Source organism: Aquarana catesbeiana, linkage group LG03 (genome assembly GCF_042186555.1).
Source record: "Aquarana catesbeiana isolate 2022-GZ linkage group LG03, ASM4218655v1, whole genome shotgun sequence".
NCBI lineage: Eukaryota > Metazoa > Chordata > Amphibia > Anura > Ranidae > Aquarana > Aquarana catesbeiana.
Window position 1 is genome coordinate 237,267,665 of NC_133326.1, and position 69,521 is coordinate 237,337,185.

Sequence of the window (69,521 nt, forward strand, 5' to 3'; positions counted from 1 at the left end):
AGGCCACCGAGCAAAAAACGGAACACACTATAGCACTATATAGCACACTATAGCAAGAGCTAACCAAAATACATTGCGCATACAAGATTTACAAGACCAACTAGAATGAGCGCATGAAAAAATTGATGACTTGGAAAATAGGACCAGACGATATAATTTTAAAGTCAGCGGCCTTCCAGAATCTATTAAGGACACCTCCGAGAAGATTCGCGGCCTTATCAAGGACCTTATTCCAGGCATTTTGGAACTTCGTCTGGAACTGGATCGGGCACATAGAGCACTACAACCACCCCGTGCTGAGGGACCTCCCTGGGATATCATTGTGAAGCCGCATTTCTACAATGTAAAGGAGGAAGTCATGAGGAGGTCAAGAGAAGCAGACCATCTCACTATCCAGGGCCATCCTATTCAGGTGTTCGCCGACCTATCCCCTTACACTCCAGAGGAGATGATCCCTTAAACTGCTGCTGCTTGTTCTTTCCCAGAAATCTATTAAATATCGGTGGGCCTTCCCCTTCAAGTTAACCTTTACTTATCAGAACAAGTCACATGGCTTCGCTACCATCCAGGAAGGTGAACGGCTTTTACTGCGATTGGGACTCATCTCTCAAGCCCCCTCAGTAACGCCTGAATGTGCTTCTTCACACAAGACCCCGGGATCTTTTAAGCGACCACCTCCAGTGAGCCCTATCGTACCTCTATGGCAGAGGCAACACACCAAGCAATCCAAGGACGCTCAATCTCCTTGATACAACATTTGACTTGACTGACTCAAGTATCCCCTCATCGCTGATGAACATTTTTTGATTCTCTTTTTTATCTAGTTATGCAGCTAATGTACTGTTCCGGAAAATTATTATTAATTTTTTTGCTTTTGTTTGTTTTGCTCTAACAATTCGCTTTCTCTTTTGCTATGGTCTTAGCCTGATGGGCGGGTGTGTGGGCATACTTCTGTTTGTGTGCACGGGTGTGCTTGAGTACATGTGCACACTGTAAGTTATACATGTTTGACTGTTACTTCCCGCACATTCACCCAGTACTGTTCCTTTATATAGTTATTAGAATTATCTGTTTGGAGGGATGGCATGGGTGGCTCTTTTTGCCTCCCAGGCTCTCACTACAAAGTTTTCTCCTTTAACCTCCCTGGCAGTATTCCCTAGTGTGGCTCGGGGTGAATTTTCAGTACCAAAAGCGGTAACCCCGAGCCACACTCGGAATCGCATCGCAGGGTCCAGGCAAAGTTACTTACCTTGTCCCCAGGATCCTGCAATGTCTCCCCGCTGTGTGTGCGAGCCGTGTCTCCGCTCAATTTATCACAGTACCGGGCTCCGTTCCCTGTGAGCTTTGCAACGCACGGGGACGGAGCACGGCGCCAAATTCAAAAAGTTATAACACATTACACATACAGTACACTGTAATCTTACAGATTACATTACTGTATCCCATTATTTATATCACAACTCCATTTGGCTTGAGTGATCAAGAGAGGTAATTAGCTTTACGACCCTAGCCTGTGTCTGTAGCTGGTCTGGTACTGGCCATCTCCTCCCGATATTCAGGTGTCTCACATCAGACCCAATAATGACCAACTGAGAAATGCATCCCTGCTTACTGCCGGTTCACACAGGGGCAACACGACTCACAGAGGCGACCTGCACACGACTTCAGCAGCGACTTGCAAAACAACTTCTGTATAGAAGTCAATGCAAGTCGCCTGAAGTCGCCCCAAAAGTAGTACAGGAACCTTTTTCTAAGTCGGAGCGACTTGAGTTGCTCCTATTAGAACGGTTCCGTAGTACAGAACGGGATGCGACTTGTCAGGCGGCTAAGTCGCCTGTCAAGTCGCCCCTGTGTGAACCGGGGCTTAGTCTCCCTATAAATTTAAAGCAGCTTATGGGGTGGCGCAGACAGGGGCAAGGCGCAGACATCATGGCTCTGTCCTGAGTGGCTCTGTCACGAGTGATGCGCAGTTTCACCGATGCAGTTTAACGAAAGCAGGATAACTAAAGCTGAATGAAGATACAACAAGAACTCTGCTCAACTCTGCAAGACAAGCAAACCAGCTTTTGACATTTATTTTATATTAAGTTAGTTTCCCACTCTCTGTCCACTAACATGCTCCTTATTCTCTTCCTTCTCACATTGGTGTCTTCTATCCTCAAATTATCTTTACCCCTCCTCTCTTTCCTGCAGCATGCACATATCACCCTCACTCCTACCCTCTCCCTACTATGGCACCTATCATCTCCTGCATTTGCTGCACCCACATGCTGACATAAACACCAGGGCCACTAGACATATGCGCTCATGCACATCCCACTCCCACCTTGCCTTCCTCATCCTCCTCCTTCTCCTAGTCTCAGGTGAAATTTCTCCTAATCCTGGTCCGCCATTTTCCAACTGCAAGCCTCATATCCAATACCCCTCCCCCTCTGGCAACCACTGCAATCCACCCAGTTTAATTTCTATCCCCCTGCTTCCTGAAAGCAGCCCACCAATCTCATGCGCCCTTTGGAACGCCCGCTCCATCTGTAACAAGCTAACATCTGTACATGACCTCTTCATCTCTCATGGCTTTAACATACTCGCCATAACAGAAACCTAGCTTCAAAATTTTGACTCAGCTTTTCTGCTGCCCTCTCCCATGGTGGTCTCCATTGGACTCACTCCCCCAGACCCAACAGACAGAAAGGAGGTGGAGTTGGCTTCCTTCTATCCCCACAAAGCACCTTCCAAGTCCTTCCTGTCCCTCCCTCTCTATCCCTCTCTTCTTTCGAGATGCACTGTATTCGTCTGTTTTCTCCCATTTCTCTGAGGATTTCAGCAATTTATCGGCCTCCAGGACCAGTATCGCGCTTTCTTGATGACTTTGCTGCCTGGCTACCCTACTTTCTCTCCTCTGAAATACCAACCATTATTCTTGGTGACTTCAACATTCCTGTCAATGTTAACAGCCCAACTACAGCTAAACTTTTCGACTTAACCTCATCTTTTGACCTAACCCAATAGACACATACTTCCACTCACTCCAATTGTAATACCCTTGACCTTGTATTCTCCCATCTCTGCAACCCTGGCAATCTCACCAACACCCCCTTTCCTCTCTCTGATCACAACCTCATTACTTTCACTGTATTCTTGCCTCCAACCACCCATCCCTCCAAACAGCAAACAATTACTTGTAGAAACCTTCGCCACTTTAACCCTTCTCTTCTCTATTCTGCTACTGACCACCTATATGACATAATCTCTCCCCTGTCCTGACCTGGCCACCTCTGTCTACAACAGTTCACTCTCATCATCACTAGATGCACTTGCTCCTCTAACCACACGCAGAATCAGGCCCCGACCGTTACAACCCTGGCAAACTGACAACACTAGAAATCTCAAGAGACATTGCCGTGCTCTTGAACGACTGTGGCGTAAAACCAAATGCCTGCAAGACTTCACCCTATATAAATCTGCCCTTCTAAAATACAATTCCTGCCTCCATGCTGCCAAACAAGCATACTTTGTCTCTCTTATTAATTCCTTGTCATCCAGTCCCCGTTGGCTCTTCTCAACCTTTAACTCTCTGCTTCGTCCCCCACCCCCTCTACCCACTAACTCACTCGCTGCCCAAGAGATTGCCAATCACTTCAAAGACAAGTTAGATGCAATTCGTGAGGACACCTCCACTGTGCGTACGTCTTCCCCACCCAACATACCTTGCCTAGCAGCACATTCAACACTCTCCTCTTTTGAATTGGCTACTACTGAAGAGGTTACAAAACTTTTCTCGGATGCCCACCTAACCAATTGTCCCTTGGAGCCTGTTCACTCACAGCTACTACAGTCACCCTCTTCTTCTATCCTATGCTCCCTCACCCACATCTTCAATCTCTCCCTCTCTAGTGGCATCTTCCCCTCCCCTCCATAACATGCGCAGATCACTCCCATTCTTAAAAAGCCCTCACTGGACCCTACCAACATGAACAACTTAAGACCCATCTCATTGCTCCCATTCACCTCTAAACTTCTAGAACGCTTAGTCTACAACCGTCTTAGCTCCTATCTCAGTGAAAATAACCTTCTTGACCCCTTACAGTCTGGCTTTCGCTCGCAGCACTCCACCAAAACTGCCTTACTAAAACTCACTAACGATTTACTAACTGTTAAAACCAACAGCCAGTACTCCATACTCCTACTACCTGACCTCTCTGCGGCCTTTGATACTGTTGACCACCCGCTCCTTCTCAATAAACTACATTCCCTTGGCCTCCGAGATTCTGCTCTATCCTGGTTCTCTGCCTATTTATCACAGCGCTCCTTCAGTGTCACCTACAACTCTGTCTCCTCATCTCCATTGCCCCTTTCTGTGGGGGTCCCCCAAGGCTCTGTTCTTGGACCCCTTCTCTTGTCTATCTACACCTCCTCCCTTGGTCACTTAATAACGGCCCACAGCTTCCAATACCACTTATACGCTGATGACACCCAAATCTATCTGTTTACTCCTCACCTTACTCCTTCAGTCTCCTCTCGCATTACTAACTTACTAACTGATATATCAGCATGGATTTCGCACCACTTCCTTAAACTAAATCTCTCTAAAACTGAGCTATTAATATTCCCCCCTGCCCCCCTCCATGACTTTTCCATCAAAATCAACAATGCAACCATCAGTCCCTCCCCTCACGCAAGGGTACTAGGTGTAATCCTAGACTCTGACTTGTCATTTCAGCCTCAAATCCAATCGTTGTCAAAAGTTTGTAGAATTCACCTCCGTAACATGTCTAAAATTCGCCCCTTTTTAACAAATGAAACCACCAAGCTCCTCATTCACTCCCTTGTTATCTCTCGCCTTGACTATTGCAACTCCCTTTTCATTGGCCTACCTCTCCATAGGCTATACCCTCTTCAGTCTATCATGAATGCTGCTGCCAGACTTATCCACCTTACCAACCGCTCAGTGTCTGCCAACCCTCTCCAGTGGTGACTTGCAAAACGACTTCTGTATAGAAGTCAATGCAAGTCGCCTGAAGTCGCCCCAAAAGTAGTACAGGAACCTTTTTCTAAGTCAGAGCGACTTGAGTTGCTCCTATTAGAATGGTTCCGTAGTACAGAACGGGACGCGACTTGTCAGGCGGCTAAGTCGCCTGTCAAGTCGCCCCTGTGTGAACCGGGGCTTAGTCTCCCTATAAATTTAAAGCAGCTTATGGGGTGGCGCAGACAGGGGCAAGGCGCAGACATCATGGCTCTGTCCTGAGTGGCTCTGTCACGAGTGATGCGCAGTTTCACCGACGCAGTTTAACGAAAGCAGGATAACTAAAGCTGAATGAAGATACAACAAGAACGCTGCTCACCAAGCAAACCAGCTTTTGACATTTATTTTATATTAAGTTAGTTTCCCACTCTCTGTCCACTAACATGCTCCTTATTCTCTTCCTTCTCACATTGGTGTCTTCTATCCTCAAATTATCTTTACTCTACCCCTCCTCTCTTCCCTGCAGCATGCACATATCACCCTCACTCCTACCCTCTCCCTACTATGGCACCTATCATCTCCTGCATTTGCTGCACCCACATGCTGACATAAACACCAGGGCCACTAGACATATGCGCTCATGCACATCCCACTCCCACCTTGCCTTCCTCGTCCTCCTCCTTCTCCTAGTCTCAGGTGAAATTTCTCCTAATCCTGGTCCGCCATTTTCCAACTGCAAGCCTCATATCCAATACCCCTCCCCCTCTGGCAACCACTGCAATCCACCCAGTTTAATTTCTATCCCCCTGCTTCCTCAAAGCAGCCCACCAATCTCATGCGCCCTTTGGAACGCCCGCTCCATCTGTAACAAGCTAACATCTGTACATGACCTCTTCATCTCTCATGGCTTTAACATACCCGCCATAACAGAAACCTAGCTTCAAAATTTTGACTCAGTTTCTCCTGCTGCCCTCTCCCATGGTGGTCTCCATTGGACTCACTCCCCCAGACCCAACAGACAGAAAGGAGGTGGAGTTGGCTTCCTTCTATCCCCACAAAGCACCTTCCTGTCCCTCCCTCTCTATCCCTCTCTTCTTTCGAGATGCACTGTATTCGTCTGTTTTCTCCCATTTCTCTGAGGATTTCAGCAATTTATCGGCCTCCAGGACCGGTATCGCGCTTTCTTGATGATTTTGCTGCCTGGCTACCCTACTTTCTCTCCTCTGAAATACCAACCATTATTCTTGGTGACTTCAACATTCCTGTCAATGTTAACAGCCCAACTACAGCTAAACTTTTCGACTTAACCTCATCTTTTGACCTAACCCAATGGACACATACTTCCACTCACTCTAATTGTAATACCCTTGACCTTGTATTCTCCCATCTCTGCAACCCTGGCAATCTCACCAACACCCCCTTTCCTCTCTCTGATCACAACCTCATTACTTTCACTGTATTCTTGCCTCCAACCACCCATCCAAACAGCAAACAATTACTTGTAGAAACCTTCGCCACTTTAACCCTTCTCTTCTCTATTCTGCTGCTGACCACCTATATGACATAATCTCTCCCCTGTCCTGACCTGGCCACCTCTGTCTACAACAGTTCACTCTCATCATCACTAGATACACTTGCTCCTCTAACCACACGCAGAATCAGACCCCGACCGTTACAACCCTGGCAAACTGACAACACTAGAAATCTCAAGAGACATTGCCGTGCTCTTGAACGACTGTGGCGTAAAACCAAATGCCTGCAAGACTTCACCCTATATAAATCTGCCCTTCTAAAATACAATTCCTGCCTCCATGCTGCCAAACAAGCATACTTTGTCTTAATTCCTTGTCATCCAGTCCCCGTTGGCTCTTCTCAACCTTTAACTCTCTGCTTCGTCCCCCACCCCCTCTACCCACTAACTCACTCGCTGCCCAAGAGATTGCCAATCACTTCAAAGACAAGATCAATGCAATTCATGAGGACACCTCCACTGTGCGTACGTCTTCCCCACCCAACATACCTTGCCTAGCAGCACATTCAACACTCTCCTCTTTTGAATTGGCTACTACTGAAGAGGTTACAAAACTTTTCTCGGATGCCCACCTAACCAATTGTCCCTTGGAGCCTGTTCCCTCACAGCTACTACAGTCACCCTCTTCTTCTATCCTATGCTCCCTCACCCACATCTTCAATCTCTCCCTCTCTAGTGGCATCTTCCCCTCCCCTCCATAACATGCGCAGATCACTCCCATTCTTAAAAAGCCCTCGCTGGACCCTACCAACATGAACAACTTAAGACCCATCTCATTGCTTCCATTCACCTCTAAACTTCTAGAATGCTTAGTCTACAACCGTCTTAACTCCTACCTCAGTGAAAATAACCTTCTTGACCCCTTACAGTCTGGCTTTCGCTCGCAGCACTCCACCAAAACTGCCTTACTAAAACTCACTAACGATTTACTAACTGTTAAAACCAACAGCCAGTACTCCATACTCCTACTACCTGACCTCTCTGCGGCCTTTGATACTGTTGACCACCTACTCCTTCTCAATAAACTACATTCCCTTGGCCTCCGAGATTCTGCTCTATCCTGGTTCTCTGCCTATTTATCACAGCGCTCCTTCAGTGTCACCTACAACTCTGTCTCCTCATCTCCATTGCCCCTTTCTGTGGGGGTCCCCCAAGGCTCTGTTCTTGGACCCCTTCTCTTGTCTATCTACACCTCCTCCCTTGGTCACTTAATAACCGCCCACAGCTTCCAATACCACTTATACGCTGATGACACCCAAATCTATCTGTTTACTCCTCACCTCACTCCTTCAGTCTCCTCTCGCATTACTAACTTACTAACTGATATATCAGCATGGATTTCGCACCACTTCCTTAAACTAAATCTCTCTAAAACTGAGCTATTAATATTCCCCCCTGCCCCCCTCCATGACTTTTCCATCAAAATCAACAATGCAACCATCAGTCCCTCCCCTCACGCAAGGGTACTAGGTGTAATCCTAGACTCTGACTTGTCATTTCAGCCTCAAATCCAATCGTTGTCAAAAGTTTGTAGAATTCACCTCCGTAACATGTCTAAAATTCGCCCCTTTTTAACAAATGAAACCACCAAGCTCCTCATTCACTCCCTTGTTATCTCTCGCCTTGACTATTGCAACTCCCTTTTCATTGGCCTACCTCTCCATAGGCTATACCCTCTTCAGTCTATCATGAATGCTGCTGCCAGACTCATCCACCTTACCAACCGCTCAGTGTCTGCCAACCCTCTCCTCCAATCCCTACACTGGCTCCCCATCACCCAGCGAATTAAATTCAAAATACTAACCACAACATACAAAGCCATTCAGAACTCTGCCCCGAGCTACATCACCAATCTTGTCTGCAAATATCACCCAAATCGACCTCTCCGCTCTTCTCAAGACCTTTGGCTTTCAAGCTATCTCATCTCCTCCTCCCATGCTCATCTCTGGGATTTCTCCAGTGCCTCTACCATCCTCTGGAACTCGCTACCTCCATCTATCCGGCTATCCCGTACTCTTGCTACCTTCAGGCGATCTCTGAAAACTCATCTCTTCAGGAAAGTCTATCACATCTCCAACTAATCTCCTACCACTTCCAACAGCTCATTCCCCACAGTTACAACCTTTTGTACCACCTGCCCCTCCCTATTAGATTGTAAGCTCTTCTGAGCAGGGCCCTCTTAATCCTCTTGTATTATAACTGTATTGTCTCCCTTTTATATTGTAAAGCGCTGCGTAAACTGTTGGCGCTATATAAATCCTGTATAATAATAATAATTATTTCACATCCCTTTTGTCCCTAGTGGTTGGTCCAGTGCCCTGCATGCAGTTTTATATTATAAATACTGTTCTTTCTGCCTGGAAACTGGAGATTGTTCATAGCAACCAAAAAGTGTCCCTTTACATCAAAAGTGGTTTTATACCAGCTAGCAAACAGCGATAATAAATTAGAATAACTTGCAGAATTGAGCGATAGTGATTTGTGGGGAAATTTGTTATCAAACCCTGAAAGTAATGACAGCGACAATTCTGCAACTGAGCAAATTTCAGTGTTTTTGATTTGATTACATTATTGAATATTTTTTTTATTATTATAATTTGTTATAATTATTTATAGTTATTTATTATATTATAATTTATGATTTTGTTTCAAACTTTATCATACCCGGGCTGTCTACTAGACTTTTGTTTGGACAGATTTAAGTGTGTTATTCCTAAGAATTACAGGCCTACAATATAAGACGCCAAATTTCCATGCAAAACATTGTACCACTTTGAGCATCAAAAATCTGACATAATCATACCGCCAGGGAGGTTAACACATTTGCCTGTTGATCCGGTTATACTGACTCTCTTTCCGACCCTCACCCTAAGATCTCCCTAGCTAATCCCCTGTGTGGGGCTGCGGTAATATTTGCATTATTTACTAGGTTGGGTCTAGGCTGGAGCAGACTACATGCGCCTCCCTCTGCCTCGATGTTGAGGATTTTCCTTAGGGTCGAGGCAGATCCTTGCCCTCCGATTTGGCAGGCTTTTTCAAGATATCCTGCCCATGTGGGAGATGGCAGGCCCATTCCCACCCCGGTAGGATCTGTGGTATCCAAGGGGAGGATGCCGCGTGATCCTCTACTCTTTCTCTTCTTGCTCTCTTTCCCCCTCCTACTCTCATATTCACTTCTTCTTCTCTCCAGACACCGAGGAAATCAACCCGAAGCTGATGTCCGCGTTCCCGTGTCCCAAATCATCTTGCTTCGCCTCTTGCTAGGCCAGAATTCATCTGAGGAGGTAAGTGTCTGTCACAGGTTAAGCTATGTCCTCCTTTTGATCCAAGATGTCTGAAGGAACCTCCAAACTTCCCATTAGAGTAGCCTCCCGCAATGTCCAGGGCTTAAATTCCCAGATGAAAAGGCACAAACTATTCCAAACCTACCACTCCCAGCACCTAGATGTGCTTCTCTTACAGGAAACACATTTTCCCAAAAATTACAAACCCTCTTATATCCAGCATAAATTCCCTCAGTTTTACCTCTCTAATGCAGAGGAGAAATCTAAAGGGGTTGGTATCTTTTTTTCTAAACATCCCTCCTTCTCTCTCTCCAAAGAGATATCCGATCCTAATGGTAGATACCTACTACTAATGGGTAACATCAATGGCTCCACTTTTACGCTTATATCATATTATGCCCCAAATCGAGGTCAGGCAGAATTTTTCTCATCCATGCTAGAGACTCTCTCCCCACACTTCTCTGGTATGGTGATCATAGGGGGCGACTCCAATATGGCCCTGGATCAGACTCTCGATAAATCGGATAGGGGTCGAGCCCGGCTACGCCGTCCTCCGAAATGTAACACTTGCATAGCTAAGCTAGTCAATCCCCATGGCTTGGTAGACATATGGAGGAAAGTAAACCCTTCCACAAAAGATTATACACACTTCTCAGCCCTGCATAACTCCTACGCCAGGATAGATCACATTTTCCTTTCTACCACTGCAATCCCATGCATATCTTAATCCCGAATCAGAGATTCTACACTATCGGACCATGCTATGGTCCTGATGGATATTATGAAACTCCAGGGTCGTCGCGGTTCTTTTCGATGGCCCATCAATGAAGCCTTACTGAGTCACCCAATACAGGCTACGGTGCTTTCCAAAGAGATCAAGTCTTTGTTTGACTTGAACGACACGGAGGGACTGTCCCCCACAACACTTTGGGCTGCTCATAAGGCTGTCATTAGGGGTAAGCTCATACAGATCACCTCTCAGTCCACAACCCATTTAAATTGATATTTCATGCATGGTTCAGTAGATTTCGATTGATAGAAAGGTCATGACTTATGAATGGAAGTTATCAATTTCATCTCTGTTTCCACCATATCATCCCTTAATCTGATGAATCAAAATAGGATGGGATTCATGAACAAAGTATTGCAGGGCCTATTATTGATGCAATATGGTTGATAATTTGCTGCCCGGACCAATCAACTTAGCCTGATCTAAATTGATTGGAATGGAAGTTGGGGCTATTCGATTCTTTGTGGATTTGATCATTTTGCTTGAATCTCACACTAATCAGATTAACCACTTTCGGTGGTTATACTGGGATGATGCCTGCAGCCACTTTTTTAAAGCCGGTGCTTTTGTAATAGCAATCGGAACGGTTCACATAGCCTTGATTGTCCACCCCCCCACCGTTCTCTCGTTCTACCGGGAGATCCATCGACTGGCCGGACAGCCAAAGTCAGGATCGGCTTTAACTTCTTCATATCCGCACTATAGCTGAATGACAGCTACAGCGCAGACCTATTTTGACAGGAGGGCGTCAATAGACGTCCTCCCGTGCTTAAACTGCCTGCGTGCCCCCTGCAGGGCGCGCGTGGCGTGCTCTGTGATCAGCGAGTCTATGAGACTCGGCTGATCACAAATCTGAGTTAGGGGTCGATCTCAACCCCTTACAATCTCACCAGCTGTCAGCCAATGACAGCTGATCATGTGATGTAAACAGAGCCGGTATCTGGCTATTTTTTCTCCTCGCGCTGATAGCCGATCACCGGCTGCTGCCAGAGGGACATCGGTCCCGATCAAGGAGAGCTGCCGCCAGCTCATCTGTGCCCACCTGTGCTACCCACCAGTGCACAACAGTGCCGCCTGCCAGTGCCCACCAGTGCCACCTACCAGTGCCACCAATCAGTGCCTCATCAACAGTGCTGCCCATCAGTGTCATCTACCAGTGCCCATCAGTGCCACCTATCAGTGCCCATTAGTGGTACGTATCAGTAACACCTATTAGTAACACCTATCAGTACCCATCAGTGCCACCCATCAGTGCCGCCTTATCTGTGCCTATCAGTGCCCACCAGTGCTGCCTCATCAGCGCATATCAATGAAGGAGAAAAATTACCTGTTTGCAAAATTTTATAACAAACTATGAAACAGGATTTTTTTTTTCAAAATTTTCCATCTTCTTTTGTTTGTTTAGCAAAAAATAAAAATCCCAGCTGTGATTAACCACTTCAATACAGGGCATTTTCACCCCCTTCCTGCCCAGGCCAATTTTCAGCTTTCAGTGCTATCACACTTTGAATGACAATTGCACAGTCATGCGACGTTGTACTCAAATTAAATTTTGATCATTTTTTTCTCCCACAAATAGAGCTTTCTTTTGGTAGTATTTGATCACCTCTGCGGTTTTTATTTTTTGTGCTATAAACAAAAATGACCGACAATTTTGAAAAAAACACAATATTATTACTTTTTGCTATAATAAATATCCCATTTTTTTTTCAGTTTAGGACGATATGTATTCTTCTACATATTTTTGGTAAAAAAAAAAAAAAAAAAAATCGCAATAAGCATATATTGATTGGTTTGCGCAAAAGTTATAGCATCTACAAAATAGGGGAAAGATTTATGTCATTTTTATTATTTTTTTTTAACTACTAATGGCGGCGATCTGCGATTTTTATTGTAACTGTGACATTGCGGCGGACAGATTGGACACTTTTGACACTATTTTGGGACCATTGACATTTATAAAGCGCTAAAAATGGACTGATTTACTGTATAAATGTCATTGGCAGGGAAGGGGTTAACACTAGGGGGCGCTGAAGGGGTTAAATGTGTGTCCTAGGGAGTGATTCTAACTGTGGGGGGAGGGGACTGATAAGGGGAGGAGACCGATCGGTGTTCCTATATACAAGGAACATACGATCAGTTCACCTCTCCCCTGACAGGTCGTGGATCTGTGTGTTTACACACACAGATCCACGTCCCTGCCCTGTGATGAGCGATCGCGGGTGCCCGGCGGACATCGCAGCCGCCGGGCACATGCATTGGGTCCCCAGTGATGCAGCGCGCGCTCTCCACAATGCCGGGAAGCCGAGGACGTCATATGACAACCACCCGGAGGGAGGAAGGGTTCCCGCGGCCGTCATTTTACTATGGCCCGGTATGGAAATGGTTAAATATTTGTGTAAAAAAAATGATAAAAATTTCATTTGGGTACAGTGTTGTATGACCGCGCAATTGTCATTCAAAGTGTGTCAGCGCTGAAAGCTGAAAATTGGTCTGGGAAGGAGGGGAGTTTAAGTGCCCAGTAAGCAAGTGGTTAATCGGCTGTTCCTAATGGTAACTGGGAAGCGATGACATGACATCACTTTCGGTTTACTCGTAAACCATCGGTGCCATTTTTTGAAGTTAGCAACACCATCTTGGTGTTTGGAATGCTTTTAAGTGCAGCGTAGGGATTTGGGGTCTTATAGACCTCAGATCTCTCCATAAAGAGGACCTGTCACCGCCTATTGCTGTCATAAGGATGTTCACATAAAAATAAAAAAAAATTAAAGTGTGAAATAAAAAAAAAAATTAAACAAATAATTGAAAAAAAAAAAAGTGCCCCGTCCTCCTGTGCTCGCGCACTTTGGTCCCACATGCATGCAAACAGAGATCGTCCCACACGTGAGGTATCACCGCGAACGTCAGATCACGAGCAGTAATTCTATCATCAGACCTCCTGTGTAAATCAAAAGTGGTAACCTCTAAAGGCTTTTAAAAAGTTGCTCATGGATAGTAAAACTGACGTCGTTTGTCGCCGTTGCACAGGCGTGCACAATTTTGACATGTTTGGTATCTATTTATCATCTTTTATATTTTACACAAAAACTGGGTTATTTGTTTTTTTTTTTTGTTTTTTTTGCATTAAAATTCGAAAAAAGTGTATTTTTTCCAAGAAAATTGAGTTTGAAAAACCGCTGCGCAAAAACCGTGAGGCGTAAAAAATTGTAAAACCCACCAATTTGTTCTCTAGGGTCTCTACTTTAAAAAAAAGAAATCTATGTTTGGGGGTTCTAAGTAATTTTCTAGCAAAAAAATACTGATTGTTACATGTGAACAAAAATGCCAGAAAAGGCCCAGACTGGAAGTAGTTAAAAACATAAATAAAAAAAGTTGTGTACCCCCCATAATGTGCACCACAATGTGTACACGTACAACAATCACACATGGCATTACAGGAAGGGTGGAATATCATTGGGCCACAATATGTACAATGTAGAAGAATTCTCTGCTGGCTTCATTTCATATAGAAAGTAAAGCTGAGGTAAAGTGTGAGATGTTCGCGAAGCTTCCCCGCCCCCAGCAGTGTGTCCCTTCCCGCTCCCTCTACTCGGTGATGACGCGGCCTCAACATGGCGGCGTTCGCGGAAATAGGGAAACTTTAATGGGATTTCTGAGGCGGCGGGGATAGTTGGAAAGAGCGGGACAGGGGAGCCCGGTGTACCGTACAGCACACGTGACATGAACTCCGGTGTGCCCCGCACCTCCCCCAACCACACCTTCCTCAGAGACCTCCGTGTCCCCGGTCACTGCTTCATAAGGTTTGTTGTAGGATGTGATACATCCCTGAAGGGGGGAGGGGAAGAAAGCGGCCAGGACTGGGAGTGTTCTGTGTGTGGATAGTGCAGGCTGTCACCTTTTGTAAGACCTGTGTGCTATCAGCAAATACAATCTGTATTCATCTTCAGTGCTGCTCATCTAATGTAACCTTATCTAAACACTTCCTGTCTGTATGCATGGCAGTACTCCACTGATGTCTGCAATAGGTTCACTTCCTGTTTGTGTGCATGTACCCCCCTGTCTGCACAGCATTCACTTCCTGTCTGTATGCATGTACCCCACTGATGTCTGCAATAAGTTCACTTCCTGCCTGTGTGCAGGTACCCCACTGATGTCTGCACAGCATTCACTTCTTGTCTGTATGCAGGTACCCCACTGATGTCTGCACAGCATTCACTTCCTGTCTGTATGCAGGTACCCCACTGATATCTGCACAGCATTCACTTCCTGTCTGTATGCAGGTACCCCACTGATGTCTGCAATAAGTTCACTTCCTGTCTGTATGCATGTACCCCACTGATGTCTGCAATAAGTTCACTTCCTGTCTGTATGCATGTACCCCACTGATATCTGCACAGCATTCACTTCCTGTCTGTATGCATGTACCCCACTGATGTCTGAAATGAGTTCACTTCCTGTCTGCATGTACCCCACTGATGTCTGCAATAAGGTCACTTCCAGTCTGTATGCACGTACCCCACTGACGGCTGCACAGCGAGCGTTCACATCCTGTCTGTGTGTACGTACCCCACTGACGGCTGCACAGCATTCACTTCCTGTCTGTTTGCACGTACCCCACTGACGGCTGCACAGCGTTCACTTCCTGTCTGTTTGCACGTACCCCACTGACGGCTGCACAGCGTTCACATCCTGTCTGTGTGTACGTACCCCACTGACGGCTGCACAGCATTCACTTCCTGTCTGTTTGCACGTACCCCACTGACGGCTGCACAGCGTTCACTTCCTGTCTGTTTGCACGTACCCCACTGACGGCTGCACAGCGTTCACTTCCTGTCTGTGTACACGTACTCCATTGACGGCTGCACAGCGTTCACATCCTGTCTGTGTGTACGTACCCCACTGACGGCTGCACAGCATTCACTTCCTGTCTGTTTGCACGTACCCCACTGACGGCTGCACAGCGTTCACTTCCTGTCTGTTTGCACGTACCCCACTGACGGCTGCACAGCGTTCACTTCCTGTCTGTGTACACGTACTCCATTGACGGCTGCACAGCATTCACGTCCTGTCTGTATGCACGTACTCCACTGACAGCATTCACTTCCTGTCTACATGCACGTACTCCACTGACAGCTGCACAGCATTCACTTCCGGTCCGTATGCATGTACCCCACTGATGTCTGCAATAAGTTCACTTCCTCTCTGTATGCATGTACCCCACTGATATCTGCACAGCATTCACTTCCTGTCTGTATGCATGTACCCCACTGATGTCTGCAATAAGTTCACTTCCTCTCTGTATGCATGTACCCCACTGATATCTGCACAGCATTCACTTCCTGTCTGTATGCATGTACCCCACTGATGTCTGCAATGAGTTAATTTCCTGTATGCATGTACCCCACTGATGTCTGCAATAAGTTCACTTCCTGTCTGCACGTACTCCACTGACGGCTGCACAGCGTTCACTTCCTGTCTGTATGCACGTACTCCACTGACGGCTGCACAGCGGTCACATCCTGTCTGTATGCACGTACATTTATGTACATGTGATTTTCTTTCTTTTTTTTTCTTTTTTTTTTTCTTTTTTCTTTTTTATACATTTGCAAAGATTTCAACCAACTTTTTTTACATTTTCATTATGGGGTATTGTTTGTAGAATTCTGAGGAAAATTATGAATTAATCAATTTGGGAATAAGGCTGTAACATAATAAAATGTGGAAAAAGTGAAGCGCTGTGAATACTTTCCGGATGCATTATATATACATTGTCTCATGCATCTTCTTGTTCCTGGGCAATAGCTTACCAGTAATGACCTCAGGATAAAGGGTGACAGCCCAGGAGCATTCACCTACAAAAAGCAAGGCAGCTTCCAATTATGTATCCTGACAGGTTGCCTTTAGTAATTCAGTGAACAGAGGTTTATTCAGTGGCTGGCTGTAAATAGATGATCAGGAATTCTCAAGTCTTTGCCTTTTCCAAAGCTTTGATGGGAAACTATATTTGCCCGATCTCTAAGTTGTGACTTATGGTTAAAGGGCCAACGTACCCATACGGGATTTTGCGCACCCGTGCTACTTTGCCGACGTATATTGGCGTGAGCCGGTCGCCAAGTGGTTAAATGAAAATCGTACTATCTTCTATCGTACGAGAAAAATTTTCGCGCTTGTCCCATCGGATAATATCAGATGTACTGTCGTGATTGGCTCTCGAAAGCTGTGTATTACTGATCAGATTATCGTATAATCGCTTCAAAAGCGGTATTTTTTGTATCCTTTTCAGACGGGCCATTAGATGAGGCTCAGAGCACATTACTGCAGAAAACCAGTCAATTCTAAGAGGTTCACATCATTTTTCCTGCCACTGTATGACTTACCGTATATACTCGAGTATAAGTTCAGGCCCTAATTTACCACAAAAAAATAGGGAAAACTTATTGACCCGAGTATAAGATGAGGGTGAGAAATGCAGCAGCTACTGTAAGTGGAAAAAGAGGGTCAACAATGCCCAACTGCAGCTGTATAACTCCCTGTGCATGTGTCCTGTGTATATGTACATGTGTCCTGTGTATATGTACATGTGTCCTGTGCATGCTTCCGTGTGCCGCTCTGCACCGATCAGCATGTGCTATTACTATTCACTGTTTAAAAGCCGCGCCGCTTCCTTCTCGTCCGTGATAGGCAGAAAACTCCATTTCCCAGCAGTCAGCCTATCACAGACATTCTCTCATCCTCATACCATGGACGAGGATGAGAGAATGTCCGTGATAGGCTGTACTCTGACTGCTGGGAAATTGAGTTTTTTGCCTATAACAGATGAGAAGGAGGCGCGTCTTTTGAACAGTAATTGGGCGCCGAATAGTAATAGCACACGCTGGCCGCCGTCTGCCTGCATGACACGCTGATCATGTAGGCAGACGGTGGTGACTCAAGTATAAGTCGAGGGGGGCACTTTCAGCCCTAAAAAAAGGGCTGAAAATCTCGACTTCTACTCGAATATATACGGTATATCAAGCATGTCAGGTGAGCTGACCATTCTTGGATGGAACAGGATAGGTTAGGAATCCGTTTCAGTTGCTATTAAATGTAAAAAAAAATACCAGATTCCTCCATGAGCGAATCGGCAGTGCCAGCTATTTTATTTTAAAAGCTGGACTCGGCTGTCAGAATACCCGAACAGTGGATGCAGCCACTGTTTGGCCCTACAATTCTCCACCCGACTCCTGTATATCAATCCAAGGATGGCAAGCAAGCGAGTGCCAACAGGGTCACCCATATAACACATTTTGTTCAGTTTATCAGAAACCACTTGATAGTCATTTTGTGTATGACCAGGTTTAGAATTGCTGGATTTTACCTGCGTGGTTAACAGCATTCGATATCTGGGAGCACCCTTACCAGCTATAGTATTTATTTTTTTAGCTATTCTTAAAACAGATTGTGTAGGCGGATAATGAAAACAGCACCAGTAGATTACTGAAGGTTAACATTGCCAGAAATGTCTGTTTTTTTTGCAGCTGAAGCTCATTGTTATGCTGTAAGAGCTCTAAAAATCACTGGGCTCACATCCTGCTAGAGAATGCACACAGCCAGGAAGCAGAAACAAAACTAATCTTAAATAATACAAACGCACCTATCTCCCCCATGTAATATTCATAAACAGAAACTATGTATGGGGAAACTATGTATCACCAAATAGCTGAACTCTGATACTAAATTGTATATAGTAAAAAAAAAAAAAAATCTGAGACTGGGTCCACTGCTGGAAATCAAGCTGGGAGAACCTGAGAAACTGCAGAAAGCAAACATGGGAAAGAACATAGTATTGCATGGAGATAGCTATAACAACAAATGCGTTACTGCTAATGTGTATTAGGCACGGCAGAACATTTTGAAAACCAGAAGAACCATTGTTACCAGTCTATTTCATCCTTCGCCAGGGATTTGTTATTCATCACAATAGTGTAATGTTTTGGAACCATATATGGCCCATTTATTAAGGCGTGTGTATTTAGTGATCAATAAAAAAATTGCCCGATTTAAGGTTTTCTAGCAATACTATTCCATGAGTAGGAGTGGAAGCATTGAAAAACACAACCTTTATTTCCCTTAATGTCTTTCAGGACAGCACTTGAGAGAGTGACTCCTCCCCTTGCAAACAGGAAATGCCTCTTCCACCAAACTTTAAAAGGAGGCTCCTTTCCACACATTGTCAGTTTTTGTGTTTCCTCCGGAGGGAACACTTCGTGGGGAAGTCAGGGCTCTCAGGTGCTATCCTGGGAGCTCAGGTTCCCTGTGTTTTCACTAAATGCTTTTTTCACCTCATGGGAGCTGTTCCTCCCATTCCACAGCTGATGTTGGGTGCTGCTGGCTGGGCTCCCTCTCCCTCTTCATCTGGGCTCAGGGTGAGTCTGACTGTTGTGGGCATCACTCCTGGGCGGCGGCAAGGCAGGCAGTGGCCGTTTACTGTGTTTTTTTCTTCGGTCCACCGCCTGTTGTTTATTTCGCCGCCGCCATCTTGGGGAGGGCAGCGGGGCTCCATCCGCCGGAAGTGAGGCATCCGGGAAGGGGGTGGTGCCCACGGAACAGGCGTACGGCATAATTTGGGCACATGAGGCAGCTTTAGTTCTTACTGTGCACCTGTGGTGAGCATCCTTGTAAAAAGGACAGGTTGTCTCACTGGGATGGTTTCTTCTTTTTGTCTCATGGCCAAGAGCTCTGATCCAGTGGCAAAAAGGAAATGCCCTTCATGTAAATCTAAACTACCACCTGAAGGATGGAAGAAGACTTTATGTCAAGCCTGTATTGATTCGCTAGTTAAAGAAGAAGCTTCTTCCGCTTGCAGCGACTTGATTGCATCTGATAAAAAAGCACTTGATGCGACTATTCAATCATTTCGCTCTTCTCTAGCAAACCCATCCCTGAGTCAACCAACTACCTCACAGTTCTCTCAAGACTCACTTATAGTCCCGACGGTGAAGACTGAGGCATCTCCTACCCCAGAGGGACATTCCCCCTCTCCAATCTGCAGAGGAGTCTGATGAGGGGGAGGAAGGAGAAAATTTACCTTCAAAATGTAAATTGTCTTTAGAACAGGTAGATGGCCTGTTAAAAGCAATCTATACCACACTGGGTCTGGAAGAGGAAAGAAAGGAGTTATCTCTGCATGACAAAATGTATGCAGGGCTCAGCGAACACAAAAAATCGCAATTTCCCAGTACTGAGACTATTAAGAAAGAGTGGACAGAGCCAGAGAGAAGACCTTTCTTTCCCAAAGCCTTAAAAAGGCGTTTCTCTTTTGATGAAGATCCAGCGGCGGTTTGGAACAAAACCCCCAAACTAGATGCCGCGTTTTCCCAAGTCTCGAGGTCAACAGTTTTGGCATTCGAGGACATGGGGGTGTTAAGAGATCCCATGGACAAAAGGATGGACCAGCTACTAAAAAGGGCATGGCAATCCATCATGGGAAATCTTAAACCTGCTATGGCGACTACTAGAGGTCGACCGATATATCGGCCGATATTTGGCTTTTTTTACTTAATCGGCATCGGCTGATTGTGCTGATAAAAAAAGCCGATTATAACTTCAGCGGGACTTGCAAATGACTTCTGTAATAGAAGTCAATTGCAAGTTGTCTGAAGGTTTCTTCTCTCCTCCTCTGGGCAGCCTGCCAAATCTGATAAGAAGATACATTTGTATCTCTTTGGGTTGTTTTATCAATAGACTGAACTCCATGTGTAGAAGTTCTCAGTTTAACCATTTAAAGACTAAATCTTTTTTGACATTTGTTGCTTACAAGTAAAAATTCTGTATTTTCTGCTAGAAAATCACTTGGAACCCCCAAACATTATATATATTTTTTTTAGCAGAGACCCTAGGGAATAAAATAGCGGTTGTTGCAATATTTTATGTCACACGGTATTTGCGCAGCGGTCTTTCAAACGCAATTTTTTAAAATAAAATACACTAATTAAAAAAAAAAAAATAAGCAGTAAAGTTAGCCCATTTTTTTTCGTCCAAAAGTTTTGGTTACCTGTTTTTGTGTATTTAATATTTAAGATATGGTTATTTATTTTTTTTAATCTAAATTATACATACAAGTGAACTGATTGGAGGTTTGTTTTGTTCAATAAATGTTTAAATGTAAAAAAATTTCTGTATCACTTATTACTTAAGGTTGCTTTCACACTGGAGCGGGCAGGCGTTGACGGTAAAACGCTGTTAGTTTTAACGGTGCTTTACCGTCATTTTAGCGGCGCTAATCGGCTGCTAGCGGGGCGCTTATAACCCAGCTAGCGGCCGAGGAAGGGGTTAAATGCGCCCCTGAAGTGCTGCTGCCGAAACGCTTTGCAGCCGCTTCGGCAGCGGTGCACATTCATTTCAATGGGCAGGAGTGGTGGAGGAGCGGTATACACCACTCCAAAGACATCCTGCCAGCGCATCGCCTCAGTGTGAAAGCACTCGGGATATCACACTGAGACTGTAGGGAAGCCGTTTTACAGGCACTTTACAGGCGCTATTTTTAGCCCAAAAGCGCCTAAAAAAACGCCCCAGTGTGAAAGGGGTCTAACTGTTAGATTTTATGAGATGAAGGGGGAAAAAAAAAAAATCGGCCTAATATATCGGCCCAAAAAAATCGGCATCACATATCGGCCACCGCGATTTCTAAATATCGGCATCGGCCAGAGAAAAACCCATATCGGTCGACCTCTAGCGACTACGGTGGTATCCAGGATTATGGAGTTCTGGTTAGATTAACTTAAGGCCCATATCTCAGCAGACTCACCAAAACAAGAAATTTTGGATTCGTTCTCGACTCTGTTAGCCGCTGTTGCATTTATTTCTGATGCCTCAGCGGAATCAATTAAAATGACAGCTAGATCTGCAGCCTTAGCTAACTCGGCCAGAAGAGCTCTGTGGTTGAAAACTTGGCCGGGGTACGCGGCATCCAAAAACAAGCTGTGTGGGATACCGTTCCTGGGAGACTTGCTTTTTGGTCCTGACTTAGATGTGGTTCTAGATAGAACAGCTGATAAAAAGAAGTCTTTCCCTATCAAAAAGAAAAAAACAGCCAGTTAAACGTTTTTTTTGTTCCCAAAGGGCTCAGGAACAAACCAAACCTCAGGAGAAAAGAAAAAATTGGGCATCGCAGAAGGGAAAGGGAAAAGGAAATGTCCTTTTCCATCCTCCTGCAGCCTCCGGTAAAACGCAATGACTTGTGCGTACCGGGGGGGGGAGGCTTCAAAGTTTCCTGCCCCTTTGGGCCAGCATGACAGAAAGTCAATATATTTTAGACATGCTGTCCCAAGGTTACAGGATAGAGTTTTCGGATCGCTCGTCAGAAAGATTCTTTGTAACAAACTTACCAAGGGATCTAACAAAGGCCCTGGCCATGAAGAACCTTTTAAAGGATCTGAGGCACCAGAGGGTAGTGATACCAGTATCCCCAGAAGAACAGGGTCAGGGCTTCTATTCACACATATTTCTGATAAGAAAACCATCCGGAAACTTCTGTCTTATCCTCAACAGAAAACCCCTGAACAAGTCGGTCCTATACAAAAAGTTTTGTATGGACTCAATTTTTACAGTCAGGAACATTGACAAAAGATTGTTTTATGGCATCAATCGATCTGAGGGATGCTTACCTTCATGTTCCTGTAGCAACTCAGTCCCAGAGATTCCTGAGGTTTGCGGTGAATATGGGCAAAGAGCTTATACATCTTCAGTTCAGGGCCCTTCCCTTTGGCCTGTCGTCAGCTCCTCGTATTTTTACGAAAGTAATGGCAGAAGCTCTCGCCCCTCTTCGACTCCAGGGGATTGCGGTAATTCCATATCTGGACGACCTCCTCTTTTTTGCCCCATCCAGGGAAAAGTTGCAGGAGGATCTGAACAGAGCCTGCAGTCATTTGGAGTCACTAGGGTGGATAGTGAATGTTCAAAAATTGAATTTCATTCCAGCTCAGCAAGTACTGTTTCTGGGTTACTTGATAAATTCGGTTGAGCAAAAGATTTTTCTCCCAGAAGAGAAAAAGATCAAGGTTCAAAGGGTAATAACGACACTACAAACAAATCAACTGATTTCAGTCCGAAAGGTTATGTCTGCTTTGGGGACATTAACCTCTTCTATGCCAGCCATCCAATGGGCAAGGCTGCATTTCAGGGCTCTCCAGAGGTTCCTTCTAAGAACATGGAACCACAGGACAGAGAGTTTAGATACGAAAATAAAGATCCCCACCAGAGTCAAACGTTCACTTTGGTGGTGGAAAAGTCATGTGGTACTGCAAAGCGTTCTTCTTTGTTTTTTTCCGACCGGAAAAGTGGTCACAACAGACGCCAGTTTGCGGGGATGGGGGGGCCACATGGGTCAGGCCTTAGCACAGGGAACATGGTCCCAGTTCGAGGCCCAAAAATCCTCAAATTGGAGAGAGCTAAAAGCGGTGGCCCTAGCATTAGCTTTCTTCTCTCAAAACCTCATAGGTTGCCATGTCCAGATTTTGTCAGACAATGCAACTACCATAGCCTACCTGAACAAACAGGGAGGCACAAGAAGCAGGGCTCTTCACTTACTGTCAGTAGAGATTCTGGAGTGGGCGGAAAACCACTTACTATCTCTATCCGCAGTCCATCTCAAAGGCACATTAAACGAGGTAGTGGATTATCTGAGCCGACAGAAAGTTCAGGAATCAGAGTGGAGTCTGAACAGGGAGGTGTTTGCATTAATCACCAGTACTTGGGGCCTTCCGCAGGTAGACCTGTTTGCTTCAAGACAAAACACGCAGCTCCCGAATTTTTTCTCCCTTCAGAGAGACAATTGCTCTCAGGGGATAGATGCTCTGGCACATCCATGGGATTCACCTAGGATATGCTTTTCCTCCATTCCGGTTAATCCCACTAGTGTTGAGAAAAATACTCAGAGACAGTATCAATAATTTTGATTACTCCATATTGGCCAAAGAGAGCTTGGTTTGCCACGATTCTTTAGTTGGCAATCAAACCATGTTGGCATCTTCCGCTCAGTCAGGATCTGTTGATTCAGGGTCCAGTGCATCATCCAGATGTAGGCAGGTTAAAACTCACTGCCTGGTATCTGAGGAGCAATTAATGAGAAGCAAAGGCTTTTCAGAGCATTTAACTACTACGTTGCTTTCCAGTAGGAAAAAGGTAACCAGGGATATTTATGCCAAAGTATGGAAAGTCTATGTTTCTTTCTGTCATTCAGAACATAGGGATGTTAAAGACCTAGTTTCAGTGCTGGAGTTTTTGGAAAAAAGGTACAGACAAGGATCTTGCGGTCAGCACTCTTAAAGTGCAGGTGGCCGCTTTGGGAGTTTATCTGGAGAGATCCTTATCTTCAGAAACTCTGATCATGAGATTTTTCAAAGCACTTTCCAGGTCTTGACCGGTCTCAGTGAGGCATTTCCCAAATTGGGATCTCTCGGTGGTTCTGCAAGCTCTGGTAAAAGAACCATTTGAGCCTTTACAGGCCATATCCCTTAAGAATTTAACTTTGAAAACTATTTTTCTGGTCGCAATTACTTCAGCAAGAAGGATTAGTGAACTGCACGCCCTATCAGTAAAAGAGCCTTTTTTGTCAGTTTTTCCTGATAGGGTTGTCCTTAAAGTAGATCCAGAGTTTTTTGCCAAAAGTGGCAAACTTTAGTAACAGGTCTCAGGAGATTACTCTCCCAACCTTTTGTGCTAACCCTTCGGGTAAAAAGGAAGAGCAGTTTCACAGCTTGGATGTAAGACGTATCCTATTACATTATTTGGAAGTAACAGGAGGGTTTAGAGCTTCAGATTCATTATTTGTTCTTTTTTCTGGAAACAAAAAAGGCCACCAAGCATCAAAAGGATCATTGTCTAGATGGCTTAAGACAGCTATTTCTGTAGCCTATTCTCAAATGGGTTTATCTTCCCCGCTGGGAATTAGGGCTCATTCAATGAGGGCCCAGGCCACTACATGGGCAGAAAGAGCTGGTGCCACCCTAGATCAGATTTGTAAGGCGACTCCGTGGTCAAGCTACTTAACGTTTGTCCGTCATTACAGACTGGATCTCCTGTCTGCAAGGGATCAGGCTTTTGGCAGAAAGGTTCTGCAGGCTGTGGTCCCTCCCTAGGGGGGTAAGTCTCTATTATCCTCTCAAGTGCTGTCCTGAAAGACGTTAAGGGAAAATTCAAGTTAGACTTACCGGTAACTTGTTTTCCAGGAGTCTTTCAGGACAGCAGCATCCCGCCCTATTGTTTTTATATATATAAATATACTGTGACTAATCATATCTCGATTATGTGTTCCAGTTTGTGGCCGGAGCTTCTCTACTACTACTGACAATGTGTGGAAAGGAGCCTCCTTTTAAAGTTTGGTGGAAGAGGTGTTTCCTGTTTGCAAGGGGAGGAGTCACTCTCTCAAGTGCTGTCCTGAAAGACTCCTGGAAAACAAGTTACCGGTAAGTCTAACTTGAATTTTTTTATATGCTTCTGTAGAGTTCACTTCAGCAGAGTGCTCTGTTTGGCAGCATTTTTTAGTTCCTTAAAGGGTTAGCTTGCCTTTACAAAAAAAAACTGCCTATGCAGGTAAGGGGAGTTTGTAGATAAAAATAAACTGTGCAGCTCTGACTGCATAATGCCCTTGCTATAGGTGTAGGCCATTTACATTCCTCATAAAGCCTAACTGGAATACTCCCAGGACACTGCTAGGACATTGCTAAGAGAGGCCTAGTCGTTACTGCTCACCTTCACCATCACAGAAGTGAGCTTTTTCTGATTCAAACCCCCTCGTATGTGCTTTCTCTCCCCTGGTGCAGTAGCTCTGAGACAAGCGTTTGAGAGCTCACTCTTTTGATGGTGGAGGTGAGCAGTAATTACTAGGCCTCACTTAGCAACATCCTAGCAAAACCCTGGGAGTATTCCAGTCAGGCTTCATGAAGTATGTAAATGGCCTACACCTATAGCAAGGGTAATATTAAACTTTAATAAGAGCTGCACAGTTTGTTTTCCCCTTATCTGCATAGGCAGTTTTTTGGTAAAGATGAGCTAACTCTTTACTAGTTCAAAACAAGGGAAAGGAAAGAGAGGGGCACCAGGCAGCCACATAGTGTAGTATGTTAGTTTTATTCAAGATATATGAAAACAATAGTAATTCGCGCACACACAAGCACATCGGAGATCAAGGCATGTCACTGGGAAGCAGGTTCCAAGCCAGGGATGGATAGCGGCTCCACCGAGCAAGCAGGACTGCTGAACCAGGAGAAGGAACCTTCTCCACTGCAGGGACTGCTGGAGCTGCTGGGAGCCTACATCTGAAGGCGGGGAAGAAGCTGCTGGAGCCGCTGCTGAAGATAGATACACCAGAACACTGATGTGTGATCTGCCAAAGCAAAAGGACTTCATTTTGGGAGCGAACACGCCCCTCCCTCAGTTTTCTAGCTTCTCTTGGTCTCTTTAGCTAGTTAGCCTTTTTGAAGATACCAGGCACGACCAACCAGGTGAACAGGTTGAACCTAGCCTATATTTGTAGTAGGAGTTATTAGCTTGTTTCTGTTTTTATCATCGGGAGCCTGGCTTTGCTGTAAAAGTGACCTGGGCGGCTGTAGAGCTTTTGGGTCACTTTTACGTGACTCAAGCTTATGCCACACCCCAACCCCCCCCTCTGGCGCTAACTCTAATTGGTATCAGGGCTCTGCTGCTCCTCCTGGGAGTTCAAGATCTCAACAACTAACATCAGAAGGGTGAATGGGAGAAGATGTCCTCTGCAGAAGTGTAAACCGGAAGCACTCGCTCTGAGCACTTTTAGTTCAGAGCTGTCAAAATCCCCTCTAGAAAGCTGGGTGCACAGCTAATCGATCCCAGTCCTGTGCTCCATCAGCATGAGTCAAGGCAGTGGAGACATCAGGGGTAATAAACGCAGGATATCTCCGTGAAGAGAACTTGTAACCTCCCCAGTGCTGTCACATCGGGCCTTGCCCCCTATGTGATAGTAATAAAGCTAAGTAGCACACGTGAACACAAATATGTGCGTTGAGTGCATATGTGTATGTAAATGGAAATTGTGCCACCTTGGTTATCAATGTGTCGGAGTGAAACCATCAATTGTAGGTCCCTTATTTGCAGGTAACTGGCATTTAAAATGTTGTATATTGATAGTTTTGGGTACCAAAATGTTTCTTTGTTGTGGGTGCATGCAGGTTTGAAGCCCACTGCATTTGGTATCCATTTACTCAACACACCAAATCAGGGGATTATATTGTGTTCTTGCACTGAAATTCATCTTAAGTGTATTTTTCCCTGAAAATATTGCTGTGATCAACAGTTCTGCAATTATTGTGCAACATAAAAAATTGCAGGGACTTTCTGAAAACATATAAAAGAATGACAGGTTTTGTTTTCCATTCTGTCACGGCCACTTTAAGTATGCAAATCAAAATGTAAAAAGAAGTGACTCATCCAGGATTTTTTATTGTAGCGTTATCAGCAATATCAGTCCTCTAACCTGTATTGTTCTGTGTAGGCAATGTAGCCATTGGCAATTTACCTTTTTATTACACATGAAGATAGACTAGCATTTAAAATGAATAAAAGCTATACCAAGCCATACCAATTCTGTAAGCAGACCTTGTACTTTAGAATGTTGCAAATACCAATGTTATTCAGTAACACACTTTATATACCACTTCAAAGCTTTTATTGCATTAGATTATGTTATGCTGTACACAAATAATGGAATTTGTAATTCTGATTCTTTTTTTATTCTTACAGGCTGTTTAATGGAAGAGAAGAAATAGGAAATCCCTGACTGCATACCTGCCTTCTCTATGAGAGCTTAACTGATACAGTGATGTACATTACAAGGAAGTAGCAGCACCTTCAAACTTCTATATGAAAAATCAAGAATACAATCTCTTTGGCAAATCCCGCTCCCACATTTTTACATGTGCAGATCACTCCGTTACTGTGTTAGTCACTGCCTCCATGCAGCAATGACACGACTCGAAGAGGCAAACCAAGAGGTCAACATGCACACATCAGTCAGATATTTGGGTTTTTTAGCCAGGATCACTTTACTAGTGGCCATATGTATGGGTCTTTATGTTAGATGGGAACAGACGGCTGAAACGTTAATATTGGTAATATTTATCTTGGGCCTTTTCATCTTTGGCATTGCAAGCATCCTTTACTACTATTTTTCTATGGAAGTTGCCAGTTTAAGCCTTTCAAATCTGTGGTTTGGGTTTCTTCTTGGTCTGCTTTGTTTTATCGATATGTCCCAGTTTAAGTATGATGTAAAAGAGGAAGCCACAAAATACTTGCTTATATCCTCCATAATCATTCGAGCAATGTATGCGCTTGTGGAGAGGATCTGTGGCTGTGTTCGGCACCATCCCACACTTCTAACAGCAGCAGAGTTTTTGGAACTGACTGGTTTTGCCGTTGCCAGTACCATCATGCTTGTCCAAAAGTCATTGTGCATCATCTTGCTTATCACAGCATTTGCACTGATAGTTATTGACCTGCGAATGAAATCTTTCCTGGCAATACTAAACCTGGTTATATTTAGTGTTGTGACACCTGTGCTGTTTTTCCCATCGTTAAAAATTCCTGTCAATCCATTTGCATTATCTTGCTTTTTTTGCTGCATCATTAGTGAGCCTTTTCTTGATGTGTACTTTAGTGGTCTTTCGGTCACAGAGCGATGGAAACCGTATCTGTATCGAAGCCCGATTTGCAGAAGGTTTTCTGTCATGTCTATTGGATTGATTGAACTAATATTTTTCATTCTAGCAGCCTTTAAATTACAAGATCTACATTTATGGTATTTTGTTATTCCTGGCTTTTCCATCTTTGGCATCTTTTGGCTAATCTGCCATATTATCTTTTTAATCACTCTTTGGGGTTTCCACACTAAGTTGAATGACTGCCATAAGGTATACTACAGCCATAGAACAGATAACAGCCTTGATAGGGTTATGGCCTCAAAAGGAATGCGTCATTTTTGCCTTATTTCTGAGCGTTTGGTGTTCTTCAGTCTCCTGTCAACAACGGTTCTTGGAGCTGTATCTTGGCAGGTAAGGAAAAATATGTACATTATATATTATAATTATTGTACAATTTCTATTAGTATGTAGCTTAGACATTACGACATTCAGCAGCAATATGAACAACGAGTAAAGGATGTACTCAGACATTGAATGGTGTGAATTAAAGTGATTATAATGGTAAAAAAAAGTTGGTTTATCTTTAAAGCGGAGCTCCACCCAAAAGGGGAAGTTCAGCTTTAAGTACTCCTCCCCTGCCACATTTGGCATGCAATTTTTGTTTGGGCGGGCACCTAGTTTTGACAGGTACCCACTGCTCCTCCCTCCCAGCAGTCTTCTGGGACACATCACAGGTCCAAGAAGACTGCTGGACCATTCAGGAGGCGCAGCGCAACTTGCACATGCACAGTGGACACCCGGCTGTGACAGCACAAGCTGTCACAGCTGGGTGTCTATAGTTGGGGTGCCAGTACCAGGGAGAGAAGAGGGAGAAAAGGGACGGCCCCGATGAGCACATCGCTGGATCCTAGTACTGGTGAGTGTGTGTTTATTAAAAGTCAGCAGCTACAGCTTTTTTAGCTGCTGACTTTTAATAAACTCAAAAATGACGGGAGCTCCTCTTTTATGCAGTAAGGTAAAAACATTTTCCAAGTTGCGCTCTCCAGACCCTCCCTTAAACATTTGCCCAAGCCCAATCTTGTTCCAGCACTGTGCTTGTGTGCAGCAGCTCTCCTCTCTTTTTTCACAAGAGACTCAGCAGCAGCAAGAGCCATTGGCTTCTGTTGCTATCAGTCAAATCCTGTGAGGAGGGAGCGGGGGGGGGGGGGCAGGGCCAAGCCGCACTGTGTGTCTATAGGCACATACAGCTCGGCTTGTATTCGAGCCCACACGGGTGCCCCCATAGCTAGCGGCTTGCTATGGGGGCTCTCGGAGAAGAGGAGGTACCAGGATCACCAGCGGGAGACCCCAGAAGATGAGGTTCGGGTCCGCCCCGTGCAATACCATTGCATAAAGCAGGTATGTATAACACATTTGTTATTTGGGGAAAAAAATAAAAAAGCTTTACAATCAGAACAACTATAAACAATGGAACAGATGTATCTGTGCAAAACAGGGGTAGGGATACATTTTTTTTTTTTTTTTTGAGACAAGTTTACCACATAATCTCCGCCTAATTTTCTTACATTTTGCCCTCTACTGCTCAAAATTTGTAGAGCCATAAAATAAAACATGTACTGACCACTTCATATGTGTGCATGTTTTAAGTGAAAAACTGTTGCGAGTTGTTGTCTGACATTTCCCCAGTTGTCTTCCAGAGCAGCAATCTGTGAGATGATTGGTCCCTCTAAGTTGTCTTTTCCAGGAGGTTAAATTGGTTTAGCTAAAAATAAAGCAAGTAGGTAACCCCTTGGCCGGGGGGGATACATTTTATTATGTTTTAATGCACAAACAAATATTAAAACCCAGAACCCATCAAAGTATATGTAAGTACCTGAAACACACCTAAAAATGGCAAGTAAAAATGCTGTTGATATATGCCTATACTATGCTTAAAGGGTTAGTTTGCCTTTACCAAAACATTGTCTATGCAGATATTGGGCGTCTGTAGATAAAAACAAACTGTGCAGCTTTGACCAGTGTTGAGTAATGCCCTTGCTGCAAGTGTAGGCCATTTATGTACCTCATAAAGCCTAACCTGAAAACTACCAGGATGTTGCTAGGTAAGTGAGACCTAGTCTTTACTGCTCACCTCCACCATCACAGGAGTGAGCTCTCAAACGCTGAGCTTAGACCTACTGCATCAGGGGAAAGAAATACACGTGAGGGGGTTTAAATCTGAGAAATAGCTCACCTCTGTGATGGTGGAGGTCAGCAGTAATGACTAGGCCTCACTTAGAGCAGAGCTCCACCCAAAAGGGTTTTAAGTACTCCACCCCCCCCCCCCCCCCCCCCGCCACTTTTGGCATGTACTTTTTTTTGGGGGGGGGGGGGGGGGGCAGAGTCCCAGGTCCCAGATGACTGCCGAACCATTCAGGACACGCAGCGTGACTCGCGCATGTGCAGTGCGCATCTGGCTATGAAGCCGCAAGCTGTCACAGCTGGGTGCCCACAGTAGAAATGTCAGCGCCGGGGAGAGAAGAGGGAGATGAGCAATGGCTCGGGTGAGCACATCGCTGGATTGTTGGACAGGTGTGTGATTATTAAAAGTAAGCAGATACACTTTTTGTAGCTGCTGGCTTTTAATAAACATAGAAACGACTGGAGCTCCTCTTTAACAACATCCTAGCAACATCCTGGGAGTATTCCAGTCAGGCTTCGTGAGGTAAGTAAATGGCCTGTAGCAAGGGCATTATTCAACTTTAGTCAGAGCTGCACAGTTTTTCATCTACAAACACCCCTTACCTGTATAGGCAGTTTTCTTGTAAAGGTGAACTAACCCTTTTAACTGGTGTAAATATATAGTATAAAATTGCAGTTGGAATATTTGCACTTTGTAAAAAAACACAAATAATACTTACAGTGTAAGGGAAGTTTACACTACAGTATATGTTCTAGAAAAAACAGGTTTGTCCACGTTTAGATTTGTACAGGCAGTTTATGTGTCTGCAATCCATGTGCTGAATCCGATGCATGAGCTATTGCTTTAGCTTTGCTCAGCAATACCAAAGAATTGAGATTTTAAAGTTGGCACCCACAGAAGCTGCAACATTCAGTTTAACATAACACAGTGGCGTCACTAGGGTTGGTGTCACCTGGTGCGGTAAAACATGGTGTTGCCCCCCTTCTCTACCAACTATAGTTCCCCCTCAGTATAGACCCCCTCTCCAGTAAGTCTAGACCAGTGTTTCTCAACTCCAGTCCTCAAGGCGCCCCAACAGGTCATGTTTTTAGCCTTCCATTATTTTGCACAGGTGATTTGATCAGTTTCATTGCCTTAGTAATTACCACAGTCATTTCATCTGAGGGAAATCCTCAAAACATGACCTGTTGGGGCGCCTTGAGGACTGGAGTTGAGAAACATTGGTCTAGACCACCCGCCTTCCTCAGTACAGACCCCTCTCCCCTAAGTCTAGACTACCCCCCTCCCTCAGTCTAGACCCCCCTCTCCACTAAGTACAGACCACCCTCCCTCAGTATAGACCCCCCCCCTCAACTGAGTACAGACACCCCTCCACTAAGTACAAACACTCCCTTACACTAAGTACAGACCCCCCTCCCTCCCTCAGTACACACTCTGTACCCCTCCTCCATCTACAATAGAGTACAGTACAGACCTTGGCTCAGCATGCACAGCAGTGTTCCTTTCTCCATTCTGTGTACATGTAGACCTCCCCTGGAGGGGTAGGCAGCTTCGGCTTCAGTCTGCTCTGCTGTGTGAGACAGCAGGACAGGGGCAACCCAGACAAACGGCGAGTCAGCAAGATACGTGGATGATAGTGCTGCTGGTGTTGTTTAAGCGGTGTCCCTACTGATAGGTGTCATCCCTCTGGCAGGTGTCTCCCAGGTGCGGTCCACACCCCCCCTAGCAATGCCACTGGCATAATACTCACAAATCTAATTTAATTGTGAGCAGCTGGGTGTATTCAGATATCTGGATCACCTTTTCTACTCCTAACACTAAGCTGCACTGTATCAGGAATAGGGTTGTCCCGATACCGATACTAGTATCGGTATGGGCACCGATACCGAGCATTTGCCCAAGTACTTGTACTCGGGCAAATGCTCCCGATGCCTCCCCCGATACCTAGAGGACAGCTGTGATCGGCACGTGGGGGAGTTACAAGATTCTCCCCCAGCGCCTTTCACCAGCTTTAGTGACATACAGCGGTGATCGGTCACCACTGACTGTCACTGCATCCTCCTCCATGCCCCCTCCGTTCCTCTGTGCCTCTCCGCTGTCCCCTGCATTCCTCTCTCCTTATCTGTCCCCCTCCGTTCTCCACCTCCGTTCCTCTCTCTTTATCTGTCCCCTCCGTTCTCCCCCTCCGTTCCTCTCTCCTTATCTGTCCCCCTCCGTTCTCCCCCTCCTTCCTCTCTCCTTATCTGTCCCCTGCATTCCTCTTTCCTTATCTGTCCCCTCCGTTCTCCCCCTCAGTTCCTCCGTCCTCCCCCTTCTTCCTTTGTGTATGGATAGAGTCAGCTGACTCTGTCCATTCACATAACTGAAACATTGTAATCTCCTGTGATTACGATGTGTCAGTTTATGAATGGAGAGAAGCCGCTGTCTTCTCTCCATTCATTCTCAGTGCAGCTGACGCTGCAGAGAAAGGGACTGGGGAATCTCTATCCTCGGTCTCTTTCTCTGTCTCAAGGGGGAGATATCAGAGGTCTGTTAAGACCCCTGATATCTCACCAAAGCCCCCCAAAAGGGCTGATTAAAAAAAAAAAAAACAATAAAGAATAAAAAAATATTATTGTAAAAAATAAAAATTGTAAAAAAAAAACAAAAAAACACACACATACAACGTTCACCCTCCCCCCAAAAAAATAGCAAAAAAAAAACTGTCACGTGACATTAAAAAAAAAGTATCGGTAATCGGTATCGGCGAGTAATTGAAAAAAAGTATCGGTACTTGTACTCGGTCCTAAAAAAGTGGTATCGGGACAACCCTAATCAGGAATATGCACTACGCTCCCTCTTTTGAGTATATTGTGCAGTTTTGAATAGTGTGACTGTGCTTGATTATAAATGAATTCTGATCATTTAGAATCCTTTTCCACTATAATCTTTTAAGCAGATGTTCTGTTTTCCTCTGTGAAAGTGTGTAATACTTTGTAGAAGTGTGAGCAGATTATTAAATGTGCTACCTGGGTTCTTTCCTTTTTATATGCCTTTTCCATGCCATTTGCACACTGCAACTGCATAAAATCATACAGTATGAGTTGTACAGTGACTTCCTTCCTGTTATCAGTATAGTAGTTCAATGAGTTCATCACTGCAAAATACTGAAATTAGATGAGGATTCATGGCATTTGTTGATACAGTCACTTACTGTTTTGCATTGCTTATTTTGTAGCCATCCATTGGGACCTTTATGAGCTTGTTTCTGATTGTCTTACCTCTCGAGTCAATGGCACATGGTCTATTCCATGAACTTGGTAGCTGTTTGGGAGGGACTTCTGTTGGCTATGCTGTTGTCATTCCCACAAATTTTTGCAGGTAAGTTGCTTCAATGTCTGTACCCTCTAGTGTTGTCACTCACATTGTGTACCCAGAAAGAGTATGCAGTTATAGTGTAATTGTGCAGATATAATCTTTTGTTACATTTATAGTGTAGCGAAGCTCCACCTTGGAAGGACAACAGTCCCTTGCATAGATGTCCTCTAACAAATGCACCCCTCCCAGGTGTTGGCAACTAGGCTCCATGCAGGGCTGCACAGTGAAGATCACTGATTTAGGGCTAAAGTATTTCACCTAGTGAGATGCATTTAATTGGGGCGTGGTCAAGATGGCGACCAGATAGGACGTGGGAAGAGAGAGCTCCGCATCTGGTAGGCATAAAATCCGGCGGAATGGGTCTTAGGACTCCTCTCTCACGCACATATTGCTGAGGAGAGAGCTGGGCATGCGAAGGGGAAGTCACGGTCCCCATAAGAAGCGGAATCAGGCGCCTGCAACCCCACCGCGGGTCAGGGACACACGCGGGTCGGCACAATCCAAGATGGCGGCCCCATCGGAGCAGGCCACGTCATCTCCGCTTGAACCTGATCAGTTCCAGGCGCTAATGCAAGCCATCACAGGCTGCCAAACTACCCTAACCACAAAAATCGAGCAAATGCAGCTCGAGATGGGGCTTATCTGGAGGGATATGGACAGACACAGAGAGAGACTAACTGAGGCGGAGCGGAGGGTGGGGGAGACTGAAGATACCGTCCATGAACACACAGTCTCCCTCCGCACGCTGCAGATGAAAGTGAAAGTACTGGAATCCCGCGCTGAAGATCAGGAGAATAGAAATCGCAGGAACAATCTGCGAATGGTGGGCCTTCCTGAGGGAGTTGAGGGGAGAGATCCGGAGGCTTATACAGAGCATCTTCTACGCACACTCCTCCCTCAGGCACCATTCTCCCAACACTTTGCGGTCGAGCGGACTCACAGAATGCCGTCTGCTCCGGGCCCACCAGGTGCCCCCCCACGTATGTTTATCTTTCGCCTGTTAAACTTTAAAGATAGAGATCTTGTCCTGCGAGAGGCAAGAAAACTGGAAGAACTGAGATTTGAAAACGCAAAGATTATGTTATTCCCGGACTACTCGGTGGAGACACAGAGGCAACGCAGAACATTTGATCCGGTCAAAGCCCAGCTGCGAGCCAAGGGGCTCAAATACAGTATGATGTTCCCTGCGCGTCTCAGAGTGATTGACGGTGAAGCTGCAGACCCCGATGAGTCTCTTTTGGTGCTGTCTCCTGTTAGTGTTCCTGTTTGTCCTCGGAAGTGTCCAGTGATGAGCATGAAGACCTTGGTTTCCCCCCCCCCCCTTCTGTCCCCCCCCCCCCCCACACACACACACACACATGTGATGGTTCTGGAGACCCGGTGTCTGCTGTGCTCATGCATTGCTCCCGAGTTTTAATGCTTGCCGGGTCTGGATTGGGGCTTCTGGAATAGGAGGGCCATTTCATGCTGTTGCACCTACATGTACCTTTTTTGGTGGCGGAGGGGGGGCTGCTGGATATTATTCACCGGTGTGATATGTCTGCCTTGTGCCCCCACCCTCCCGCATTTCTCCCTGTCCTCAACATGGTGACCTTGTACTTCTCCTGTCTGTGGCCTCACCCGGAGCCTGGTGGGGGGGGGGATATGTTCAGCTGCACCTATACCGGGGGGGGGGGGGCTGTGGTGGAATGCCCCTTTTGATTCCTACCTCAGCCAATTCCCCTTGCTATATGGGCCTACTGGAATCTTTTCGTCTGTTATTGGACATGTACGAGACTGGACACGCGTTAGAATACACATGGAGACTCTAGGCCCATGGGGTTTGATGTTTCTTTCATATTGTAACTAAGAATGTGCCCTTAGAGTATTCTAAGCGTAAAAGTGCAGCTCACACTTCACCATTTGCCTTGTTCCTGTTTTAAATAATTTTAGTGTTATGCTGCCTACCGATGCTGATAAGGAATTCCTGCAATTCAAGTTAAGACTGGTGTCCTAGGTGTGCCGTTTGTTACACACTGCCCCCCAAGGAGTGTTCTCCTAATTTTGAGTTCCACTATGTTTGGTTTGGGTAATCAGACACCTCGTGGTTTTACAGTATCGGGGTGTGGGGTGGGATGGGAGGGTTGTTTTGTTTTCCTTTTCTTTTGTCGTTATGGTTTACTTATTATTTGTTCACATGTCTGGTATTATATACAGATTTATTGCAACAGATGCTTTAATCCTGCCATTAAGCAGTTAAATGTGTTATCTATTGGTACATTCTTGAAGACCGGGATGCACGGTAGTCCCATTTGGCCTCCAGAGATATGGCCCCGATAAAAATGTTATCCTGGAATGTCAGGGGGCTTAACCAAAAGATTAAACGCTCCCTGGTCTTCAACTACCTTAACCACTTGCCGACCGGGCCATAGCCGAAAGACGTCTGCAGCGCGGTCGGCTAGTTCTGGGTGAACGTCCATGGACGTCCTCCCAGAATCCTGCTCTCGCGCGCCCCCTGGGGCACGCACCCGAGAACTTCCGTGACCGCCGGGTCCAGAGGACCCGGCGCATGACGGATCACGGTAAACGGCCACTGATCGCGGCCGTTTACCATGTGATCGCTCTGTCCGGCGTCATCTCATGACGCCGGTTGCTCCCTCCCCTCTCTGTACCGATCGGTACAGTGCGGGAGGAGAGGGGGAGGGATGGATGACAGCACCGCTGTGGGCTGCATGTGTAGTGCCCACAGCGGTGCTCAGTGACAATTGCAGTCACATCCATCCATCCCTCCATGCTCAGCCATCCCTGCAATATACTCTGCAATATGCCCTGCAATACTCTGCAATATGCCCTGCAATATACCCTGCACTACTCTGCAATATACCCTGCACTACTCTGCAATATACCCCGCACTACTCTGCAATATACCCCGCACTACTCTGCAATATACCCCGCACTACTCTGCAATATACCCCGCACTACTCTGCAATATACCCCGCACTACTCTGCAATATACCCCGCACTACTCTGCAATATACCCCGCACTACTCTGCAATATACCCCGCACTACTCTGCAATATACCCCGCACTACTCTGCAATATACCCCGCACTACTCTGCAATATACCCCGCACTACTCTGCAATATACCCGGCAATACTCTGCAATATACCCGGCAATACTCTGCAATATTCTGCAATATACTCTGCAATATACCCTGCAATACTCTGCAATATACCCTGCACTACTCTGCAATATACCCTGCACTACTCTGCAATATACTCTGCAATATACCCTGCACTACTCTGCAATACCCCGCAATTTTTAACCAGTTCACGCCCGCCGTCATATGACGTCCTTGACTTTGAGCAGGGATATCTGAATTATGCCTGCAGCTACAGGCATCATTCAGATATCAGCTTTTTCAGCCGGCAATTTCCTACACCATAAGAATGATCATAGCGGCTGTTCCACTGCTTGATCATTCTTATGGGAGGCGAGAGGGGACGCCCCCCCTTCCCGCCACCCTCTGGTGCTTCTACCGACTCACCGCTACGATCGAAGCCAGGATCGTTTTTTTTTTTTTTTCAGGCTTCCCAGCCTAGAGGTGAGATGTGAGGTCTTATTCACCCCATATCTCACTGTAAAGAGGACCTGTCATGCCATATTCCTATTACAAGGATGTTTACATTCCTTGTAATAGAAATAAAAGTGATCAAAAATTTTTTTTGGGGGGGTGAAGTGTCAAACTAAAATAAAGTAAAATGAACAATAAAAAAAAAAAAAAAATTTTTAAAGCGCCCCTGTCCGTGTGCTCGCATGCAGAAGCGAACCCATACGTAAGTCCCGCCCACATATGAAAACTGTGTTCAAACCACACATGTGAGGTATCACTGTGAACCTTAGAGCGAGAGCAATAATTTTGGCCCTAGACCTCCTCTGTAACTCAAAACATGTAACCAGTAAAAAATTTTAAAGCGTCACCTATAGAGATTTTTAAGTAGCGAAGTTTGGCACTATTCCACGAGCGTGTGCCATTTTGAAGGGTGACATGTTAGGTATCTATTTACTCGGCATAACTTCATCTTTCACATTAAGCAAAAACATTGGGCTAACTTTACTGTTTTGTTTTTTTTTAAAACACAAAACTGTTTTTTTCCCAAAAAAACGCGTTCGAAAAATTTCTGCACAAATACCGTGCAAGATGAAAAGTTGCAACAACCGCCATTGTATTCTCTAGGGTCTTTGCTAAAAAAATATATATATATAATGTTTTGGGGTTCTATGTAATTTTCTAGTAAATAAATGATTATTTTTACATGTAGGAGAGAAATGTCAGAATTGGCCTGGGTGCTCCAGAACGCCTGGAGGTGCTCCCTGCATGTTGGGTCTCTGTATGTGGCCATGCTGTGTAAACGTCTCACACATGTGGTATTGCCATACTCGGGAGTAATAGCAGAATGTGTTTTGGGGTGTAATTTGTTGTATGCATATGCTGTGTGTGAGAAATAACCTTCTAATATAACAATTTTGTGAAAAAAAAAAAAAAGAAAAAAAAATCTTGATTTTGCAAAGAATTGTGGGAAAAGATGACAATTTCAAAAAAACTCACCATGCATCTTTTCAAATACCTTGGAATGTCTTCTTTCCAAAAGGGGGTCATTTGGGGGATATTTGTACTTTTCTGGCATGTTAGGGTCTCAAGAAAAAGATAGGCCGTCAGTACTTCAGGTGTGATCAATTTTCAGATAATGGCACCATAGCTTTTGGACTCTCTAACATTCACAAAGACCAAATAATATACACAAAGTTGTACTTATTTTTACCAAAGATATGTAGCAGTATAAATGTTGGCTAAAATTTACAAAGAAAAATTACTAATTTGCTGAATTTTACAACAGAAACAAAGAAAAATTCATTTTTTTACCAAATTTTCAGTCCTTTTTTTTTTATAGCGCAAAAAATAAAAAACCCAACGGTGATTAAATACCACCAAAAGAAAGCTCTATTTGTGTGAAAAAAAGGGGACAAAACTGTCATATGGGTACAGTGTTGTATGACTGAGTAATTGTCATTCAAAATGTGAGAGCACTGAAAGCTGAAAATTGGTCTGGTTAGGAAGGGGGTTTAAGTGCCCAGTGGTCAAGTGGTTAATATGTTCCACATATCTGCATCCTCCAAGAGACTCATCTGGTAGGCGGGAAGATAATGGGTCTGAAGAGACCATGGGTAGGCCACCACTACCATGATACGCATACTAGCTATGCCAGGGGGGTCAGTGTGCTGGTGCACAAATCTCTTAACTTTGAGCCTCTAGACATTGTTACAGACCCGGAGGGTCGATATGTGTTGCTACATGCTAAAATAGATATGATAGAAATGGTACTGATGTGCCTATACTTGCTGCCTCCTGCTAACATTTCCCTACTACATAAATTGACTACCTTAGTTGCCCAATTCCATACGGATAATGTGATTCTAGCGGGGGACTTTAATATCCCCCGAATCCGTCCCTTGATAAACTGTCCCCTGACTCGGCGTCAGAGTCCGTTCTCTCCCGGTGGGCTGAGGTCTTTGGACTGGAGGATGTGTGGAGGTGGAAGCATCCGTTAGATCGCTTGTACACATGCCATTCTATGTCCCACAACACATTATCCCGTATAGATTTGCTCTATGCCAGTGCAACGTGCTGCCCAAAATCACAAATATTGAGATGCTCCCTCGGGGTATCTCGGATCCTTCCCCCATGTTATGTATGCTACACTCCAATACCCCCCAGGCAGATAGGATCTGGCGCTTATCCAGGTATTGGATTGAACACCCCACTATAGAAATAGAAATGGCTAAAGCTATTAAGGAGTATTGGGCAACAAACACTAACACCTCCATGGGTGGGATGGTCTGGGATGCTTTTAAGGCCTATGTAAGGGGTTGCTATCTTTCATCTATAGCCCGAGAAAGGAGGAATGATGGGATCACTTTGGAAGAAGCAGAAGCTAAGGCCTGAGACTTAGAATCCCAGTTCTCCCTTACCGCTAATCCTATAGTAGCCCAAGATATGAAGGTAGCTTATTGTAAATTGATGTTGCTTAGAGTGGCTAAGGCAAATAAAAGACAATTAGCTCAAACGCAGAAAATCTTTGAACAAGGGGAAAAAGCAGGCAGGCTACTGGCCTGGATCTCTAAAGAGCAATCCCCGACCTCAACCATTGCCAGTATACGCAAAAATGATGGTGCTTTGGTGACGGACCCTGTTGCTATAAATCTGTGCTTTGCCGACTTCTATAAGACGCTATACTCCTCCAGAGCGCAATACTCATCTGTGGAACTAACTGAGTTCCTGAATGAGGTGGAGCTCCCTTCCCTCACTGCTGAGGCAAGGGAAAAGTTACAGGCCCCAATCACAATAGAGGAGGTCCAACGTGCAGTGAGCTCCATGCAAACTGGGAAGACCCCCGGGATAGACGGACTCCCCCCTGAATTCTATAAAAGGTACATGGATGAGGTGGCCACCAAAATGCACGACGTGTTCTCAAAGACCTTGTCAGGTGATGATCTCCCACCGTCTATGGCGCAAGCCATTATAGTTGTGATCCCCAAGCCTGGAAAGGACCCTCAATTATGCTCTTCTTACCGACCCATTTCCCTTCTCAACTCAGATGCAAAAGTACTGACTAAAATTCTTGCCAGACGATTGATTGAAGTGATACTTTCCCTAATCCATGACGACCAATCTGGCTTCATGCCAGGTAAGGGGACTGATATCAATATTCGTAGGTTGTATACGGTCCTGACCTCTGGAGATGAAGAAGGAGAGGAAGAAGTAGTGGCCTCCCTCGACGCGGAGAAGGCCTTTGACTCCGTAGAGTGGGCCTATCTCTGGGGGGTCCTCCTCAAATTTGGGTTTGGCCCGGTCTTTGTCTCCTGGGTCCGAGCAATATACAAATCCCCGACAGCTAGAGTACGTACCGGTACAGTCCTCTCCCAGTCCTTTCCTTTAAAAAGGGGAACTAGGCAGGGGTGCCCTCTTTCACTGGGCCTCTTTGCACTGGCTATTGAACCCATGGCGCCTCTCCTTCGCTCCACGACTAAGATTAGAGGGATTTCCAGGGGATCATTGCAGGACAAGGTGTCATTAAACGCAGATGACACCTTGCTGTATTTAGAGACGACAGGGACTCACTACAGGAAGCTCTCGCTGTTATTAACAAGTTTGGACGCTTCTCCGGAATATGTGTAAACTGGGGGAAGTCGGTTTTATTCCCTCTACACTCTCGGGCTGGTCCCACGAGTGTGGATGGGCAGCTGCGTAGAGTCTCCCAATTTAGATATCTGGGAGTGGAGATACACCGAGACCTGAAGCAGTATATTCCTCAGAACCTCACTCCAGTAGTTAATCAGCTATCCCAAAAATGCACCACATGGAAATCCTTGCCCCTAACTCCAGTGGGCAGGGCTAATTTAGTAAAGATGTAAATTTTGCCTAAATTCACCTATCTTTTTCATCAGACCCCTGTGCCCATACCAAAAAGCTTCTTTAGTAAACTAGATGGATTTATTACCTCCTTTGTTTGGAATGGAAAGATCCCTAGAATAGCAAAAACGACACTTCAATTACCTTGTACATTAGGGGGACTGGCGTTACCTTGTCTCATAAAATACTACTGAGCTGCAGTCCTGGTGACTGTCAAGTGGTGGCTTTCGGAAGACCCAGCTAACCCCGCTTTTTCTTTAGAGGCGGCAATCCTGGGTTCCTATACGGAACTAAGAAATCTGATTCACAGGGGTCCCAGATCTAATCCAAAGATAACCCTTCCTATGAAGACAACGCTTAGAGTATGGGATGCCGTTGACAAACAGTTGGTTGGACCAGATGTGTGGTCCCCGACATCCCCCCTGTGGGGAAATCCTTGTCTCCCCCACTTTCGTACCATCCCTGATCCGGTGGCCTGGGCCAGATATGGGATAGTAGCATTAGGGGACATAATCTCTCAAGGACAATTGCTCTCTTTTGACATTCTCAAGAGAGAGCGTGGCCTACGGAATCATATGTTCTTTAGGTATCTCCAACTAAGACATGCCTTCCACTCTCAATTCCCCTCTCAGGTGGTCCTGGACATGTCGGTGATGGAAGTTGAGCTTAGGTCCCCTGATGCTGTAAAAACATTATCTACTTTATATAATATTCTAGCCACTCTTGACACATCTAGAATTTCTAAGCTATTTGACCTCTGGCAAAATGATATCCCGGAGTTAGCAAGTGATGATTTGGAAGAGGGCATCCAGCAATACTTACCTCTGGTGGTCTCGGCAAAGGACAGATTTATACAATTGAAATTTATTCACCGGGCATACTATTCCCCAGCACGCCTGATGAAAATTTATCCTGACCGTACGGCAGACTGTCCCAGGTGTGGGGCGGATGGGGCGGACTTCTTTCATATGATTTGGTCTTGCCCAGGGGTGGTCGCTTTCTGGAGGGATGTCCTAACTGACATCAACATGGTGGGGAAACTAACAGTCCCCTATAGCCCGATTCCTCTCCTGCTGGGTGTTTGTGACTTTCTGGAAATCCCCTGGGGGGGAAAAAGCTATTTATTTTTTACACCACATTCTACGCCAGGAAAGCGATACTATTGCAATGGAACCAGCCTGCTGCACCTACTAAATAACTATGGCAATCTTTAGTAAATGCGGCATTGCCATTTTATAAGTTAACATATCTGGGCAGAAACTGTCCCAAAAAGTTTGAAAAGATTTGGGCGGTCTGGGTAAAGGCAAAACATTTGACCATAGAGTGACTGGGGTGTGTAAATGAGGGGGACCCCCCCCCCCCCAGATGATTCTCCTTCTTCTTTCTTTTTTCTGTTTCCTACCGTCTGGCTTAACATTAATGTCAAGTCTCTCCTTTCACCTGAGAAGTAAGATTTGTGCCATGTAACTGATACACTTGCTGTGAATGGATAACTGCTTAAATATCAAATATGTAAACCTATTTTTCTGTTTTGTTTCTGTTTTATGAAAATCTGTAACTCGGTCATGTACTAATGCAAAATGTGGATCAATCTGTGAAGATAAGAAGAAAATGTTGGTAAACTGGTCCTATGGTATGGGAGACACATCAACAAATCACTGCTACCACAGAAAAATAGTGGCATTTTTTGTTGATTCTGCTCTCCTGGTGTAGCCCTAGCTGGCGGACTCTTTAATGCTAAGTCACAGAGCCTGGGCATTTATGACCACATTGCAATTTATCCTTCTGTCCCCTGCCACTGGATTGGACAGTGCAGGAGAGGGATGCAGAGGGAGTAGAATAGAGGATGCTAATTTGCTGCCTCAGCAGCCAGACTTTAGCCCCACCCATCAAAACTGGCAGGTACTCGAGGCGGAAGCGTAGCCAGGAAACTAAACTCTGGGGAATGAAGGGGAGATCCCAGGAGTTGGTGTGTCAGGGTGATTTGCCATCCAGGACTGGTAGCTGGCCTTTTGAGTAAGGAGAGTTTCTGGGGAGCTTAGAGAGGAGAGGCTGCTGTGCCGGTAGGGCCTCAGGAGAGGGAGCATCTTGAGAAGTTGTGCAGGCAAGTGGGGAAATTCATGTGAAGAAAGGGGACAGGCCCCTCTCCTGTAGTGCTGATTCAAGTAGAAGGCATTTCCACAAAGGCTCCCCTCAATTCCAGCTCAGAGAAAGTGTGGCTTCATGAAGAAGAGCTGAGACTTTGCCTGGAGAAGTGTCAGTTCTGTCAGTTATCTGTCAACTATCTGGGGCATGTACTCTCTGCTAAATGAAGACGTGGCTACCGACCCCAAGCAGTTGGCAGCCGTTGCCATTTGGCCAAAGCCCTGAAATGTCACAGAGCTGAGGTCCTTCCTGAAATTCTACTTCAGAAAATGTGTGGAGGGGTCTGCCAAGATTACCTGACCTCTCAACGAATTTCTGGGAAATGAAGGAGAGGAAGATGGCCACCAGACGCCACCTCCCAAGCTAAAGACCTTCAAGTGGCTGAAGTAGAGTTTAACTCGCACTCCTGTCCTTGCCTCTGCCGACCCTGCTTGGCCCTGTAAACTGCACGTAAATGCAAGCAGTGCTGGCGCAATCATGTGGCACTGTTTTTGGTTTGGACATTATGGCTATATGAAAGTAATATAATATCCTTTTTGGGCATGCCTCTATGTATGCCAGGAGGTTTATAATATTTCACTGCAGTGTTTGCCTAATAGTATGCCTGCGCAGGAGTTGATAATTCATTCCCTCTGTTATGTCACACTGCAAGTCAGTAGCCCAGTCAATTCCCAAATGTAATCTACAAAAGTTACTGTGATGGAGAAGTGGGAGGCACTGTGCGAGAGATGCATCTATTGCCTGCATTTACCATGGTGCGGAAAGACATACAGACCAGGAGCTCTCAGCAGGACAAGTCAACTCGTCCCTGACTGCAGAGCTTGCTGTCCTTGGTAGAGATGAGCTGGAGACCTCCCGAGTATAGTGCATATGCTACACTATACATAACCTGCATTATCTGGACCACACATCACACTGTACGCTACTTATTTTGGACCTCCCATACACCGTACACTGTGCTGTATATATCACATTCTATTTGTCCCCATTTGAAAGATGGCCCAACCCCTTTTTGTTCAGAAAAACCCTGACACTAGTACAGGCTGTGGAGGAAATCAGAAGGCAATATAAGCCTCACAAAAGTTGTGATGATCACACACTTAGCCTCACCCTACCCAGAGATTTTTCAGCTTGTGGGACTACAATATAACCACCAGCAAACTAAAAGTGATTATCACTGGGGCAGTTTACCTGAGCCAATAACCATTTACACACACTGTAGCCACCATCACAGCACTGTTCTCAACAGCCACTGTTGTCATTCTGCCTTTTTAAAGTGTGCATGTCTCTCTCGCTTCCATGCCTAGACAGTAGTGAAGCTGAACGAAGCTCTTCACAGAGGCAAAGTTCATGAATTACCAGTTGGAGCATTTAAAAATTTAGCTTAATTGTTTTTATATACCAATGACAGTGTAAAAAGAAAGATCAAGCCCTGCTCATACTCCACCCCTGTGGGAGGAACCTAATGTATGAACTGTTAACTGGGTAGGTTGACCAAGTTTTTTTTCCTCATACCTGGTTTCCATTTCCATTCCATGTAATCCCAGACAGACTCGATGATGTTAAGATCTGGATTCTGTGGGAGCCAAACCATCATTTCCAAGACTTCTTGTTCTTCTTTACACTGAAGATAATTCTTAATGACATTGGCTGAATGTTTGGGGGTCATTGTCCTGAAAGTGATGGTTAAGCTCTCACAGAGCCCTGATCTCAATATCAAGTCTCTGTGGGATTACATGAAGAGACAGAAGGTAGCCTACATCTACAAAAGATCTATAGTTAGTTCTCCAAGATGTTTTGGAACAACCTACCTGCCAAATTCCTTCAAAAACTGTGCAAGTGTACCTAGAAGAATTGATGCGGTTTTGAAGGCAAAGGGTGGTCACACCAAATATTGATTTGATTTGGATTTTTCTTCTGTTCATTTATTTCCATTTTGATAATTGATAAAAATAAATTATTAACACTTCTATTTCTGAAAACATTCTTAATTTACAGCATTTTTTCATACCTGCCTAAAGCTTTTGTACTGTATAATATATAAAAGTTCAGTTTTGTTAAATATATATACATATTCTCTTCCCTTTTGAAATCTTCGTTTTTGTTTTGTTTTTTTTGTGCGACACCTAAAAGACCTGCCTTTAGAACCCACCCACTTTAGTGTTAGGGATGTATGTGCAAGTTTGTGGCTTGCGACTTGGAATTTTTAGACAAAACCTAAAGAGACAGTTTTTAATTTGTATCTTGCGATACAAACGAGCCTATATTATATATTTTTTCTGTAGTTTGCCAAGAATGTAGACTTACAGCTGTTATCAATAATTTTCTACTGTTTAAGACAGACAATGCCTTTATTTTAAGAAAAAAAAAAAGATATTACAAAACCGATATAAATAAACGGATTTAAACGTGAAAAATACCTTGGTAGAGTCCACCTGATCTTTTGGTTCTTGCCCCTTTTTTTAAAACTCAGCACCATGCAATTTCCTGCAACCGAAATGGCACTGCATTTTCAGATGCGCGGGGGTGCCAGTAAGAGTGAATGGTTTGTCAAAAGTGTCACCACCTCTGGCTGCCCAACTTGGACATGGGATCTAAATCACTGTTTCTGTTCCCAACTTGAAAATTCTGGAGGAAAAGAGGGTGGTGCGGTGTTCAGTACAGTTTGTGGTTTGTCAGACTGTCACAGAACTTATAACTCTTTCCCATTTAATCCATACCAAACTTTGGCTGTGATTTAATTTTCTGTGTCTTTTATATGCAGCTAAGCTCAATGTTATGCAAATATGATAACATTTTTGTTTCTAACCTTGTTGCTAACTTTTGTTATGTTTACCACAAATCCAAACTCTCAAATGCATAAACTGTAAGGCTACATTCACACTGGTTATTTAGGCCGTTGCAAATTGTAGCGGCAGGAATCTTCAGCCTCATTCTCTATAATGATACATCACCCGTGAAGAACCCAAATATCACAGAAGTTGTTCAGATATTGACTAAAAATCATCTCATGTATTCAGCACTAGAGCATTGTGACAAATATATTGTTTTTGTATGTTTTGGTGTAGTGTTCCCTACAAAAGAGCCTGTTTTCTCAAAAGATTTTATTTTCTTGCTTTATTAGCCCAAATGGACAGCCCATGTTGCTTCCACCAGAACATGTACAGGAACTAAACCTGCGTTCCACGGCAATGCTAAATGATATCCAGAGATTCTTTGCTTCCCACATGATAGAAACCTATGGCTGTGACTACTCTACAAGTGGTCTTACTTTTGACACCCTGCAAACAAAACTCAAGTCTTTTCTGGAACTGAGAACATCCGATGGACCCAGGCATGATACTTACATACTGTACTACAGTGGACACACTCACAGTACTGGAGAATGGGCTTTAGCAGGTAGGTGCCGATCTGAAGTGAGTGCAGTAAAAGATATGGAATGCAATATATTGTGGTTACAGAATTTTGTCATTTCCACATTTTATTTTAAGACTTTGTGAGTCCCCTGTTAATCTGTGGATTATTTGCAGATAGATTTTCTACTTTTATATAGCCATTACACATTGATGGCAAAGCTGGAGGTTATTTTGCTAATATAGCTGTGCACAGTTTATCAGTCAGTAATGTGTGTGACAGATGGAACAGAATGCCATTAGCGTCTCTCTCTTTTTTTTTTTTTTTTATATAAATCTGGACACAATTGGACCTCTGCAGTGAAATGAATTGGACTAATCATGTTTTAAAATATTAAAGCACTCCTGAAATGTACAAATGCCAGGACATACGCAGTAGATGTTTGACAGGGTAAATATGCATGCAAGTATGTGTGCTTTATGCATATTATTCTTTCTGTCAGGCAAATTAACAAAAAAAAATAAAAAGAAAACAAGAAATAATTCCATTATGGACAACACATAATACAACATAAATCATTTTTAGACTCCATTCATCCATTTTTGGTATTCAGGTAGTAGCACACTTGTTTGACTTAGAAATACAGTGGGGACGGAAAGTATTCAGACCCTCTTAATTTTTTCACTCTTTGTTATATTGCAGCCATTTGCTAAAATCATTTAAGTTCATTTTTTTCCTCATTAATGTACACACAGCACCCTATATTAACAGAAAAACACAGAATTGTTGACATATTTGCAGATTTATCAAAAAAGAAAAACTGAAATATCACATGGTCCTAAGTATTCAGACCCTTTGCTGTGACACTCATATATTTAACTCAGGTGCTGTCCATTTCTTCTGATCATCCTTGAGATGGTTCTAGACCTTCATTTGAGTCCAGCTGTGTTTTATTATACTGATTGGACTTGATTAGGAAAGCCACACACCTGTCTATATAAGACCTTACAGCTCACAGTGCATGTCAGAGCAAATGAGAATCATGAGGTCAAAGGAACTGCCTGAAGAGCTCAGAGACAGAATTGTGGCAAGGCACAGATCTGGTAAAGGTTACAAAAAAATTTCTGCTTCACTTAAGGTTCCTAAGAGCACAGTGGCCTCCATAATCCTTAAATGGAGGACGTTTGGGATGACTAGAACCCTTCGCAGAGCTGGCCGTCCGGCCAAACTGAGCTATCGGGTGGAGAAGAGCCTTGGTGAGAGAGGTAAAGAAGAACCCAAAGATCACTGTGGCTGAGCTCCAGAGATGCAGTCGGGAGATGGGAGAAAGTTGTAGAAAGTCAACCATCACTGCAGCCCTCCACCAGTCGGGGCTCTATGGCAGAGTGGCCCGACGGAAGCCTCTCCTCAGTGCAAGACACATGAAAGCCCGCATGGAGTTTGCTAAAAAAAAAAACACCCGAAGGACTCCAAGATTGTGAGAAATAAGATTCTCTGGTCTGATGAGACCAAGAACTTTTTGGCCTTAATTCTAAGCGGTATGTGTGGAGAAAACCAGGCACTGCTCATCACCTGTCCAATACAGTCACAACAATGAAGCATGGTGGTGGCAGCATCATGCTGTGGGGGTGTTTTTCAGCTACAGGGACAGGACGACTGGTTGCAATCGAGGGAAAGATGAATGCAGCCAAGTACAGGGATATCCCAGACGAAAACCTTCTGCAGAGTGCTCAGGACCTCAGACTGGGCCGAAGGTTTACCTTCCTACAAGACAATGACCCTAAGCACACAGCTAAAATAACGAAGGAGTGGCTTCACAACAACTCCGTGACTGTTCTTGAATGGCCCAGCCAGAGCTCTGACTTAAGCCCAATCGAGCATCTCTGGAGAGACCTAAAAATGGCTGTCCACCAACGTTTACCATCCAACCTGAGGATCTGCAAGGAGGAATGGCAGAGGATCCCCAAATCCAGGTGTGAAAAACTTGTTGCATCTTTCCCAAAAAGACTCATGGCTGTATTAGATCAAAAGGGTGCTTCTACTAAATACTGAGCAAAGGGTCTGAATACTTAGGACCATGTGATATTTCAGTTTTTCTTTTTTAATAAATCTGCAAAAATGTCAACAATTCTGTGTTTTTCGGTCAATATGGGGTGCTGTGTGTACATTAATGAGGAAAAAAAATGAACTTAAATGATTTTAGCAAATGGCTGCAATATAACAAAGAGTGAAAAATTTAAGGGGGTCTGAATACTTTCCTTCCCCACTGTAACTGACACATTGTGTGCGCAATTAGGCAAGTAGTAATTTTGAGGATTAATTGCATTAGTGAACAACTACAGTGCTCCCGGTCAATCCAAATTGTTAATAAACCTCAAACCTGAATATTTAGGAAAGTAAAAGTGAGGTTTTGGCTTTCTTAGGAGAATGTGTGTGCAATTATTGGGCAACTATTAGTGTGCAGAATTATTGTGCAATTAAATGAAAAATCAAACATTTTCCCATCTCACTTGTTTATTTTCATCTGTTAAAGTGAGAATAATAAACAGTCAACTCAAAATTTACAAATAAAAATGTATGACATTTAAAAAATAAAATAAAAATCAGTGACCAATATAGCCACCCTTCTTTTCATTAACAGTTATAAGCCCTTCCATTCATGGAGTCTGTCAGTTTCTTGATCTGTAGATGATTAACGTTTTTGCAGCAGCGACCACAAGATCCTAGACAATGTTCAGAGAGGTGTACTGTTTTCCTTCACCGTAAATCTCCTATTTAGGAAGGGCCCACAAGTTCTAAATAGGGTTTAGGTCAGGTAAGGAAGGGGACCATGTCGTTATTCTTTCATCTTTAAGGCCTTTACTGGCTATCCATGCTGTGGAGTACTTTGATGCATGTGATGGAGCATTGTTCTGCATAGATATCATGGTTTTCTTGAAAGATGCCGACTTTTTTTTGTACCACTACTTGAAGAAAGTGTCTTCTAAAGACTGGCAGTAGGTTTGGGAGTTGATGTTGAGTCCACCTTCAACCTGAAAAGGTCAAACTAGCTCATCTTTAATAATACCAGCCCATACCAGTACCACCCCTCCACCTTGCTGGCATCTGAGTCAAAGTAGAGCTGTGTGCTCGTTACTGATCCAGCCACAGTCTCATCCATCAAAAGTACCTCTCATCACATCAGTCCAAAAAAACCTTTGAAACATCTGTCTTCAGATATATCTTGGCCCAATCTTGACATTTCAGCTAATGTGTCTTGTTCGGTGGTTGGGTTTCAGCCCTCCTTACCTTGGCCATGCCTTGTACTTCTGGACAATCCTGGTAGGTTGCAGTCCTGGAATATGACAGCACTGGAGAATAATGGGTTCCCGGTAGCTTCACGTTTGATTCTTCTCAAATCTTTGGTAGTTAATGTGCGTCTCTTTTCTCAACAAATTTCTTGCGACCCTGTTTACTGTTTGCAACAAAACGTTTGATGGTTCTGTGATCCCACCCCAATATCCTGACTTTCTAGAGTGCTGCATCCCTCTGAAAGACTTTTTACAATTTTTTACTTTTCAGTTAAATCTCTCTTTTTGCCCATTTTGCAAAAAGAAGCTGCCTAATAATTATGCACACCTTGATATTGGGTGTTAATCTCCTTAGGCCACACCTTCCCTCATTACACATCACCTGATATGGTTAAATCCAAAAAACATTCACGTTTATACAGCTTGGAGTTGGACAATATGCACAAAAACGATGATTTGGTCAAAATACTCACTTGCCTAATAATTGTGCACACAGTGTAGAACCCAACCACATGTGCTAAAGTTCTGAGACGTCTCTGTTGGTGGAAGTAATTGTATATATTGAGGTCATTTATCAAAACTGGAGCAGACAGAATCTGGAGCAGTTGTGCATGACAACCATTTAGCTTTGAGCTTCAGCTTGTTTAGTTAAGCTTTGAAAATGATAGAAGCCGATTGGTTGGCATGCAAAGTTGCTCCAGATTCTGTCTGCTTGAGGGCCAGTTCACACCAGAAATGTATGCTTTCCCGTGCCGTGTGATTTGGCAGCCCATTCATTTGAATGTGCTGCAAATCGCACTGGACCTCACAGAAAGTAGCGCATGCACTGCTTTTGAAAGATGCTCTGCACCAAATCGCATGCTACTATGGTACTATGCGATCTGGTGCCTGTATATGCCCTGGAAGAGCAATGCGTTTTGAACATGGTGGGCTAAATGCACATAGAACGTGCCTTTTCTGCACTGCGTTCTTGTGTAAACCAGCCCTCAGTTTTGATAAATTACTTCCAGCAGCAGGGATGTCTCAGAATCACACTTGAAATATTTAGCACATGTAATTCTATCAATTATTTCTAATATCTGGGATCTTTGAATACCAGAAAGGGATGGAGAAGCCATATGAATGGTGTCTAAAAATTATATATGTAAAGCACCTATACTTGCATGGATAATTTACCCTCCTTTTTATTCTTTTCAGCCTAGAAAGGCAAAGAGCTGCAACCCATAGTAAATAGTAGTTTACTAACTTTTTACCAATCTGTTTTCAGTAAATTACAATTTTAATAGTTGCTGATTTTAGTTTTTGTTACATTAAATAAACCTATATATGTGGATGAATTGAAGATTGTTGTATTTATGTAAATTAGTAATATGCCTGTACATATCACGTTTTTATTTTGTAATTGCTGGATTTCTGAGTGTTTTCAAATTGATAGTTAATGTTCTTTGCAATCCATCCTTAACGACTGCAGATGCTTTGTAGAAAAGTACACTGCTGTCCAAAAAGATAACTCTTGTGTGAACTTCAATTCCCTCCTGTACCAATTCTTTAAAACAGCTGTGTTAAAAAATAGACTATGAACCCATGCACATCTCACTGCATATCCTGAAATAGCATAAATGTACAATGTTTATATTAGAACAGTTTTTTTTTTTTCAATATAATTTTAGCAAAGTTTGTTCAGGTTACACTGAACTACAAATGTAATATTTTGTGGGGTGCTGAAATTTTTGGTTAAAGCAGTAGTAAACCACAGCATGTAAAGAAAAAAAAATCCCCTGCAAGGCAGTGGCATAATGTGCTCGTATGCATCGCATACGAGCACATTATGAAATACTTACCGTATATACTCGAGTATAGGTCGTTCCGAATATAAGCCGAGGCCCCTAATTTACCACAAAAAACTGGGAAAAACTTATTGACCCGAGTATAAGCTGAGGGTGAGAAATGCAGCAGCTACTGTAAGTGGAAAAGAGGGTCAACAATGCCCATCTGCAGCTGCATGCCTCCCTGTGTCCTGTGCATGTGTCTCTGTGTCCTATGCAGCCTACCTGTGCATGTGTCCTGTGCAGCCTACCTGTGTCCTGTGCATGTGTCCTGTGCAGCCTACCTGTGCATGTGTCCTGTGCAGCCTACCTGTGTCCTTTGCATGTGTCCTGTGCAGCCTACCTGTGTCCTGTGCATGTGTCCTGTGCCGCCTACCTGTGTCCAGTGCATGCCTCCGTGTGCTGATCTGCATCCTCCGTGTGCCGTTCTGCATCCAGCGATCAGCTTGTCATAATAACATTCGGCAGCCATTCCACTGTTCTAAAGCCGCGCCTCCTCCTCATCTGTGATAGGCAGAACAGTGGATTGGCCGCCGTCTGCATGACACGCTGATCATGTAGGCAGACGGCGATGACTCGAGTAAAAGTCAAGGGAGGCACTTTCAGCCTAAAAAAAAAGGGCTGAAAATCTTGACTTATACTCGAGTATATACGGTACCTTAGAACGAAGCCCTCAAGCGGCGCGCTGACAGGGCTTCCACCTTCACCCGGTCCTTCTTCTAGGTTTGTGAGCTCCGGATGTGTGAGTGGGCGGGACCGCAATGACATTACTCCCACACATGAGCGCTGTAGTCTTCGGCACAGAGCTCTGAAGATCCAGCACCTTCAGAGGGCATGCGACGGTGACGTCACCAGATGCATGCAGTGTGAATATCTCCTAAACACCGCAAGTTTAGGAGATATTCACTGTACCTACTTACCTACCCTTATTTGGACTTAACTGTAGGTACAATTTAAAAAAAAGAGTTTACTACCGCTTTAAGGCAGTCTACAGCAACCATAAATATTTTTCTCAGCTGTGTTATGTTTTTTTTTAAAGATAGAGAAGTGGATAATTAATTAGATTGTACTGAACAATTAATTATTTCCTTTTTTTTCTGTTACACAGGTGGTGAAACATTGCGATTTGAGACAATCCTTGAATGGTGGCGGGAGAAGAACAGTACATATTGCTCCCGACTTATCATTGTGTTGGATACGGAGAGCTCACCTCCTTGGGTTAAGGAAGTTCGAAAAGTTAATGATCAGTATATTGCCATTCAAGGAGCAGAGATGGCAAAGATTGTAGATATTGAGGAAGCTGACCCTCCACAGATTGGGGATTTCACTACCGAGTGGGTGGAGTATAATTGTAACCCTGACCACAATATAAGCTGGTCTGAGAAAGGACGCACTGTTAAGGCAGCATATGGGGTGTCAAAGCACTGGAGTGACTACACCTTGCATTTGCCGACAGGGAATGATGTGACAAAGCACTGGATGATTTATTTCCCTCGCATCACCTACCCCCTAGTCCACCTTGCTAACTGGTGTGGAGCCCTCAATATTTTTTGGCCTTGTAAAGTTTGCTACAAGTGTCTGAAAAGATTGAAAATGAATTGGTTTCTTCCAGCTGTGCTGGACACAGGCCAAGGATTTAAACTGGTTAAATCCTAACTACTGTTCTAAAAAATGGTACATTTTATTTTATGTATGTACAGTATATGTATTTATCTATCTCAGTGGAAAGTGAGACAGATAAAGACATCGATATATAAAGACATTTATATATATATTTTCCCTTCCTATTTAAAAAGAAACCATGATTTTTCAGCAATGCACTGCTTTGTTACATTTGTCTGTACAGCTACATATACAGTTTTTCCATTTGTATACATTTGTAAGTCACATTTTCTTACTGAGTCTTCTAAGTCTTTTACGATTGTGATGGTCCATACTACAAATTGGATGTTTCGATTTGGGTTTTTGTAACATCAAATGGTGTAATGTACTAAAGGTATTCAAATGCAGTATGAAATAATTTATACAGAAAGACAAACCTATCCGATCATATGTTCCCATATTTAGGTAAATATAGAGCAATTAAAGGACGTATTGTGGTGTATTTTAGTAGCACTTGTAGCACGTTTTCCTTGTTAAAAAATATAATTGTATATAAAATATTTATCTGAAAGGATGCACACTATAATTTATCATCTGACATTGTCAAATATATTTATGAATGTTTCTTATAGCATTTTACATAGAGACATTAAAATATATGGGTGCTCTACAATTTGTCTATCCTATGACGAAAGGCAGCTGAGCATAAGGATTTCTGTCTACTATGTAAAACGTGGCATCTATATAACAAAGGAAAATGTCAGATTGGTTAACGTCAAAAAAAAAAAAAAAAAAAAAAAAAAAGCTCAGGCATACATCACTTACTGATTTTAGTTATAAAGTGACTCCAACACAGTTCACATTTAAAACATTTATACCCATTTGCCTCCAAGGTCGATAAAACAACAGAATTCCTATGTCCCTTGCCTTACAGATTTCTCTCTCTTTGGTTAAAAGATTTTGAGCAAACGTGTTGCCTTTTTCAAATGTATCAATAAAGCTTGGTGAACCAGTAGCATATTTTAGTCATGTAGCGTTTTGCTTTTCTTTACTAGAGAATGTTTTTATTATTCAAAGCTGGAGCGCAAGTAGTACAATGTTTAACTACGGGAGCACTTTATTAGAATGGGTAAACTTTTATCCCAGATAAAGAAGCATTAATTATCTCCAGCTTATGCATCAGTGGTGGCTATATATTGCCATTTTGTAGATCATGTAAAGTTGGCATTCATTGTCCACAGTGGCGCTTCCAGTATTTTGCGTATTTATCCTACAAAATCGGAAGAAGTGGGAACAGTCATAGAGAAAGAATGGAACAAGACAAGCACTAGAGAGATAGCCATCTAGCTGGCTGTTCCCTATCCTTATCTTGCCACATACACTGGTCAAAAGTATAACAAATCTGCACTTGAAGTGCTAAGGTGATGTTGGTTTCAGACAATGGAGATTTGACTTTTTAGCATGATCTGCAGTATCACATTATAGATCACTGTCAGTGGTGCAGGGGGCCAGGGGGCTATTGCTTAATTTTCCAGCCATGGAAGCCAAGCACAGCCAGCCAACATTTTTAGAAGGGCAGCCCCCATACATCTCTCATGGACAGGTATACTTTATTTGAAAGCTGTCACCAGCTTTAGTTGAAAATCATGCTGGACCATCTAATTGGGTTTTTATAGCTTTTAGGGAATGTCGAACCGTAAATCTTAAAAAAAACACCTGTAGATGACCAACCATTAGTATGTGAGGGTGTTTACAATGTTTTGTCAAGCTCAAACAACTTCTGTGTATATTAAACATTCTTAGTCAATAGTGACATGTTCCCCTGTTCATGAAATGCACAAATGCCTTTTGTATGATATTTCAAAAAGTATTTCAAGAATTTTCACTGGAGGAAATTCAAGTAACAAATTGCACTTTTATAAGTTTCTGCACCAACTACACCCATGCTATTTAGTTTACATAGAGAAAATATTTGGAACGCTTTAGTTTTGTATAACTTTGTGGTTTTGCCAAAAATATTCTGTGTAGTTCTGTCAGTGTGTTATTTCAAGTTCATTTGCACTTATGACAAAAAATAAAAATGACTGTCATCCCTTATTGTGCAGATACCAACTAGGAATGTAAACATAAAGTGCACCAGTAAAACCTCAGGGATTTCAGGAAATATGCAAACGTTCATTTTATTCATGACTTAAATATGTTTGTATTAAATCTATGCAATATGTTAATGTTATGTAAATACTCCATTGTTTTTTTCTTTCTCTACCAATACATAGCCTAAATGCCTCCTTCTCTCCAATGTACATAACACATTGGCGGCTGCTTGTTACTTATATATATATTTGTTTGTTTTTTTTTTTTTTTTTTACATATAAAGCATTTATGTCGGTTATGGTTTGCTTTACAATCTTCTGTTTTATGTGATATAGGAATGAAAATTATTTGTGTAAATGTAAATAAATATATTTTATGATTTTTTTTCCATTCACTTTGTTTGCATCCTATTTCGATCAAAGCCTATGTTTTTATAATATACAAATACATAAATAATTACAAAATAAGATCAAGGGACATTACTTATCTTCAGTGTGTTGTGTCTCTTGTGCTGCTGTCTCCATGTGTACTTGCTCTTCCTATATCCCATTCACCCCCACCACTGTAATCTTCAGGTTCGATGGGTTTAATACAACTAAAGGAGCTGTCACAGGCACTAATCAAGAGTGCCCAACTATGCCCGCTCTTTCCATTCAGCTCCTCCATTCACAGAAGCCATACTAAGGCTCTGTTCACACACGTATATGTGAAATTGTATGCGTTTGAAATCACATCTGATTCACATGACATGTGAACCAAACAGGTTTTCTATAGATCCGGTTCACATATATGGTGTGCACCAGCAGTGCAAATTTTAAAGAGTCCTGTGGGTTTTCTGAGCATTGCGGTGCAATTCAGATACGAATTCCAGGCTCATTGCCTTCTTTGGGAACGCATCTGCATTGTACATCTCATCAGTTTTGAACATGAATTAAATGAGAAAAAAAAACAGCGTGAGGGCCCCTCAATACATACCAGGCCCTTTCGGGTCTGGTATGGATTTTAGGGGAATCCCATGGCAAAAAAAATGGCGTGGGGTCCCCCCCAAATCCATACCAAACCCTTACCTGAGCCTGATAAGCTAGATAAGGATGGGAGATGTGCAACCCCCCCCCCCCCCCAGACCATACCAGGCCACATGCCCTCAACATAATAAATTTTCCTTTTTTTAAATTTGGCGTGGGGGCCTGTTATTGATTAGGGGGGAACCCTACAACCCATTTTTCAATTTTTTTTTATTGCTGGCAATGTTTATTTTTGTTTTTTGATCCGTTGTTAACAGCGTGGTGGCTGGCTTCCCGGCCCACTCCTTAACCAGCTATTGTTAACCACTTCCCATCCCATGTATAGACATATGGCCGCAAGGTGGCTCTCTCATCCTGGGCGGCCGTCATATGACGTCCTTGGCTTCCCGGCCGTCTAGGGGGCTCGTGCACCCGCCCCGTAACTCGGGAGCCGATACGCGCGCACCCGCGATTGCTTGTCACAGAGCAGGGACGTGGATCTGTAAACACACAGATCCACGTCCTGTCAGGGGAGAGGAGACAGATCGTGTGTCCCTTGTATATAGGGACACCGATCGGTCACCTCCCCTCACAGTTAGAATCACTTCCTAGGTAACACATTTAACCCCTTGATCGCCCCCTAGTGTTAACCCCTTCACTACCAGTGACATTTATACAGCAATCAGTGCATTTTTATAGCACTGATCGGTGTATAATTGTCAATGGTCCCAAAAATGTGTCAAAAGTGTCCAATTTGTCCGCCACAATATCGCAGTCCCGATAAAAGTCGCAGACCACCGCCATTACTAGTAAAATAATAAAAATGCCATAAATCTATCCCCTATTTTGTAGACATAACTTTTGCACAAACCAATCAATATATGCTTATTACGATTTTTTTTTTTTACCAAAAATATGTAGAAGGATACACATCAGCCTAAACTGAGGAAGAAATTTGTTTTTGTTTTGTTTTTTAAATTGGGATATTTATTATAGCAAAAAGTAAAAAAAAAATCTGTTTTTTTTTCAAAATAGTCGCTCTTTTTTTGTTTATAGCACAAAAAATAAAGATATACCATCAAAAGAAAGCTCTATTTGTGGGGGGAAAAAATGATAAAAATTTCATATGGGTATAGTGTTGCATGACCTGCAATTGTCATTCAAAATGTTACAGCGCTGAAAGCTGAAAATTGGTCTGGGCAGGAAGGGGATGTAAATGCCCTGTATTGAAGTGGTTAAAGACCCCAGTGGCCGCCGGCTCCAAATATTTGCATCTGATCCATAGCTAAAGCACAGCTTAATGGCTGAACAGCTGCTTTGTAAATTTGCTGTGAAAGTAGAGGGGAATTTCGCACTACACTGCATGAACCTAGCCTAAAGCTTCTTTTAATGGAGGTGGCTGACCTTTCGATCACCTGCCTATACATTCATAAACTCTGTAGCATCAACTTCTATAAATGGAGAAACTGTACAGAAAGGGCAGGCATAGCTGGACACGTGTCATGAGTGCCTATGACAGTTCCCTTAGTTTAGTTAAATTAACCCTTGCAAAAACAGAAGCTTGCAGGTGAGTTGCGTTGGGCATCAGAGGAGAAAGATTTATGCTAAACAAGAACTCAGCAGGACAAGGGACACATATCATCGAAGGTAGTAAGTAATGTCCCTTCTGCTTATTCTTTATTTGTACAGTGCCTTGCAAAAGTATTCACCCCCTTGGCATTTTTCGTGTTTTGTTGCCTCACAAACTGGAATTAACATGGATTGTTTGAGGATTTGCATCATTTAATTTACAGAACATGCCCACAAATTTGAAGATGTTGTTTTTTTTTTTTTTTTTGTGAAGCAAACAACAAATAGGACAAAATAACATAAAAAATCAATGTGCATAACTATTCACCCCTCTAAAGTCAATACTTTGTAGAGCCACCTTTTGCGGCTATCACAGCTCCAAGTCGCTTTGGCTAAGTCTCTATGAGCTTGCCACATCTTACCACTGGGATTTTTGCCCATTCTTCCTTGCAAAACTGCTCCAGCTCCTCCAAGTTGGATGGCTTGCGCTTGTGAACAGCAATCTTTAAGTCTGACTACAGATTTTCTATTGGATTGAGGTCTGGGCTTTGACTAGGCCATTCTAACAAATTTACATGTTTCCCCTTAAACCACTCAAGTGTTGCTTTAGCAGTGTGTTTGGGGTCATTGTCTTGCTGGAAGGTGAACCTCCGTCCTAGCCTCAAATCACACACAGAGTGGTACAGGTTTTGCTCAAGAATATCACTGTATTTAGCACCATCCATCTTTCCCTCAACTCTGACCAATTTCCCAGTCCCGACTGCTAAAAAACATCCCCACAGCATGATGCTGCCACTACCATGTTTCACTGTGGGGATGGTGTTCTTTGGGTGATGTGATGTGTTGGGTTTGCGCCAGACATAGTGTTTTCTTTGAAGGCCAAAAAGTTAAATTTTAGTCTCATCAGACCAGAGCACCTTCCTCCATACAGTTTGGGAGTCTATTACGTGCCATTTTGTTTTTTGCTGAAAGTAATGGCTTTCTTCTGCCCACTCTGCCATAAAGCCCAACTCTATGGAGCGTATGGCTTATTGTCATCCTATGTACAGATACTCCAGTCTATGCTGTGGAACTCTGCAGCTCCTCCAGGGTTACCTTAGGTCTCTGTTCTGCCTCTCTGATTAATGTCCTCCTTGCCCGGTCTGTGAGTTTTTGTGTGCGGCCATCTCTTGGCAGGTTTGCTGTTGTGCCATGTTCTTTCCATTTGGTTATGATAGATTTGATGGTGCTCCTAGGGATCATCAAAAATTTGGATATTTTTTTATAACCTAACCCTGACTTGTACTTCTCAACAACATTGTCCCTTATTTGGAGAGTTCCTTGGTCTTCATGGCAGTGTTTGGTTAGTGGTGCCCTTTTGCTGAGGTGTTGCAGCCTCTGGGGCCTTTCAAAAAGGTGTGTATATGTAATGACAGATCATGTGAGACTTAAATTGCACACAGGTGGACATCATTTCACTAATTATGTGACTTCTGAAGATAATTGGTTGCACCAGAGCTTTTTATGGGCTTCATAACAAAGGGGGTGAATACATACGCACATGCCAATTATCAGTTTTTTTATTTCTGAAAAATAGTTTTATGTATATATTTTTCTAATTTTACTTCACCAACTTAGACTATTGTGTTCTGATCCATCACATATAATTCAGAATAAAAAACCATTGAACTAAAGGCTGTAATGTAACAAAATAGGTAAAAAGCCGAGGGGGGTGAATACTTTTGCAAGGCACTGTAGATCCATTGGAGTTCACAGATTAAAGCAGCATGAATAGCAAAGAAAGATAGTATCTCACACAAGTGAGTACACCCCTCACATTTTTGTAAATATTTTGTTATATCTTTTCATGTGACAACACTGAAGAAATTACACTTTGCTACAATGTAAAGTAGTGAGTGTACAGCAGGGGTGTCCAAGCTTTTTTCAAAGAGGGCCAGATTTGATGAAGTGAACATGCGTGAGGGCCGACCATTTTGCCTGACATTCTTTAAACCATTAAAATTCGGTCTAAGTGTGTTCGTTCGAGCACTAATACGCTGCCCGACAAGAACTATCTTGCCTTTGTGGCTGTGTGTGAGTAAAGAGATGAGCTCAGGTGTGTTATTTGGATATACCGTATTTATTGGCGTATAACATGCACATTCACATTAAGAGGGAAGTTTCAGGAACAAAACTTAAATTTTAAATAAAGAACTGTGAAGCAAAATAAGGGTCAGTGCCCATCTGCAGCCTCACAAGTGCCATGAATGCAGCCCCACTATTGCCAGGAATGCAGCACCCACCATTGCCAGGAATGCAGCTCCACCATTGCCAGGAATGCAGCAGCCACCATTGCCAAGAACGCAGCACCCACCATTGCCAGGAATGCAGCATCCCCATTGCCAGGAATGCAGGCTCACCATTGCCATCAGTGCAGCCTGATTGATGCCCATATATGTCCAGATAACCAGGCATGCCGTTCAAAAACCGGAACGCGGGCCGCGATTGGCCCACGGGCCGGACTTTGGACATGCCTGGTTTACAGCTTGTATAACCGTGTAACTTTGCTGTCACTTCAAAATAACTCAACACACAGCCATTAATGTCTAAACCGCTGGCAACAAAAATGAGTACACCCCTAAGTGAAAATGTCCAAATTGGGTCCAAAGTGTCAATATTTTGTGTGGCGACCATTATTTTTCGGCACTGCTTTAACCCTCTTGGGCATAGAGTTGACCAGGTCTTCACAGGTTGCCACGGGAGTCCTCTTTCACTCCTCCATGATGACATCGCGGAGCTGGTGGATGTTGGAGACCTTGTGCTCCTCCACCTTTCGTTTGAGACATACTTGATCAGTCCATTACCCTTACCTTCGGCTTCTTTAGCAAGGCAGTGGTCATCTTGGATGTGTGTTTAGGGTCATTACCATGTTGGAATACTCCCCTGTGGCCCAGTCTCCGAAGGGAGGGGATCATGCTCTACTTCAGTATGGCACAGTACATGGCATTCCTGGTTCCCTCAATGAACTGTAGCTCCCCAGTGCCACCACCATGCTTGACTGTAGGCAAGACACACTTGTCTTTGTACTCCTCACCTGGTTGCCGCCACACACACTTGACACCATCTGAACCAAATAAGTTTATCTTGGTCTCCTCACACCACAGGACATGGCTCCAGTAATCCATTTCCTTAGTCTGCTTGTCTTCAGCAAACTGTTTGTGGGCTTTCTTGTTCATCTTTAGAAGAAGCTTCCGTCTGGGACGACAGCCACGCAGACCAATTTGATGCAGCGTGTGGCGTATGGTCTGAGCACTGACAGGCTGACCCCCCCCACCCCTTCAACCTCTGCAGCAATGCTGGCAGCACTCATACGTCTATTTCCCAAAGACAACCTCTGGATATGATGCTGAGCACGTGCACTCAACTTCTTTGGTCGACCATGGTGAGGCCTGTTCTGAGTGGAACCTGTCCTTTTAACCACTTCAGCCCCGGAAGGATTTACCCCCTTCCTGACCAGAGCGTTTTTTGCGATTCGGCACTGCGTCGCTTTAACTGACAATTGCGCGGTCGTGCGACGTGGCTGCCAAACAAAATTGATGTCCTTTTTTTCCCACAAATAGAGCTTTCTTTTGGTGGTATTTGATCGCCTCTGCGATTTTTATTTTTTGCGCTATAAACAAAATAAGAGCGACAATTTTGAAAAAAACGCATTATTTTTTACATTTTGCTATAATAAATAACCCCCAAAAATATATAAAAAAAACATTTTTTTTCTTCAGTTTAGGCCGATCGTATTCTTCTACATATTTTTGGTAAAAAAAATCGCAATAAGCGTTTATTAATTGGTTTGCGCAAACGTTATAGTTTTTACTAAATAGGGGATAGTTTTATGGCATTTTTATTAATAATTTTTTATTTTACTAGTAATGGCGGCGATCAGCGATTTTTATTGTGACTGCGACGTTATGGCGGACATGTCGGACATTTTTGACACATTTTTGGGACCATTGTCATTTATACAGCGATCAGTGCAATTAAAAATGCACTGATTACTGTGTAAATGACACTGGCAGTGAAGGGGTTAACCACTAGGGGGCGGGGAGGGGTTAAGTGTGACCTAGGGAGTGATTACTAACTGTAGGGGGATGAGCTGTGTGGGTGACGTCACTGATCTCTGCTCCGATGACAGGGAGCAGAGATCGAGTGACACTTGTCACTAGGCAGAACGGGGAGATGCTGTTTACAACGGCATCTCCCCGTTCATCCGCTCCGTGAGGCGATCGCGGGTATCCCCGCGGCGATCGAGTCCGCGGGACCCGCGACCCGACTCACGGAGCTCCCGGCCGGCGCGCACGCACGGGCACGGCGGGAAATTCAAATGGACGTACAGGTACGCCCATTTGCCCAGCCGTGCCGCTCTGCCGACGTACATCGGCGTGCGCCGGTCGGCAAGCGGTTAAACTGCTGTATGGTCTTGGCCACTGTGCTGCAGCTCAGTTTCAGGGTCTTGGCAAATTTCTTATAGCCTAGGCCATCTTTATGTAGAGCATGAATTCTTTTTTTCAGATCCTTAAAGAGTTCTTTGCCATGATGTACCATGTTGAACTTCCAGTGACCAGTATGAGAGACTGAGAGCGATAACACCAAATTTAACACACCTGCTCCCCATTCACACCTGCGACCAATGAGTCACATGACATCGGGGAGTGAAAATGGCTAATTGGGCCCAATTTGGACATTTTCACGTAGGGGTGTAATCACTTTTGTTGCCAGCGGTTTAGACAGTGGCTGTGTGTTGAGTTATTTTAAGGGGACAGCAAATTTACACTGTTATACAAGCTGTACACTCACTACTTTACATTGTAGAAAAGTATCATTTCTTCAGTGTTGTCACATGAAAAGATATAAAATATTTACAAAAATGTGAGGAGTGTACTGACTTTTGTGAGATACTGTAACTGCTGATTGGATTTTAGGTTGCAGTTTACCTTAACCACTTACCCACTGGGCACTTAAACCCCCTTCCTAAGCAGACCAATTTTCAGCTCTCCATGCTCTCACATTTTGAATGACAATTACTCAGTCATGCAGCACTGTATCCATATGAAATTGTTGTCCTTTTTTTACCGCAGGTCAGCCTGTGATTGTAGGAGGAGTTAGGCTGCATAAAGCCTGCCCACCTTTTCCTCCTTCCCTGTGGTCGTAGGATCTTGTGTAGTGTGCGTCACTTCCGGTGCGATCTGTCTGACGTCACTTCCGGGTTTTTCCTCTCGGCAAGAAGATGTGTGGCTGCGAGGGGGGCTCAGAGTCTCCCCACTTTCAGCGGCTGGATACAGGTTTGGTCAGGGGGGTCCACGGGCAGGCGGCCACCTCCATCTGGACTCTCCCGGGCATCCACTGGCAGGCCGCTCTCTTCGCCCATTCTGGGTCCGGTCAGGTTCAGAGCCCCGCTTGTGCTGCTCTGGTTTCTTAAGGGGGCCACCTGTCCGTTCCTCCCGGTGCTGACGCGGGGGGTGATCGGCCACCTGTCTGCTCCTCTCCCTGTGCAGATCCAGCTCCACGTGAGAGCCGCCATCCCGGTTCTCATGCTGTGGGGGGAAGGTCGGCCGCCCGCCCTATTGGCGGTTTTGAGCACAATGGGGATTATGTCACTGTTTTTTTTTGTTTTTTGTTTTTTTTTTTAATATAAGGATCAGCTGTTTTTGCAAAGGTATTTAATGTATTAATGCGGATGGGGGTGTCCATGGTACAGTTTGCAGACAGGGCAGCCTGCGGGTGCTGCCTTTTCACCTGCATGGGGCCACGCTACTAGCACCCGGTTACCTCATGCCACGCATGCATAAGCACAGGGTTCAGGGGTTAATTCAGGCTGTGGGGTTGTCATGACACTTGCTCATCGCCTGTCATCTCATTATATTCTGTGGGGGTCCTTTGGGGGCATGCAATTTACGATTTCTCATGTAATTTATGGTTTCTCATGCATTTTACGGTTTTTATGCGATTTACGGTTTCTCATGCATTTTACGGTTTCTCATTCATTTTACGGTTTTCAAGCAATTTACGGTTTCTCATGCATTTTACGATCTCTCATGCTTTGTTACGGTTTCTCATGCTATTTACGGTTTCTCATGCAATTTACAGTTTCTCATGCAATTTACGTTTTCTCATGCAATTTACGTTTCTCATGCAATTTACGTTTCTTATGCAATTTACGGTTTCTCATGCAATTTACGGTTTTCTCATGAAATGTACGATTTCTCATGCAATTTGTCACTTCTTATGCCTATTCATGTTTTTCTCACATTTCCCATGTTTCTCACATTTCCCATGTTTCTCACGTTTGACATGGTTCTCACGTTTGACATGGGTCTCACGTTTGACATGGGTCTCACGTTTGACATGGGTCTCACGTTTTCCTTTGGTTCTCACGTTTTCCCTTGGTTCTCACGTTTTCCCTTGGTTCTCACGTTTTCCCTTGGATCTCATATTTTTCCATGTTTCTTACGCTTCCCACGTTTTCCCATGCTTCTCACGTTTTTCATGCTTCTTAGGTCTTCCCATGCTTCTCACGTCTTCCCATGTTTCTCACGTCTTCCCATGTTTCTCACGTTTTCCCATGTTTCTCACGTTTTCCCATGTTTCTCATGTTTTCCCATGCTTCTCACGTTTTCCCATGCTTCTCAAGTTTTCCCATGTTTCTCTCGTTTTCCCATGTTTCTCTCGTTTTCCCATGTCTCTTATGTTTCATGTCATATGCTTTTTTATGTCATGGCCTTTCGTTCGCTGCATTTCCGTTAGCTAGTGCTCACATTCAGGGTCTGTCACGTTTACAGATCCGTACGGGCTGAGGTTTCGTTTTAATTGATTGTTGTCCCACAATCTTCCCGCCTGTTTTCCATACGTCATACGTGCACGTTCACCATTACACCTTTACTACTACCCACCACGGTCTGTGGGTACCTTAGCCCTGAGTGTTCGTTTTAATTTCCTGTCCTGGCGCTGCAGGTTGCTCTGGCTCGCTTACTGCATACAGTAGGGGGGTGTCGTCATTAGGTTCACATTCTTGCGCTCTTGGTCTTGTCATTTCTGCACCCACATCATCATACTTGTCAGGTACCAGGGGTGTTATGTCTTGGGCTGGTTGTCTGTAATGTTATCTGGTTGCTTTCACACAGCTGGGTTGTTCATGTTCTGCCACTGCAGATTACCCGTCACGTCTATGGGTTTAACAGATTGAGGTGATCGTTTTTAATTGGCTTGTTCGGTGGCAAGTCTCCTCATCTGTTCTTACGCTGCTTATGTATTTCGTACAAACTCACGTTTCTCATGCAATTTACATTTCTCATGCAATTTACGTTTCTCATGCAATTTACGTTTCTCATGCAATTTTTCGTTTCTCATGCAATTTTCGTTTCTCATGCAATTTTCGTTTCTCATACAAGTTACGTTTCTCATGCAATTTGTTGTTTCTATGATAAACTCACATTTTTTATGTTTCTCTCGTTTTCCCAGGTTTCTCATGTTTTCCCAATGTTACTCTCGTTCTCATGTTTCTCACGCTGTTCATCAATTCACGTTCTCGTGCTACCGGTGTTTCTCATGTAGTTTGTAGTTTTCTTGCAACCTCGGTTCTCATGCTGCTCACGTTTTCGTCAGCTCGCGCTATACATGTGTTTTGTTCCTTCACGCAGCTTACGTTCCTGGCGCAGGTTTCTCAGTCTGCTCACGTTTCTCTCGTGGTTCATGTTGCTGTCCCAGTGGTGTGTCACTTCCACTCAGTTCATGGTTACTATTTTTATCATTTTGCGGGGTACTGTTCATATGTTTTGTCCTCTCGGTTGAGTTGGTCGGTTTTAATTGGCGTGGGCAGCAGCAATTATTCTCATCCAGGTTACATTCTTATCTCGGTTCTGTTTTATAAATTACATCTTACCACTTACTTCAGCACCTGGATACGTTTTCAGGTTGCAAATATCTGGTTTTTGCAGGACATGTCTCAAGCAGCGGATTTTGGGGTCTTCGCTTCTTTCCCTCCTTCTCCAGCTGGTTGGGTCGGAGCACAGTAGCTCACCCTCTCTCAGAACCTGGTCCGTCCCAAGGCTTAATTTTTTCACACTCGGCTTGCTTCAATTCTTGACCCGAGGGCAGTATTCCTACGCAGTGGATTGCTTTCCTGGCTTTGGCACGGAAAGCCCAGTTTTTAAGTTACTGTTCCCTTGCTCGTCGAGCGCAAGTGCGGAGTAGGTTACCCAGCGGACTGCGGTTTCTTCCCTGTCCAAATGCACACAACCTTTTATTTCCTAGCTTGGTCTGGCCAGGATTGGCAAAAGTATGGAACTATTGGTAAGTCAGCCATGGCAGCTCCAGCAGCCTTTACGGGCTCAGGGGCTTTAGTGGATTCCGAACCTTCTCAGTCCCTAGGCCAGTATCAGTAGGCTCAGGTCTCGGCCGCAGATGCTGGCATCACGCCATCTCTTTGGTTTCCAGTATTTGTGATGGATTGGGTTTTCTGTTTGGCTGACGCAGCAGCCTTGATCGTTAAGTCTTTATTTTGAATACCAGGAAGGTTCATGACACTGCTTGGGATTTCCAGTCAAAAATTTTCCCAGTCCTGACGGTTTACATACAGTTCATACTTGTTTTTTTGTTTTTTGCCTCTTTTAACTTATATCGGCCACAGCACTGTCGGGGCGTATCTGGTTGGGACTCAGCATTTCATGTTGTTGGTAGACCCCAACAGGTCTTTCTTTATTTTCTGTGTACTCTATTTAAGCCGTCCTCAGGGATCCTGAAGAGTAGCCCTCCTGCTGTGCTCAGCAGACTTCTCATCATGGGTCATTTTTCCGTGTCGTATCTGTCATGCTCTCAAGGTCTCCTTTGTGTTGGGTACCAGCTCGGTGCTCAAGGCAGGACTATACCCGGCCTTTTGGGGGTCCTGAGGCCAGGGGAGTTGCTTTTGGCCGAATCAACGGGTTTTGCACCCCGGCCTTTTCTGTTTACATCTGCATGCTCGCAAGACGCAATATTCGGGTGGCGGCACTGTCATCAGGTTTTTGGAGCCTGGCAAGACATGGTGCCCGGTGTTGGGTTAAACTAGCTCGGCAGTGCTACATCTGATAAACCCAGGAATGGTACTCGGTTGCCTTTTCCTAGCGCTCCCCTCTCCGTAGCTCAATGCATACTTCATTGCCGCCCCTTTTTTGGCCAATCGGGGTCTGGACCCTAAGGCATACTTTGGCATTCATGAGAGATAGAAGCAGCTTCTGTGAATTTGTGCCAGGGGGCCCCAGCCTTTATTTGGTATTTGGGTAGGTGGAGGTCGTCTTGTTTCTCTGGGCATGTCCCAGAGCCACTTTTGAGATGCCACAAGCGGTTGTCAATTTGGCAGATTGTACGTTAATTCAGTGGGTAATAAATCTGGCTGTCAAAGCTTTCATCCTACTGGCTTTATTTTTGCCCCCTTTCAGGCATACTGACCACGTGACCCAGGCACACCTCAGGTCTATGTTCTCTGTTTCTCTTTGTTCCTTTCCTACACTATCCACAGATTGACTCCGAGTACAAGTGTAAGGCTGACTGCAGGTCAGCCTGTAATTGTAGGAGGAGTCAGGCTGCATAAAGCCTGCCCTCCTTTTCCTCCTTCCCTGTGGTCGTAGGATCTCGTGTCCCACCCACCCATTCCCTTTTTCTTTTTCACTTTATTTCATTTCATACTTGGGTATGCCCCCTTTTAGGCATACTGGCTCTTTGTTCCTTTCCTACATTATCCACAGATTGACTCTGAGTACAAATAGAGCTTTCTTTTGGTGGTATTTGATCACCTCTTGGTTTTTTATTTTTTGCGCTATAAATGAAAGATCGAAAATTTTGTAATTTAGTTTCTGTTATAAAATTTAGCAAATTAGTAATTTTTCTTCATAAATTTGGACCAAAATTTATACTGCTACATATCTTTGGCAAAACTAACCTAAATCCGTGTATATTATTTGGTCTTTGTGAAAATAAAGTCTAATTACAGTCTAAGGTGCCAATTTAGTAATTTAGTATGAGGCATGGTGAGTTTTTTGAAGTTGTATTTTTTCCCAAAATTCTTTGCAAAATTAAGATTTTTTTTTTCCACAAAATTGTCATATTAACAGGTTATTTCTCACACACAGCATATGCATACCACAAATTACACCCCAAAACACATTGTACTACTCCTGAGTATGGCGATACCACACGTGTGAGACTTTTACACAGCCTGGCCACATACAGATGCCCAACATGCTAGTAGCACCTCCAGGCGTTCTAGGGACATAAATTACACATATACATTTCTTGACTACCTCTTGCACTTTTGAAGGCCCTGGAGCAACAGGACAATGGAAACGCCCAAAAAATGACCCTATTTTGGAAAGCAAAGACCCCAGCGGATATTCATAATGAGTTTTTTGAACATGTCATTTTATTTCCACGAGTTTTTGGAAAATTAAGAAAGAAAATGAAAACACATTTTTTTTACACAGAGTTGGCCATGTATACAATATTTCTAACACATAGCATGTACATAGCAAAAATTACACCCCAAAATACTTTCTGCTACTCCTCCAGAGTATAACGATAGCACATGTGTGAGACTTTTTCACAGCCTGGCCACATACAGAGGCCCAACATGCAGGGAGCAGGTGTTCTAGGGCAATACATTTCAAATCTAATTTGACTAACTATTACACTGTTGTGAGGCACTGTAGTGGCACTGATGGGCACTGTAGTGGCATGGATGTGGCACGGATGAGAACTGATGTGGCATGGATGAGGTATGGCTGAGCATGAATGAGGCATAAATGAGCCATGGATGAGCAGTGGATGGGGATGGATGAGCCATGAATGTGGATGGATGAGCCGTGGATGGGGATGGATGAGCCATGGATGGGGATGGTGGAGTATAGATGAGGATGGCTGCGTATGGATGGCGTGGCTGAGTATGGATGGCATGGCTGAGTATGAATGAGGATGGCTGAGCATGGATGGCATGGCTGAGTATGTATGGTATGGCTGATGAGGATGGCTGAGCATGGATAGTATGGCTGAGCATGGATGGCATGGCTGAGTATGAATGAGGATGGATGAGGCTGGAATTGTCACAGATCAGCGCTGTGGGCACTACAGATCCAGCCCACAGCACTGCGTCACCCGATCTCTCCCCTCTCTGCTCACACTGTACTGATCAGTACGGAGAGGGGAAGAGATGAACCAGACATGACGCCCGTTTGTTTACAAGTTAATGCTCCATCATTTGACGGAGTGATCACGTGGTAAACGGCTGCTGTCATCGGCCATTTACCATGATGCACTGGGTCCGGTCAAAGATATTCCCGGGTGCGCAGGAACAAGATTCAGGGAGGACGTTATAGTACGCCCTCCCAGAATTATCTGACTGCACTGTAGCCATTTTTCGGCTATGGCCAGT

General features: G+C 44.1%; 1 protein-coding gene across 1 annotated transcript; it reads left to right on the forward strand.

Moving 5' to 3' along the window:
• The first annotated feature begins 14,121 nt into the window (after nt 1-14,121).
• Nucleotides 14,122-55,907, forward strand: TMEM168 (transmembrane protein 168). The gene is made up of 5 exons (XM_073619887.1): nt 14,122-14,368; nt 27,321-28,627; nt 33,616-33,758; nt 46,476-46,750; nt 52,930-55,907. The coding sequence occupies exons 2-5, from the start codon at nt 27,494-27,496 to the stop codon at nt 53,475-53,477; spliced, it is 2,100 nt and encodes a 699-aa protein (XP_073475988.1). The 5' UTR covers nt 14,122-14,368; nt 27,321-27,493; the 3' UTR covers nt 53,478-55,907.
• The last annotated feature ends 13,614 nt before the right edge of the window (nt 55,908-69,521 follow it).

Excerpts from the sequence above, each read along its gene's own strand:
- TMEM168 (XM_073619887.1), top strand. The coding sequence starts at position 27,494 with ATGTGCAGATCACTCCGTTACTGTGTTAGTCACTGCCTCCATGCAGCA. Across the intron at positions 33,759-46,475 it reads ATTCCCACAAATTTTTGCAG|CCCAAATGGACAGCCCATGT; the intron begins GTAAGTTGCTTC and ends TTGCTTTATTAG. Across the intron at positions 46,751-52,929 it reads TGGAGAATGGGCTTTAGCAG|GTGGTGAAACATTGCGATTT; the intron begins GTAGGTGCCGAT and ends TCTGTTACACAG.